General features: G+C 40.3%; 2 pseudogenes; both read right to left on the bottom strand.

The window, feature by feature from the left end:
- Positions 1–23,397: 23,397 nt before the first annotated feature.
- Positions 23,398–24,099, bottom strand: LOC149232076 (uncharacterized; annotated as a pseudogene).
- Positions 24,100–24,183: 84 nt separating this feature from the next.
- LOC149232075 (uncharacterized protein At4g17910 pseudogene) lies at positions 24,184–53,663 on the bottom strand (annotated as a pseudogene).
- Between the last annotated feature and the right edge of the window lie 18,426 nt (positions 53,664–72,089).

The following is a 72,089-nucleotide window of genomic DNA, read 5'->3' as shown; positions in this document are numbered from 1 at the left end:
ATCAAATAAGGCACGAAGAATTGATGGACTTGGTCCTACAACTCAATGATCAACTAAGGGAGATAGAGAAAGAATTGGATAGCTTGATCCAATTAAAACAAACTGACATAGCCACAACTTCCACAAATGTCATACCTATAGTATCTACTGTTGGAAATAATACTGAGAGGGGGGGGGTGAATCAGTATTATCAAACTCTTTCAATATACCTTTCAAATTTATCCTTTAATTTATTCTTCAGATGTTGATAATTACTATGTATGTCAATACCATATAATAATGAACAAGAACAGGAAAAACAGATAGTCACACCAAAGAACACCAGATATAAGGTGGAAACCCAATGTGGGTGAAAACCACCTGCTGCAATATGTCTCTATCTTCTTTCAATTAGAAACTTCTTTTTACAATGATTTTGTACTGGTTCAATCCTTTACCAGTATGCAGGCTACAGCCTGCAGAGAGCTACAACCCTCGTTTTCCAGGCTCTCCTGGAAGGGAGATACAACCCCCTTAGCTCTTGTACTAGCCAAGATACTAGTATGTAGGTGCTGGCCTACTAAAGGCTACAACCTTCTCTTTCTTCTAGGGACCTCGTTTCATAAATTTTCAGACTGGATCCATGAACATCAATTAATCATCAAGTATATCTGCATCAAACAATCTCCTTTTCCCAATTAGCACTGAATCAAGTAAACACTTCTCTGATAGTTGTACCCAGAACATAGTAAAACACACCAAATTCTGAACCCAAAACACTGCAGTAATAAACAAGAGTAGCTAGATCACAACTAAAAAGATATACACAACTTCAACAACCTGAAACCTGCATGCATATGCTCCTGTGTTTGGAACAACCTGCGTATACGCTATTTTCAATCACTGAACAGGCATGTATACGCGCTTTCACTTCACTGAACCTGCGTACAGATCTATAAAGGATAATTCACTCTTTCAAATATTCAGACACTAATTAACCTAGATTATCAGATTTATAGATCAAGCATGCGCCACATATACTAGATCAAAATCATACGAAGATACTATCATTCAAGCTTAAAGATTATGACCCATCAATAGAACTTATCCTTCTTTATGTGCTAAGGTTCCTCCTTCATTCAGATCCAGATCTGCACCATAACCCAAATCATAAATATTTCAGATCTAGCACTTATTAGATATTCAATTAATTCAGATGATGCTTTGCCAAATTATCTCCTTCCTCTTTTATAGTCTTAGGCCTTCCACAATACCACGGTCCAAAACCATAACAAAACAATACCATGGACCCAATACTTGGGGTCAACACTTTTGGATGCAATACCACAGACCAAAACCATAGGATCAAAAACTGTCGGACTAATACCATGAGCCAACCATGAAAGTGCGTGAACTTTTCTCTTCATGAAAGGAACTTTTCTCTACATGAAAGTGCATGAAATTTTCTCTATATGAAAGAAACTTTTCTCTGCATGAAAGTGCGTGAACTTTTCTCTACATGAAAGAAACTTTTCTCTGCATGAAAGTGCGTGAACTTTTCTCTACATGAAAGAAACTTTTATCTTCATGAAAGTGCATGAACTTTTCTCTACATGAAAGAAACTTTTATCTTCCTGAAAGTGCATGAACTTTTCTCTACATGAAAGAAACTTTTATCTTCATGAAAGTGCATGAACTTTGTTGCACTATAATTTATCATCTGAGATGAGTGGGTTGCCATCAAGTACAACATATGTATCATAATGCCAACAATCTCCCCCTTTGGACTTGATGGCAACAACAACCAATCACTCTCCCCCTTTGACATCAAGGGCAAAGGGCAGACCAAGATAATCTCTTTCGTAGATGAACATTCTGCTGCCCATACTCCCCCTGAGTACCTGCTGAAATCTCTGAATGAGCTCCCCCTTTGTATATTCCAGGGTGTACCACTTTTTCCATGCTTCCTCTGAGTACATGCTGAAGTCTCTACTCTGCTGAAGTGTGTTATTCATGCTCCCCCTGACTATAAGCAAGGTCTGCAAAAAGATGTTTTACAAGAAGAACGATGACTTATACATCATAAAAGACCTTCCTATCACCAAAAGACTCAATACATACATCCATCACCCAACCAAGTGGGAATCATCCACCCAACCAAGTGGGAATACATCAGAGAATTACATATGACAACCAAATACATTACATCTTCATCCCAGGCATAGTGGGGAACCAAAAATAGGCCGTTACATGACCTTGACAAAACATAGAGACAAAATATCTAGAGCAAGGCTTATGAAAGTCACAATAACTGATAGCAGCAGCATCTGTCAATCACCATTCAGATCAGCAACCATGATTTCCTTCTGTTCTTTCTCTGCATTTGTTCCACCTGAAACGAACAACAGCTATGAACTTGAACCAAAAGCTTCTAAGATAATGCCAACAATGCATCATTAGAAGTTTATCTGCTCCCCCTGAACCTGTGCCAGAAGGTCTCTGTCAGACCCAATTCAGATTATCTCCACCATAACCAGAGCCTGTCCCTACTGATATCCATCAAGCATCCATGTACGCGACTATATCTGCACAAACCTGCGTATGTAACCGGATCCTCCTCAGGAAACTTGCGTACACCCTTTTTTCTCTGAAATAGACAAGATTTAATAGCAAGATGATGCATCAACTACCCCCAGCTTCTGTCTGAGGTATTCAAATGTCTCCTTGGGCAGTGGTTTGGTGAGAATATCAGCAACTTGTTCCTTAGAAGAAACATACTCCAACTTGACCTTTTGTTCCAACACTTGTTCCCAGAGAAAGTGATACTTGATTGGTATGTGCTTGGTTTTTGAATGCATGACTGGGTTCTTAGAAATGCTGATTGCACTTGTATTATCACATAATATGGAGATAGGTGGTGTACAAGTGATTTGAAAGTCCTACAAGGTTTGCATCATCCAAAGAAGTTGAGTACAACAAGATGCAGCAGCCACATATTCCGCTTCAACTATAGATAAAGCAATCGAACTCTGTTTCTTGCTGAACCAAGATACTAATCTGGAACCCATAAAGAATGCTCCACCATTTGTGCTCTTTCTGTCATCCACGCTTCCAGCCCAATCTGCATCTGTATAAGCATGTAGAGGGAGATCTGTATCTCTAGGATACCATAAGCCATAGTTTTGAGTTCCTTGAAGATACTTGAAAATTCTCTTTACTGCCTGAAGATGGGTTTCTTTAGGATTTGCCTGAAATCTTCCAACTATTCCCACTACATGCATGATGTCTGGTCGAGTACCTGTCAAATAAAGAAGACTTCCAATCATGGATCTATAGGTTGGTTGATGCACTGCTACAGATTCATCATTTTCACTGAGGCTGCATCCTGTAACCATAGGGGTACATACTGGTTTTGCATCTTCCATGCCATATTTCTTCAAGATCTACTTGAGATACTTGGTTTGAGACAAAAAGATACCGCCTTCATTTTGTTGGATTTGCAATCCAAGAAAATATGTCAGTTCTCCAAGCAAAGACATTTCGAATTCTTTCTGCATCACCAAGGAAAAGCTTTGACTCATAGCTTCTTCATTGCTGCCAAAGATAATATCATCTACATACACAACAAGTATTAACAATTTGTCATTTTCAATTTTTATATAAAGATTGCTATCTGCTGATCCTTTTGAAAAACCTTGTTGATGAAGATATTTGTCCAAACGGTAGTACCAAGCCCTTGGAGCCTGTTTAAGACCATAGAGAGCCTTTTTTAGTCTGCATACAAGATTTGGATCATTCCCAAGGATGAAGCCATCTGGTTGCTCAATGTGCACTTCTTCTTCTAAGTCTCCATTCAGAAAGGCTGATTTCATGTCCATTTGAAATACTTTGAACTTCTGAAAGCTTAAGAGAGCAAGGAACATTTGGATGGCCTCAAATCTTGCAACAGGAGAAAAAGTTTCTTCAAAGTCTATTCCTTCTTGTTGAGCATACCCTTTACAAACAAGTCTAACCTTGTTTCTATTTACTTCCCCATTTTCATTCAACTTATTTTTGAAGACCCATTTTGTCCCTATGACATTCTTATCTTTTGGTCTAGGAACCAACTCCCAAGTGTTGTTCTTTTCGATCTGCTCAAGTTCTTCATCCATTGCCTTGACCCAACATTCATCTTTGCATGCCTCTCTTACATTTTGTGGTTCAGTGGAGGAGAGTAATGCCAAATAGATTGAAGCTTCTGCAATTGTTCTTCTTGTTTGTACACCTACCTCCTTTTGCCCCAAGATTTGAGATTTTGGATGATTCTTTTGAACATACTTGGATGGAGTCTTCTCTTCTATCCTTGTCTGTTCCTCTGGTGCCTCTTGAGGTTCTTCTTCATCTTCAGTCTGATTTGGAGGGTAGTCTTCATCCTCTTTGATATTTTCATAATTTACTTGCCTAGGAATGTTTCCTTTTCCATCAACCACCACATCAATGCTGTCAACAATTCTTCTAAGTCTTTTATTGTAACACTTATATGCTTTGCTGTGGGGAGAATAACCAAGGAGAATGCCTTCATTTGCTCTAGGTTCAAGTTTGCCAAGCTGTTCATCATTATTCTTAATATAGCATTTGCTTCCAAAAATTTTGAAATGCTTTACCGAAGGAGTCTCACCATACCAGAGCTCATGAGGAGTTTGAGTGCTGTTCACTCAGACATTTGTTTTGTTGAGAATAACAATTGCAGCAAATGCAGCTTCACCCTAGAAGGTTGCGGGAGTTCCAGACTCATCAAGCATAGCACGAGCCATTTGTTGAACCGTTCTTTTCATCCTTTCCACCACTCCATTTTGTTGAGGAGTCCTAGCTGTAGAGAATTCCCTTCTTATTCCATGTTCTTCACAGAAATCGAAGAATTCATTTGAGGTAAACTCCCCACCTCTGTCAGACCTGAGGCACTTAATTTTTTGATCTGATTCGTTTTCATCCAAGGCTTTGAAATATTTGAATTTTTCGAATGCTTCGTCTTTGTGTTTCATAAGTCCTAACCAAACCATCCTGGAGAAGTCGTCAATGAATAATATAAAGTATTCTTCTCCTCGAGGTGACCTTGTCCTAAATGGACCACATACATCTGTATGGACTAGTTCAAGAGGCCTGCTGGCTGATCCTTCCTTCTCAGGGAAGTTAGTTCTGGTTTGCTTACCAAACTGACATGATTTGCATATGGTGTTGTCTGGAATTTTGATATCCGAAAGACCACGAACTGCATGGTATTTGCATGCTTTCCTTATTTGTGAAAAGCTTAGATGCCCCAACCTCTAGTGCCATAACCAGTGGTCATCATCCTTGCTCAAATAGCATTGTTGTTGTCCTTCTTCAAATATGTATAAATTATTTGGAGTTCTTCTGCCTTTGATCACTGTTTTTCCTGTATCAAGATCACGAACACTACATCCATTTGATCGAAATATTACCTCAGTTCCTTGGTCGCACATCTGACTGACACTCAGTAGATTATGCTTCAGGCCATCAACATACAAAACATTTCCAGCTTTGACTCTTTCTTTCAACTGAACAGTGCCTTTTCCTTTTATGACTGCAGGGGTATCATTTCCAAATGAAACTTTCTTTCCCTTTTCTAAAGCACTATATGATTGAAGTTTTTCTTTATCACTTGTCATATGCTTCAAACATCCACTGTCGATGTACCATTGATTTTCTTGTCCTTCTGCATATAAAGCTATCCCACATCTTTCTCATTGTGGTTCCTTCATTCTCCATGTTCTGGCACTTGAGATTTGTTCCTTCTGAGTTGTCTTCCCAAACCTGCTCCTGCATTCAGAATCTTCATGACTGAAGTTATTACAAATAGAACATTCAATTTCATTTTCAAGGGCCGAAAAGTTGTTATAGGTCCTTTTCGTGATTCCAGTCATATTTCTTTGTTTTTAAGCTTCTCTAGTCATGATTGTCTTATAGGCAACACATTGAGCAGCTTTGTGGCCAAAGTTATGGCATGAGAAACATTGGCCATTGAAGAAACTCCTGTGATTATCAAATCTACCAGCCAAATTATTGTAGTTCCTATTGGAATCCATTCTTGAGGTAAATTGAGAAGGTTTTACCTGTGGCTGGTTGTAGCTTTTGTTTGTCCTTAAAGTAGATTGTCCCCGATTTTCCTGATAGTCTTTGTTCATTATTGAGGAAAACTGTCCCTGATTTACCTGATGATTTCTATTAGGCCTTTGCTCACTCCTCCTTGCTGCATCAAGATAACTTTTGGAAGTGGATGCTTGTGATGCTTCTCCATTATATCCCAGACCTGTCTTGATTAGTGGAGAATGCTGCACATTGATAATCTCATTCAGAGTATCAGATCCTTTAATGAATTTAAGATTAAGAGCTTTTGTTTTCTCAATCTCTTTTCTAAGACCAACAATTTCACATTCCAATTTTTCATGATGTTTTTCCCTTTCAGCCAGTTGACATTGCAGAGAATCAATAATCATATTTTTCTCTTCTAAACAGACTTTGAGTTTAGAGATTTCTTCATAAAAACCTTCTTCATCTATAGCATCCATGTAATCATCATCTTCAAAAGCCATTAAAAGTTTATAATTATTACCTCGTTCATCTTCATCACTATTTGATAGTCCATCACTATCTTCATGAGTGTAATAGCTTTTCTTATTTGCATTTTGTTTCTTGTTCCATCTAACAGGTTCCTTCCCCTTGTCAATCTTATCCTTATGAGGACATTTGGCAGCATAGTGACCTACTCTTCCACAAGCAAAGCATTTGAAAGGTAACTTACCTTGGAATCTTCCAGCACCCCGTTAAAGGTTCTTGACAAAATTTGATTCTTCTTCTTCTTCTAACACGTGTCCTGATTCATAGTAGTCTCCTTTGCTTGAAGCCTTGAAAGCAGCTTCTCTCCTGTCTGATGGTCCTCCTTTCCTCATTTCATAAGAAGTTAGAATTCCGTGCAGCTGTGACATTGTAAGGTTTCGTAGATTCTCTTTTTCTTCTATTGCAGAAAATTTAGATTCAAACCTAGGGGACAAAGATCTTAGAACTTTTTCAACCACAATAGCCTCTTTTATTTCTTCACCCAAGTTTTTCATACAATTAACAATCTCATCTACACGAAGGAAATAGTTAGCCACACTTTCATCATTATGCATTCTGATATTTTCATACTGAATTCTGAGGGTTTGAAGTTTTGCTCGTTTTACCTGATCATCTCCTTCATAGCTCAGTACAATCTTGTCCCATATTTCTTTTGCGGATTTATACTGCATAACCTTGACAAATTCTGATTGAGATAGACATCCTAATAGAGTATTGATTGCCTTTGCATTTGTTTCATATTTCTTCTTCTCAGCCGGATCTGTAGGAGTTGCTGATGGAAAAGTATACCCTGTATCTATGATATCCCAGACTTCTGTACCAAGATATTGAAGATAGGTAGTAACTCTTACCTTCCAATATACGAAGTTTTTCCCATCAAAAATCGGTGGCCTAATTGATGCTTCCCTCTCGTAGTTGCTCACGATGAAAGATCTTCCTTCAAGCGATCAAGCTTCTTCTGAAGGACCTGCTCTGATACCAATTGTTGGAAATAATACTGAGAGGGGGGGGGGGGGGGTGAATCAGTATTATCAAACTCTTTCAATATACCTTTCAAATTTATCCTTTAATTTATTCTTCAGATGTTGATCATTAATATGTATGTCAATACCATATAATAATGAACAAGAACAGGAAAAATAGATAGTCACACCAAAGAACACCAGATATAAGGTGGAAACCCAATGTGGGTGAAAACCACCTGCTGCAATATGTCTCTATCTTCTTTCAATTAGAAACTTCTTTTTACAATGATTTTGTACTGGTGCAGTCCTTTACCAGTACGCAGGCTGCAACCTATAGAGAGCTACAACCCTCTCTCGTTTTCCAGGCTCTCCTGGAAGGGAGCTACAACCCCCTTAGCTCTTGTACTAGCCAAGATACTAGTATGTAGGTGCTGGCCTACTGAAGGCTACAACCTTCTCTTTCTTCCAGGGACCTCGTTTCATAAATTTTCAGACTGGATCCATGAACATCAATCAATCATCAAGTATATCTGCATCAAACAATCTCCTTTTCCCAATTAGCACTGAATCAAGTAAACACTTCTCTAACAGTTGTACCCAGAACACAGTAACACACACCAAATTCTGAACCCAGAACACTGCAGTAATAAACAGGAGCAGCTAGATCACAACTAAAAAGATATACACAACTTCAACAACTTGAAACCTACGTGCATATGCTCCTGTGTTTGGAACAACCTACGTATACGCTGTTTTCAATCACTGAACCGACGTGTATATGCGCTTTCACTTCACTGAACCTGCGTACAGATCTATAAAGGATAATTCACTCTTTCAAATATTCAAACACTAATTAACCCAGATTATCAGATTTATAGATCAAGCATGTGCCACATATACCAGATCAAAATCATACAAAGATACTATCATTCAAGCTTAAAGATTATGACCCATCAATAGAACTTATCCTTCTTTATGTGCTAAGGTTCCTCCTTCATTCAGATCCAGATCTGCACCATAACCCAAATCATAAATATTTCAGATCTAGCACTTATTAGATATTCAATTAATTCAGATGATGCTTTGCCAAATGATCTCCTTCCTCTTTTATAGTCTTAGGCCTTCCACAATACCATGGTCCAAAACCATAACAAAACAATACCATGGACCCAATACTTGGGGTCAACACTTTTGGATGCAATACCACGGACCAAAACCATAGGATCAAAAACTGTCGGACTAATACCATGAGCCAACCATGAAAGTGCGTGAACTTTTCTCTTCATGAAAGTGCGTGAAATTTTCTCTATATGAAAGAAACTTTTCTCTGCATGAAAGTGCGTGAACTTTTCTCTACATGAAAGAAACTTTTCTTTGCATGAAAGTGTGTGAACTTTTCTCTACATGTAAGAAACTTTTAACTTCATGAAAGTGCGTGAACTTTTCTCTACATGAAAGAAACTTTTATCTTCATGAAAGTGCGTGAACGTTTCTCTACATGAAAGAAAATTTTATCTTCATGAAAGTGCGTGAACTTTGTTGCACTATAATTTATCATCTGAGATGAGTGGGTTGCCATCAAGTACAACATATGTATAATAATGCCAACATCTACAACAATCCCTTCCACACTCACAGTTTCACCGGCACCTACAACTCCACCTGCCACATCATTGCCAGTCACAGCAGAGTCTACAACAGCAGGTACATTAGGAGAAGAGGTAGACAAATTAATCAGAGCCATGAATGAAATGTCAATCCAGGCTACAGAAATGAACAAACTAAGAGAAAAGGTGGCAAGTTTAGAAAATGACTACAAACTTGCCCAAATTATGCAAAAGGAAGAGGCACAAAAGGCCAATAGAATGAGTGAAAGAGTCAAAGCTATGGAGAAAAACCTAACATTGGAGAAACCCCTTGGACAAGCCAAGGAACTATTATGGTCCAATATCATTGACTCTATCAATGATATTTGGCCATTTATTCAAGTTATCTTTTAGTAGACATAATGGATAAAGATAGCTATAGAAGCTATCCAAAAAGTCAAGGAGGAATTGGGAGACATGCCTAAGGATGCCAATAGACTCATCCACTTCCTTAACAGAAAAAACAAGTATGAGCTTCATGAGCTGGATATAGAAGACAAAACTAAAACCATTTTGGAAATGAGGAATGTCCTTTCCAGGAGAAACCTAATGCTAAACTTGGAGGAAAAGTGCCAAAACATGCAGGTAGCCATTGATAGATTCATGGCTAAGTTCCAAATTTTGAGGGAGAAAGGATTGCCCAATCCATTGGTCATTAATGACAAACTTATGACACAACAGGACTATGATAATAGACTCAGGTAGTTAGCTAAAGAACAAGCTAGCACTTCAGCAATAAAATCACTGCCAACAGGCAAAGTTTTGTATAATACATTTGAGAACTTGTTTTTCCTCCAACACGAGATAAAACACTTGTTCATCACCAATTTTGTCAGGTATATCGAGGATGATGAGATATATAGACGACTGATGAATGTCAAGTTACCTAATAATGAATGGTGGGAAAAGATCACTGATTTACTGTAAGAAATTTACAGTAAAAAGGTTATTGTACCGTAAAAGTAGAACAGTCAGATAAACAAATGAAAATAGGTCAGCATGCCAAAGTGTATCAGTGTCAAAGAGTATCAGGTGAAAGTTAAAAGTTAAAGAAGATTCGAGCGTAAAAAACCACAATAGCAAGCCAGCATAAAGGGATTAAATCCAACCATAAAAGCTAGCAGCACCACAATAAATCGGATAGCATGAAAACAATTCAATAGCTATCTCTATCTTCTTGCAAGAAGATATTTATATTTCCTAGATTAAATCTCAAGTTAGTTTGAGATATTTTGTAATACATTTTGTATAAATACTTCACAATTCGAAGTATGTAGGGTGGATTCTTAGACATTTCTGTAGACTTCTTGATCAAAGAGTGTAAAGCTATTGTATCAATGACTAGACCAACAAGATGGATTGATGAATAAAGACAAGATATTTCACAGGATCCATGTGTAGAGCAAAGTGCAGACAAGTATTTTCTTATGTTGTTGTTATTTTTCTGAAAGTTTTTCCACAATCTTTAATGTATTTCTGTATATGAATGCTATAACATGGAATGATATCTCAGAATTTGCTTAATTTCACTCTGTTTTAATTGTTATGCATTTAAATGTTTTCTACTAATTATCTAAGTTAAGGAATTCTTAATTGCTCCTTAGTTTAGGTTGTCTCTCTGTAATCTATAGCAAAGGATTCTTAATTGCCCTTTGTTTCTGATTATCCTCTGTTCTTCATTTTAATCCCAGTCTGAGAATTCTTAATTGCTCTCTCACCCTTGTTAAGACCATTCACCCCTCTGGCCCAAAGACTTGCATTGTACTCTGCTAGCTTTCCCTTTAAACACTCCCATTAATGAGTTAATTCTAGTTCTGCTACCCTTCTGTTCACTCCATGGCCCAATGGTCTAAAGACATCATTCTATCCATCTGTTTTAAGGATTCCACCATCCAATCTTTGATACAAATCAAAAACCCCCCTCAACATTCAGAACTAGCCTAAAATCCCAGCAAACAAAGCTAAATCAAATAGGGAGAGCCCTCTCTGAGCCATAGGTTGGCTAGAGCCTATGCTTAAAAGTTGGTTTGAGGTTACCTTGGTCATTTTCTTTCTTCGAATAACTTCTAGAGAAAATTCTGAGTGTTAGCATAGTGGTGACCATACTGGGGACCTCGAATCCTCAGTCCTAATAAAGCTTTAAGAAAATTCTAAATCTACATTCTGAGCCTCTTAATGTCATTTGTTAGAACTTATATTTAAAAATCGTACAAAAGAAATTAAAAATTTTGAAATTCTGGCTTCAGGAAGACTCATTTTACTAAGGCTAATCCAGACCCAAACCTTGTCGTAGTAGTTGATAATCCCAACCTGATTTCAAGAAAATCCCAAAAGGAAGAAAGTTCAATTAGCCAGATACCATTAGTTAAAGCTAATTCATGTCCTGATGAGTGGTTATTTTTAGAAGAACTTCCCTTTGATGTGCCATTTGATCTTTCCTTATTTAGAAAAAAATCTGAAAGTGCACCCAGTGACACTATTCTAGATCCTAATTTTATTACAGACCTTTAAGTTCAACAGGCCAATAAATCCATTGATGAATACATTCTGAAATCTCCACAATCATCCATCAATACTGCCACAACCCCTGAGCTTTCTGAACAATCGTCCATTACTTTGAGTTCACCTTTGTTCCCTTCAACTTCATCAATAATACCTTCAGAAGTCCATTCTTCACCACCATTTATATCTACACTCCCTCACCAACCTATCGTTACCCATTCATCACCTACTAGTCCTGGTTCTTCATCCACTACTGCATCATCTCCGAGTACCTCAACCCCACATCTTAGCCCCTCCCAGCTTACAACCATGGAAAATAGATATGCTCCTCTTGTTTTACCTGCCAAACTTGGTGCTATGCCAACAAATTGCCAAAGTAAAATTGTTTAATTTGATGGCACAAGACATTACACTACACAACAGCATGTCAACAAGATAATAGATTAGTTTGAGTTGCACGAGATTGACACAGATAATGTTCAAATGAGACTCTTTGCATAGAATTTAGCTGGTGATGTTAGGAAATGGTTTAGAGCATTGCATATTAATAGTATTGATAGTTTAGATGCATTTCACCAGCAATTTTTGAACAGATGGGAAAAGAAAAAGAATCCCCTACAAATCATTTCAGAATATGAGAATATTAGAAGAGGACCTAATGAAACTGTTCAAGATTACAACACCAGATTCAATAATATATATAATGCCATCCCAGTTAATCTTAGACCCCCACTTGACTTAGCATTAATAAAGTTCCCTAATGGTTTTGACATAGATATGGCATACCAACTTAGGGAAAGAAACCCCCCAACATTAGAAGAGATGCAAAGTGTAGCTGTTAGTGTTGAAGATAATTTGTTAGCCAAGAGGGCTAGAGTCAGAAATGAAAGAAGAGGAACTGCAAAGGATGAAGCTTCACCCTCTGACATTAAAATAGATAGCTTAGCAAAAAGTATGGAAAAACTAATGGATATAATAGATAATATGTAGAGGAAACTTCAATGGGATAACCAACAAACACCTCCAGTTAGAAACCCAAATTTTAGAAAAACCTAAAACCAAAACTTTGGGAAAAATGGACCAGATTAGAACATCAGGCCTCCTTTTCAAGAAAATTATGCAGAGACATCCCATCCTGAAGATCCAGAACAAGATACACAAATTAACCTAATGTAGATAAATGATGAGGACACTATTTTTATAACCCAAGATGATTAGGAATTACATATGATGCAGCAATTACAAATCCAGTTTGGAGAGTCATTTGATTACAAACAAGGGTATGATTCTGCCATTTTTTAAAGTACATAAATAGTATAATATAAGAAGCAAAAAGAATGTTTATTTCCTTGACCAAACCAAGAAAACAGTACAAATTCAACCCAACAAAATAAAAGAAACACCTCTTTGAAAGATCCTCCAAATTCTCCCTAGGCAGAACCCAAATCCTTCTAGCCCCACCATTGTATATATAATCATTGATCAACCTTCTGATGATCAACCATCCACTTCAATTACACATAGGGAACTAGTGGATAAAGCTCAAAAGATAATATTTGAAAATCATCTAAAGGGGTCCCCAATAAAGGAAAAGAAGACAATCCCACTCAAGTCCTTGCTGCAAAAATTCAAAACCTTCAAACAAAAAAATCCTCTTTGCCATTCAATCTAGGAGCAGAGATAGCAAAGCTAAATATTTCAGTTCCTTTAACGGAACTAATCAAGAATGAAACTTACAAATCTCAGATAAACTAGACCTTAAACATTGCTGAAAATAAGGATTCAATCAACCTGTTTGATGACCAACCTGAACTCATATTTGGTCCAGATGTTAATGGAAAACCATTAGAAGGAGGAGTTCCACCTTTTTACATCAGCCTTAGTATCCATGATAAAATACTACACAATATAATGTTGGATTCTGGGGCCTCCCACAACTTAGTGCCCAAATCAGTGATGGAGAACTTAAACCTAGACATTACAAGGCCTTATAAGGACTTATTCTCATTTGACTCCAATCAAGTAAAGTGTCTAGGATTGATTAAAGACCTGTGTGTTACTTTAGTTCAATATCCTCCCAAAAGCATCCTGATGGATATCGTAGTTGCTGACATCCCACCAAAGTATGGCATGTTGTTATCTAGATCATGGGGAGCCAAACTTCAAGGATCCTTACAACTAGATATGTCATATGCAACACTCTCTATTTTTGGACAACCTAAGAAACTATACCAAGAAGCCTTAATGAAATATATGGTAAGTAGCTAGGATAGACCTAAAAACTTTCCCATCTACTCCATACACTTAGATATTGATTCATTTATCATGTATAATGTTGATTAAACACAAGAAGTAATTTCAGACAGTATTAATACAGAACCAAAAGAAATTGCAGTTTCTACACAAAATGAAACCAACCAAACTTCAAAACTTTTCAATGAACAAGATGGTCAAACTGCTATAAATGATGAAAAGTTTATTGCACTAGATAGTGAAAATTATGAGCATGAGATATTATGGCATCTAGAATTTGATGAGCCAGTAAATAAGTTAGGAGCAGGAGCAGGAGTCTGGATATATAATTTGGAGAATAATCACTCGGAAGTCCATGCATATAGATTTAAATTTAAATCTACTAATAATATGGCCGAGTATGAAGCATTAATTTTAGGTCTTAAGTTAGTTAGGAATCTAGGAGCTAAAAGAGTTTCTATCATAGGAGACTCTGAACTAATTATAAAACAAATTGATGTTGTATATATGAAAAAGGACCCTAGATTAAGTTGTTATAGAGGAACTATCATAGAAATACTTAATACTTTCCTAGAAACAAAGCTTGCAGTAATCCCTAGAAAACACAATATGCAAGTCCATAGTTTAGCAATGTTTGCCAGCACCTGCAAATTACCCTTCCAACCTAACCATCAGTACACTACTGAAGTTAGGAACAAACCTGCAATTCCAGATAATTTGAAGAATTGGAAAATATTTTTTGATGATAAAGAAATAAATAACTTTTTAATTTCAGAAGAAGAGTTTGTAAATAACAATATAGATACTGATACATCCATAGATCCTAAAACTAAGGATGAGATAGAAATCAATGAGATTGAAGGTGAAGAAATAGATAGATTTAACCCTACTAAATTTACCAAGTTAGATGTAGATAACCTAGAGAAAATTGAGATTGATGAGATAATCAGTGAAGAAACCAAAGTAATTAATCTCAAGGATAAATTCTTACCAAAGGGATTAACCCATCTGCAAGATTTATTTGATTCAAATGATGTTCCTAGGAAACCTAAAATGGAACGTTTGAAGTCTGATATAGAGGAATGCAATATAGACACCAATGAAAATCCTAAATTGGTCAAACTTTCAAAATCATTACCCCCAACTGAAAAAGTGAAATACATTGAGTTATTGAAAGAGTTTCAAGATGTTTTTGCTTGGAGTTATGAGGACCTCAAATCCTATGACACCAACATCATCCAACACACAATTCCCATTAAAGAAAATCAAAAACCTTTTGAACAAAACATAGAAGGATTAATCCTGTCTTATTACCTTCAATTGAAAAAGAAATTCAGAGGATGGATGATGTCAAAATAATTACACCAATCAGATTTTCTCATTGGGTCTTGAACTTGGTGCCAACTAGAAAGAAAACTGGTGAGATCAGAATCTGTGTGGATCTCAGAAACCTCAACAAAGTGTCAATGAAAGACAATTACCCTCTCCCCAAAATGGAACACATTTTACAGAGAGTAGTTGGATCAACCAGAATCTCATTGTTGGATTGGTTTTCTGGTTACAATCAAATATTGGTTCATCCTGATGACCAACCCAAAACTGACTTTATTACTCCTTGGGGCACATTTATGTATGTGAAAATGCCTTTTGGGATAATGAATGCAAGAGCCACTTTCCAGAGGGTTATGGATATAGCTTTTGCAAAAGAAATTCATGACTTCCTTGTGATATATCTAGATGATATTAATGTATTTTCAAAATCTGGCAATCAACATTTGGATCATCTAAGACAAGTTTTTATTAAATGCAAGAAGTTCAGAATCTCCTTGAACCCTAAAAAGTCCTTCTTTGGGTTAGAAGAAGAAAAGTTGTTAGGTCATTTAATTTCAAAAGATGGTATAAGAATAGACCTTGTGAGAATAGAAGCCATCTTGAAAATACAACACCCTAGGAACATTAAAGAGTTACAAGCTTTCTTAGGAAAAATTAACTTTCTTAGAAGATTTATATCTAATCTAACAGAATTAATTAGATCACTAAACAAGATGCTGAAAAAAGATTCCACCATAAAATGGACAATTGAGGCTAAAAAATCCTTTGAATATATTAAACTAGCCTTAACTAAAACACATGTGCTAATCAATCTTAAATTTGACAGAGATTTCATCTTGTTTTCCTTTGCTTCTGAGCACACAATTGTTGTAGTTCTATTATAGAAAAATGACTAGGGCTATGAACAACCCATTGCTTTCTTTAGCAAAGCCTTTAGAGATGCCCCCTTGAAATAAAATATAATGGAAAAAAAAGCATTGGCTTTAGTCAAAGCCATTAAGGACTTTAGGGTATACATCTTGTATTCTCATATAGTAGCCTACATTCCTAATTCAGTAGTTAAAGACATCCTAACTTAGGATGGTCCTGATGGAAAGAGGGGAAAGTCGATTGCTACTATTTTATAATATGATATAGAAATCAAACCTACTAAGTTAATCAAGGGCCAAGGTTTAGCCAAGCTCATCGTTGAATTGAACTGTCGGGCCTTGGATATAAAATTTATTGCAGCAATAGATAATGAAGAGGAGATGGCGACTCCACTAATCAACTAGGCATTTATTGAATCACCTAGGTATGCTGATATTATTTATGTTTTACTGAACCTACAAGCTCCTACTAAATTATCTAGGACTAAAAGTAGGTTTTTGAAGATGAAATCCTTGAAATTTTGTATATTAGACAATGCTCTGTTTTGGAGAGATCATGAAGGTATTCTTCTTAATTGCTTATTAAAAGAAGAATCTGACAAAGTTTTGCAAGAGTTTCATGTAGGTGACTATGGAGGAAACCTTTACTGGAAGACCACTGTAGATAAAATCCTTAGAGCTAGTTTCTACTGGCCTACCTTGTTTGCTAATGTAAAAAAATATGTGACTTCCTGTCACAAATGTCAAATTTTTGAGGGGAAGAAAAAGATCTTACCTTTACCCCTCAAGCCAATCTTTGTTGAAATACCTTTTCAACAATGGGGTTTAGACTTCATTGGTGAAATTCACCCACCCTCCTCTGCCCAGCACAAATGGATCCTCACAGCCATAGACTACTTCACAAAATGGATAGAGGCCATACCTTCAAGGCAAGCTACGGACATTGTTATCATAACCTTCCTTGAAAACAATATTCTATCAAGATTTGGATGTCCAACTAAGCTCATTACTGATAATGCAACAACCTTTAAATCCAAAAGAATGATAGATTTCTGCAACAAGTATCATATCACCCTAAGCCATTCTACAACCTATTACCCTCAAGGTAATGGACTAGTAGAATCCTCAAACAAAAGCTTGGTAAACATCATCAAGAGGTTACTAGAGGACAATAAGAGAACTTGGAATAAAAATCTAGTTAATGCCTTATGGGTAGACAGATTAACTACTAAGAAATCAATTGGTACTTCTACTTATCAATTAGTTTATGGGATGGAAGTTGTATTTCCATCCTCTTTGGGAATACCAGTAATGAAGATACTTCAAGAATTGCAGGTTGAACCAAATAGTATCCAAAGAAGAATCAACCAAACTATTCATCTACACAAACCCTAGAAGAGGTCTATATCAGGTCTCAAGTTGTGTAGGAAAGGGTTAGAAAGATTTTCAATAAGAGAACGAAGGCTGAAGACTTCTACCTCGGTGAAAAAGTGCTCAAGTGGGATTCAAGGAGGGAAGACAAGGGTAAACATGGGAAATTTGATTTCCTATGGAAAGGTCCCTATGTCATTTATGCTTATAGAGGAAACAATGCTTTCTTTTTTAGAGAAATTGATGGTATAGATGTAGAAGGTGGGCCAGTGAATGGTCAAATGCTAAAACATTACTTTGAACCTAGTTACTAATTTTTATTTCCAATTTGTACATATTATTTTTTCAAATGTCTAGTTTGGATTAGGTGGTGATCTTTGAAGTTGAAGCCCGAAGAGAAGGCCCTAAGCTTTAAAAGATTTACTATCATAAGTATCAATAATGCAGATTTGCAGAAAGATACCTGGCAAAGCAACATCAAGAGAAATTCAAAGGCCACTGATCTTTAAAGTTCTTGACATTTCACTAGAAAATTCCATCCCGAAGTGGAGCCACTGTTATGTTCCTATACCAATAGGAGTCATAATTTTGAATGACTAAGGTTAAGCCTTGTAATATTGTACAATCCTTTGCTTTCTGCAAATGTTTTCCATATTAAAAAATTAAAAAATGTAAAGAAGGTATGTCCTAAAAGAAACATAAAAGGACAAAAAAGAATAAGAAAAGGTCAAAAAATGAAAATATATGAACCCCCCTGAAAAAAAGAGACCATGAAAGTGTGCAAGTCAAAATGCTACTACTATTTACTTTTATGTATAATGATGATTGTGTGCAGCTTGTTACTCATGCCACAATCCATGATAGTTAAATTGTTTAAACTTGGCTATTTGTTATGAAACCAGCTCAAGAAAAGAGAGAAAAGATAGATCAACGCCTTAGAATTTAGCCTCTTCGAGGGGGCAACCTTCTTTACATTACATAAATGAACAATTCTTGGATGATTCAAATGACAAAACATCTTTTCTATATATAGGAGTCTAAGGAGTCACAATATAACCCAGCCGACCTAACAATAATAATATAAAGCCACAAAAATAACAATAGAGGGATTCTATGGGGCACAGTAATAACAATATGGGGGCAATAGGGGCACAACAATATTAATAAGGGGTATAACTACAATAGTAATGGGGTAATCACTAGTATTATAGGGACCCAACATGCCCCTCTCCTTCAAAAAAGTGTTGTCCTCAATGCTTGAGTAGTTCTGGATACTTCTGTATAAAATTCTCATCCTCCCATGTGGAATCTTTAGCGGATAAGTTCTTCCACTTGATAAGATACTCCGAAATTGATCAATTTCGTAGCTGTCGAGTTCTTGTTTCTGTGACTGCTTCCGGTTCCAATATAATTTTTACTTCCTCATCAAGTTCTGGCAATATTGTTTGAACTGGGAGCTTGTCGCCTATAACCTTCTTTAAACATGAAACATGGAAAACTAGGTGCAATCGAGAAGCTGCAGGAAGCTCCAATTTGTATGCCATAGTACCAATCTTTTGCAACACCTTGTACGGACCATAATACTTTGGTGATAATTTATTATCCTTCTTAGCTTGCTTGAGGGACATTTTCTTATATGGTTGTAGCCGTAGGAATACCCAATCACCTACATCAAAACTTCTTTCACTGCGATGTTGATCTGCCTGTTGTTTCATTCTATTCTGTGCCAACACGAGGTTATCCTTTAAGAGTTGGAGGACTTGTTTTTGATGTTCGATGTGATGTTCCACTGCCTGAACCTTAGAATTTTCTCTTAAATATGATGTGATGGATGGTGGTTGATACCCATAAAGTGCCATAAATGGGGTCATTTTTGTTGTTGTATGGAAGGAAGTGTTATACCACCATTCAGCCAGAGGCAACCATTTGACCCATTGTGTTTGTTTATCAGATACAAAGCAACGAAGATATCCTTCCAAACATTTGTTTACTATCTCAGTTTTCCCATCAGATTGAGGATGATAAGATGAGCTATGAACTAACTGAGTACCAAGACAAGAAAATAATTCTGTCCAAAAATTTCCAGTGAAAATGGGATCTCTGTCACTTACAATAATCTTTGGGTTTCCATGTAGCTTTTGAATTGTTTCCATAAATGCAGTAGAAACTATGTACTGGCTTTAAATGGATGTGATAATGCACAAAAGTGTGCATACTTGGCAAGTCTGTCAACTACCACCATGATGACACTCTTTCCCTTGGACTTGGGTAAACTTGTGATAAAATCCATTGAAACCTCCTCCCAACGTTGGCTTGGAATAGATAAAGGTTGTAATAGATCCGGTGTCTTAATTGTTTCAACTTTATTTTGTTGGAAACCCAAACATTCCGCCACAAACTTTTGAATATCTGATTTAAGGCCATCCAAAAAAATTCCTTCTTAACCCTGTGGTAAGTTTTTAAAAATCCTGAGTGCCCTCCTAAGGGAGAAGTGTGCAATTCCATAAGAATCTTTTGTTTTAGTTGGGAATTCTTACAGAGGTATAAGCGATCTTTGTACCATAACGAATCATTTTGCCAGCTAAATGTATCAGACGTACTGGAATCTTGTTGTAACTTTCGAATAAGTGCCCACACTTCTTCATCATTCTTCCATTCCTCCCTTGCTTCGTTTATCCAATCTGGTTGGATAATAGAAATGGTGCACAACAATGCTTCCACATCCTCATCCTTTCTTGAGAGTGCATCTGCCACCACATTTTGCTTCCCTTTTTTGTAGATGATTTCAAAGTCATAACCCAACATCTTTGTGACCCACTTTTGTTGCTCTTCAGAGGATAATCTTTGTTCTAAAAAGTATTTAAGGCTATCATGATCCGTTTTTACCTTGAAGTGTCTTCCCATTAGGTAGGGTCGCCATTTCTTAAGTGCATGGAGTATTGCCAACATTTCCTTCTCATAAATAGCTTTGCTTAAAAACTTTCCCTTGATTGGATGACTTTCAAAAGCAATGGGTCTTTCATCTTGCATTAGAACAGCACCAATTCCATTTCCTGAAGCATCACATTCCACAATAAAGGTTTTTGTGAAGTCCGGTGTAGCTAAGACCGGTGCTTGGCACATTGCCTCTTTAAGATGTTCAAAGGCCTTTGTTGCTTCCGGAGTCCATGAAAATGCATCTTTCTTCAATAATGTTGTTAGAGGTGCTGCTATTCTCCCATAATTCTTAACAAACTTGCGATAATACCCTGTCAACCCAAGAAATCCTCGCAGATGCTTTATGGATGTGGGGATTTTCCATTCCTTAATGGCTTTAATTTTGCTAGGGTCTACCTTAACTCCTTCATGAGATACAATATGACCCAGATATTCCACCTCCTGGACTCCAAAGAAACATTTGGATCTTTTTGCATATAATTGTTTCTCCTCCAATAGTTGTAGCACCCTGTCAACATGTTCAACATGATCCTTCCAAGACTTGCTGTAGATTAGTATATCATCAAAAAATACTAACACAAATTTTCTAAGGAATGATTTGAAAATTGAATTCATCAAACCTTGAAATGTTGAAGGTGCATTGGTAAGGCCAAAAGGCATGACCAAAAATTCATAATGACCCTCATGAGTTCTAAATGTTGTTTTCGGAATGTCTTCAGTCTTCATTCTGATTTGATGATATCCTGAACAAAGATCCAACTTGGTGAAGTAAATTGATCCATGCAATTCATCCAGTAATTCATCAATGACAGGAATGGGGAACTTATCTTTAATATTGAGCTTGTTGAGCTCCCTATAATCCGGACACATGCGCCATGATCCATCCTTCTTGTGCACCAATACTACTGGAGCAGAGAAAGAACTTTGACTCGGTTGAATTATACCAGCCTCTAGCATTTCTGCAACCATACGTTCAATTTCACTCTTTTGGACATATGGATATCTGTACGGCCTGATGTTTGGAGGAACACTTCCTGGAATCAGATGAATAGCATGATCATGATCACGCATAGGTGGGAGACCTTTGGGAGTCTCAAATACCTTGGAATGATTGTCCAAGACTTTTTGGAGATCTGGAGAAATAGATGATTCGATGTGGAAACATCTAGCGAACATAATTGTGCAATTACACCTCTTTGTTCCTTTTTTGGAAGCTTTGTCATACCATTAGAGCTGATTATCTTTCCTGGTTTCCCTGCAATACCCCTTAATTCAACTTCCTTTCCTTCCGTAGAAAATTTGATGAAAAGTTCTTGAAAATTAAAAGCTATTGTACCCAAGGATTGTAGCCATTGGACTCCTAGTACAACATCAGCACCTCCCATTGGAATGGAAAGCATTGGGCTAGTCAATACATATTCTCCCATGGATAGCTTGATATTATGGCACTTTCCAGAGCAATTTATTGTTCCTCCATTTGCAATCATCACTTGACACTCTGGTGCTGGATATAGGAAGCAATTCAATTCTTTTGCTACCTTACAATGAATAAAATTTTGGGTGCTTCCTGAATCAATCAACACTATTACCTTTTTCTTCTTGATTTGTCCTTCTATCTTGATGGTTTGAGGAGTGGTAATTCCCACCAATGCATTACAAGATATGGTTGGATTTATTTGTTCTTCATCTAGGCTTTTTTCCTGGAGTATATCCTCTTCTTTTGACCTTTCTTGCTCCTTTTCTTCTTCCTCTTCACAATCTATGTAGAATAATTTCTTCTCAGCACACTTATGACCTTTAGTGTATTTGCTATCACAACTGTAACAAAGCCCTTTTGCTCTTTTTTCTTCCAATTGTTGTGGTGTCAACCTTATAGGTTGTGGAAGACTAGGGGCAACAACACTTCCGTCTTTATAGTTGTGGGTGATATGCTTCCTAGTTGCCATTGTTAGTGCTCGAATTTGCCTCGGGCTGAAGAAGGTGAAACTCAAGGTAACATCAAGCCACTTAGCCCCGTAGCTATCCCTACGAGGCAGGAGAGGGTTCTCTCCGGTCTATCTCAGCAAAAGGTCTTCAAAGGGCTGAGATGACTTTAAAAGAAACTGATTTTAGGCTAGTAAATTGATAAAAAAGGGGTTTTTAATAAAATGATGGGGTTTTTCTGGGCTGCATGGGCAAAGTAACAGCTTGAACAGAGAAATGTAATCAAGAACACAGATTATCCCCTGAGGCAAGGTAGGCAAGAAATTTAACATCAAATTGAGATTAAATGGAATGGCAAGACTGCTGAGGAGCTGACAAGGGCATAGAGGATGAATCCTTGTCAAACAGAAGAAAACATTAAATATGAACAAACTTATAGGCAGAGCATAAAATATTATGAATTCTACCTAAACACTTCATTTGTTCAATTGGAAATGATCATGAAGTGAAATGAAAACATAACAGGTTACATATGAAACAGAAGGAAAACTTATGATAAATTGTCATACCACAGGAATCTCAGGGGTCAGAGCTGTGTATTTTCATTAAAATCTCTATCAAAGACTGTACAATGAAAGCTCTCTGTTCTCCACCAGCTCTCAGAATTCTCTCCCTCTACACTCCTTTACAAATGATTTTTAAATACCATAAATAAAATGCTGCTAAGGGAAAAACAAATTGGCCCCAAAACAGGGGCGTTGTTTCATCTGCAATTATAAAAATGGCAAAGAGCATTTCCTCTATTCTAAAATAAAACAGCGTCTCCCTAAAAATCCTCTGATGGCCGACACATGGAGCGCAGATCCTGTTGAATCATTAACTGAAGTCTTGAAATAGGAATCGAATCCTATATCTTCTGCTGTTTTGGCTCCGTTTGAATAGCGCTCGTGGGCCATATTCATGAGCCAGAAAAGGGTCAAATGACAAAGATGAAAAACTCCACGATCTTCCATTTGTTTCCAGCTTCGATAAGAACGTCACTGGGTTTAGAATTCTCAGTCAAAATTGCTCCATTGAAAAATCTCAGAATATTCCAAGACTCGAAGATTTGCGAGTTGCAGCTTCAATAAGACGATACATCCATCGATCCAGCATTCCTGTCAGAGCAAAAGTGCCCCCAAGAACAGCACAAAGACGCGTAATAAAGTGAGTGAAACTACGCTTTTCCTCCCTGATGGTAACAGTGATAGGAGAAAGATCATACAAAAAATAGACAGCTGGCCAGCTCCGGTCAGAATCCTTCATTGCCACAAAGTATTCTGTTACAGAAAATTGATTTGTTGGCAATACTTCCTTTGACAGATATCTGTATTCAGTGGGAACAATCTTGATGTAATATTTGAAGGTGCCACTTGCATCGCGAAGAATGCGGACAGTATCATCAAGTGGATTGTGTATTCCAGGGTATTTGAGCCTAAATGATAGATCATGAATTACATGGCTCACATTAACATGATTTGCACCCTCGAATATCTGTTGAGCAACAATAATATTCAAGCCATGCACCGAAATGTGGAAATTTCCAGCGACCCTTTGAACATCCAGAACACCAAAGACCCGACATCCTTCACCATCATCTATTGCACGCTTAACATCCTTTATCATATTTACAGGATCGTTTCCAAGCCGAAACAAGCAATTGTCCATAACTGTGATTCCACCTGCAAACCTTCATAGGTACTCTGCACCTTGACACAAAGTATCCGAAATACCAAAAACTGAAACAATAGATTAACCAATGTTTACATCATTTGCATTTGGGGCGCTCACGTCCACTGATGATACCAGCGGATACTTTTGTCCCTACATAACCAGAAACATTCAGCGCTCAATGGAACTTGAAAAGAAGATCCAGAAAAAGGAAAGAGAGCCACCCACGCACAGGCTTTTATGATCTATCTCCTCTGTCCATCAAATCAAATCTAAAGCACAGATTCCTGGAGAACAGCGACCCCTGAAATCAAAACCACTGCATATAAAAGCAAAATGCAGTAGGCTAGGAATGGAGAAACAAAAACAGTAGTCATCGACACATTTACAAGGCCCGTTAATATATTTGCCAGGAGGAAAGTCACAAGCACATTCTGATCAAAGACTTCCTCAAGGACCAATGATTTTCTTGTGGGGACCAAATCTGAGAGCATAAGCATCCCAAGAACCTCAAAGTTTTGTGCCAGAACAAAAGTTACATATGCCAAATTGCACATGCGACGAGAAATTTTTCTCTACAAACTTATCCAAAAAGATTGTTAGCACCCAAAGGAAACCGTCAAGCAGCCAAACTTCGATTGCAATACTTGATTTCCCTCCAATTGAAGCTACTCTAGAACTAATGGGTTTCTTTAGGAAGAAGAGATGATAGCCTAAGTTGACACTGACAAGGTATAAGCCCCAATATCCAAATAAACTGAAGATGCCCTCTTTGTTCAGACTAATGATATTTGCACCCCTCTGATCTGAAATGAGGTAACGATTTAATCCACACAATAGGACTACTTGATAAACTATGAGAATTGCACATCCAAAGAAGCCACAGTATTGGGGATGAATATTGATTATTGATGTCACAAGGGCCATTGCTGCAAGAGTGAAAAAGAAATTCCAGTGTACACCATATTCCCCAACATGGACACCGAATCAATGTTGCGTGCCTGTTTTGAAACTAATGCATTTGCAACTGCAAAAGATCCAACCCCGAGATCCATTAATCCTGTACCATACGTTTCTGTCTTAGCAAATCGCCTGGGAAATATTTTGAAGTCCACAGCCAGGATTGACACATGTCACCAGCATCATTGCAAATCGATATGATGAGAGGCTTTTTCTTTGTCTGCTTGCAGGGATAGGAGTTGATGAAACCACTGCCATTTGAAGAGCTGGAGAATTTGATACATATTCTAAAAAATACATTTAATGATTTCTTCTTCAAAACAGGGTTTTGAAGAAGAATCAATCTCACACTGACATACAAGACAGAGTCTAACATCGGCTCCACTTGGGATGGCAGCTGCCGCTTCTTGGAGGTGCCAAGAACCTCATACCTCTGGGAGAATAGACCAGTGCTTTCAACCATTGGGCGATGGAGTCCATTATTTCAACAAATCAACACAACTGAAGACTCAACTTATTAACTGGAAACTGACTGAATTGATTGAAAGACTAATTCGGCAAACTTCAAACTAAACTGTAATGAAACTGGAACAAAATGCTGCCTTTTGGCTGCTTATTTATTTACAAAATCTACCCTAATCTGCTGTACAAACAATAGATCAGGTAATACTAAAATGCCAGATTAACCATTCAAGTAAACCTGAGAATGATGCCGCTTGAGAATGCTTCCGCCAGGACACAAATGTAATTGCTGGCAACCCTTCATGCACGTAATGAGCCTGGTCACATATAAGGCAGCTTGATTTGTCAGTCAAACTGAAAAACATTTCCATGTATGCTGCAATAGGATCGCGGAAGCCGGACTCTGTTGGCTGCCCCAACTCTGCAATACATACTTCCAGCTGCACACTGTCAATGTAAACATCTGTAGGCAAGTCTATGACTTCTTGTTGCAAAGGAGGAAGGATTTCCAAGAACTTTTTAGGGTCTTGGAAATCATATGACTGGATCTGCTCATCTAAACATTGAATCTCCTTTTCGATTCTTTCAACAATTAACTCACAGACACCGGTTTTAGTTTCAAGATGAAACTTCGGAGATTTCAAACATTGAAGGAAGGCACTGAAAAATTCTTCATTAATTTCAATATCCACTAACCACTCTCTAACTTCGTTTAGAGCTTCACATAGGGTAGGGTTTGCCACATACCCTACCATTGCATGAATGGATCAGCAAGCACTAGAATGTCTAGATCGATTTGGAGTCGCCAGGTGAAAGGTTCAGCCTGCATATGTGTCTGACTGCTGTCCACCATCAGCATCAGATCTGCAATTTGATCTCATGTACTGGGACAAGACAATCAACAAGTCGAATTTTCTCCCCAATATGTTAGCGCTCGAATTTGCCTCAGGCTGAAGAAGGCGAAACTCGAGGTAACAGCCATAATTTTTCTTTCCATTTTCCTTGCTAACCTGAATGCCTTCTCTAATGAATCAAGTTCCCAAAGGTGAACATCATGTTGGATATTATCCTTTAAAGACCCTATGAACACATCAATCCTATGCTCCTCTAGAATATCTTTTACCCTTATGTTCAATTTTTGGAACTCCTCAATGTGCTCCATTATTGAACCCTTTTGTTTGAGACTTATCAATTGGCTAAAAAAAGTGTTGCTTTTTGTATCCTCATAACGTGCTATCAATTATTCCGTAAAAATTGCCCAAGTGATAATTTGTTTATGAGAGCAAAGCCATTGATACCATACAAACTGATTTGGTTCCAAATATAAAGTTGTCATACGTACCTTTTTTGTGTTTTGCACATTATTGAGATCGAAGAATTGCTCCATCTGTAATATCCATGTCGCGGGATCCTTGCCATCAAACTTCCTCATATCGATTTTTGGAATATGTGAGTCTTCGATCCAACATTAGAGTCTATGGAATCATGATTAACATTTCTTTTGTTCTCATCATGAGTTTCCTTTAGTACCCTTTCACCATTAGTGACCATTTCTTGTAGCAACTTATTCATATTTATCTTCAATTCTTCCATCTTATCATCCATGCCATCAATTTTAGTGTCCATGCCATTCACCTTAGCTTCCATGCCATCCATCTTAGCTTCTACGCATTTCTTTAAACAATCCATCTTAGCTTCTACACCTTTCTTTAAACCATCCATCTTAGCTTCTACATATTTCCTTAAACCATCCATCTTAGATTCTGTTGCTTTTTGTGCAAGTGACACTTGCTGCACTTGTTCTTGTAATTTTGATATATCATATAGCATTTCTTCTTCTTCTTCATGAGTCATGCTAGAGCTTTCAGGTTCCTTACTAGGTGTTTGCATTTTCTTTCCTCAGGGCATCAGTTACCGATAATAATGCTCTACTAGCCCTTTGAATTCCTTGAAAATAAATTTTCAAACCACTCTTAAGCAAAAATTTAAAATAATCTACACACCTTTTTTTTACTTTGTAGGAGCTCTATATTGCCTCTGATGTATCTCTGTACTTTTAGATCATCCAGTTCTGAAATTGCAACCTATGGTACCCCTCTATGTCCTCTTTCCAATGCCACCAGTCTGATCCAATTTGGATTCTCCAAGGAAGAGTTATGCGAAATCTCCCACAGTGACCTGATTATAGACTAGTTCAGTAGAGCAAACTTGTATGACATGCCACGAGTCACTGTTTCATCCTTTGGCTCTAAAAAATATATACAAGAAACCACAGTCCGTCCTCTTTCTGCAACTTCTTACGAAATTTCAATCCAATGCTCAGCGAAAAAGTTATGATGATTTTCCCCAGGTCACCTGTTTGGAATGTAATTTAGGAGTCTGCAAAAAGACCAACTTCCTCAGATCATATCTCCGCAAATATAGTGCAAAAAGCTTTGAAATTTGGACCTGAGATTCAGCGTGATGTCTTCTCAAATGGGTTTTTTTGTTAGCTTCTGAAACGTCGTAGAACAACAGTTATAGCGAAAACTCCATGATGACCTATTTGGAGCAGTGAAACCCTAGAATCCAAAGCTCTGATACCAAATGTTATGAAACCAGCTCAAGAAAAGAGAGAAAAGATAGATCAACGCCTTAGAATTTAGCCTCTTCGAGGGGGCAACCTCCTTCACATTACATAAATGAACAATTCTTATATGATTCAAATGACAAAACCTCCTTTCTATATATAGGAGTCTAAGGAGTCACAATATAACCCAGCCGACCTAACAATAATAATATAAAGCCACAAAAATAACAATAGAGGGATTCTATGGGGCACAGTAATAAAAATATGGGGGCAATAGGGTCACAACAATATTAATAAGGTGTATAACTACAATAGTAATGGGGTAATCACTAGTATTATAGGGACCCAACATTATTTCATGCTTTGAATTTTGTGTTTATAGTTAGAGAATAAAATCTCACTAAATAGTTTAATATTCGTAGATCATTAGATAGGTAGAGAAAATAAAAGGATCTCATCAATTTAATCTGAGCCCTTGGATGGTATAAGGTTAGAATTAGATATTCTACTTCGTAAAAGAAAGGATTGATAAGGGTTTGCTAGCCTAAATGCACCCAAATAAAATGAAGAAAAAATGGTAGGGTAAGTAAATGGGTAAGTAGAAGAAAGGTTGCAGAAATATCAAGTGATTACACAAAAGCACTTATGTCATGTTGAAATACATGTTTCAAATGAGCATAAGCAGTAAACAAAGCAAGGACAATGGTTTACAACATGGTTTATTTAACATCTCCTCATCCATTTCACCCCTCTACTTAGTAATTGCCCATAGATAAGTTCTTAATACCTAAAATCCTTCAAGTCAAAGAGGCTCAGAGAATTTCTCTGACTTTTGGTGGGACCTGACCCTCGACTTAATGACTTAAGGACGTCAAGTGTTAAAATCCCCTACAAACAATTCATTCCCTTTGATAAAACCCCTTTTCCTAAGGTTAAACTTCATTTACCTAGGAAAAGTAAACCCCCCCACATTAAAACATATTTCATTCAAAAATGCACAAAATAATTCTATCCTAAGTATTAAGTGTATGTAAAGCACACAAATATTACATGTTACATTATGCTTAAGGGATATTACCCACTCCACTCATTCACTTCATATTAAATTTTAATTTTATAATATAATACCCAAAATTCCATTATCCCGTATTAATTAATTCCTTTATCTAAATAACCCAATCCCTAGTTTAGTTATAAACTATACACTTTACCCCATATCCCGATAAAATTTATTAATCTCGGTATTTAACCTCACCAGATTGTCTAATCCTGTCATTAAGCAACACCCGATCTACTAATCCAGTGATTAAATCCTAAACTAATCCCATACCACAGAAGATTAAAGCTATGGGCCCCTCCGAAAGCCTTTTCTTTATCCCTTGTGCAATTCCCTCACCCGACTCTTGTTTGATTATCACCCTCCTCATCTGATGGCCTACATCCACATCGCCTGAACCTGATCGCTGACCTTTACCTGACCAATAAAGTGGTTTTCCCCAACTCCCGTACTGCTACATGTCAAATGTTGGATTACATTAGGTGACCCCTCCCAAATACCGCCCCCTCCATAAAAGCGGTGCAATGGCCAAGCAAAACTATTTCCCTGCTTAACCGAAAAAACTGCCAATTGTTCATTCATAAATAAACCCGCCAAAAGTAATCATTTTTCTATAAAAGGCCGCAAAGTCCTCTTTTCACCCTTGTCACGCATGTAAACTCTGAAAATATTTGCGACTCCTGCAAATGCCGAACTTCCCAACTGACCTCCAAATTCGTTCCAGAAGACACTGCATACAACCCAACTGACCTCTCAGTCTATACTAGAATTGTAGAAACCTCTACAGCTACCGTGAACCATCAACTTGAAGCCAATTCACCCAATTCTAGGTATTTCACCATAGAATACTACTCCCCGTTCAAATTTGGAAATGTTTAGCCTATTAAGTGTTTTCATTAAGTAAAATTAATTGAAAAATACCTTAAATTTGAAAACTTGCGGCCAAACCCTCTGATAGTTTCCAATTTCTATTTAAAACCTTTGAATAAACCCCCAGAGCCAAATTCAAATCCACAAGAACTGCATAATGGTTGTCCCTGTCGCCATGAATGTCAGACCTATTACAACTCCACATTTGGACCTAGACCACCTGTTACAGGGAAAAGTGTCTATGCAGAACTACTAATCCCACTAAGGCGTGGTAGCTACCTTAGAAACAAACAAAGTAAAACTACTTTCGTTTTCCTTTATGAAAGATAGATGAGAGAAGAATAAAGGAGACCAACCTCTGTCTTGCGCTTGGTTCCTTGCTCGATTCCTCTCTCTTCTGATAGTCCTTTGCTACTTGCTTCCTTGTATACCCAGCTTCACAGAGTACCTGTAGAATCAAAGCAGCATACCACTATACAAGAACATGGATCTATTATCCTAAACAATCTAGGATCAGATGTAAATTGACCATACAAATGCACAAAACATGAATTACACAAGAGTATGGAGGAAAACTTGAATAGATTTATTGATAATCAAGAAAGAGACAAGAGAGTTACAACTAGTTGTTCTGACCTAGCATCATCCTCTCAGCAAGTAAGCCCTTCTTCACCTCATGCAAAGCTTAGATCACCCAACACTATGATGTTGCCTCAAGAAACCAACAGCAATTCCTTACAAGATGCAAAATTCCAGCCTCTGGATCTCTGGGATGAGGGATCCATATATAGATGTCTGTAAGGGAGATGAGTCATCTTGTGATTTGATTAGTGTCTTCCCTCTGATAGTTCTTGCTTCCACTTGGAGACTGATGATCTCTTACTCATCCTTGGTTGAATTTAAAGAGGCAAGTGTCACAAGAGAAGTTTCTGGAAGATTCCATGCTTCTCCACCTCGCGGATTGACACTGTCATTTGTCTCTTCTCGCCCATCGCACCCCATAGAAGGGCTTTTTGAAATGCAACACACCCATTGAGTGTATTTAGGTGAGATGCAACGCACTTTGCCTATGGAGCAGGTGAAATGATCCAGTTTTGACCAATTCTGAGTAGTTTTTCATGGAGAACTTCTGGGAGAAGCTGTAATTAGTTGACATTATTCCTTTAGGGGTTGGAACAACACTTTTAGGGACTTAGGAGCCCTTGGTTTATGGACATTTTATGCTTGGGGTTGTAGTGCCCAAAAATGTCTATAACAGTTGCCCCCTAAAGCATGAGGTCGTTAATATTTTTGATGTTGGGTGAAATGCTTTATCATGAGGATTCGAAGTTCTTTTAAGCTGGAAGGAGACCTATAATAAGATACAATACAATACATTATCTTCATAATATTTTCATGATCTAGCTGAGGCGGGAATTCCCATGCTCAGCTTTATAAATTCATTTTCATGTACATAGGACAGACAATCGTCTGAGTGTAGACTGATGATTCTGGTAGAGCCATCATCCCTTTGATTGGAAGATTATCTATGTAGCAATGCTGTACATTTGATGTCTTTATTTTCCTGAATATATATCGCAGCCCGGATGGATGAAACTAGATCTGGGGTCTTCAATCTCATTCGATCTTCACTCAAAGTACAAATCGATCCATGTGAGAGATGTTCTGAAGTCGAACATGGAAAGACATCGCCTGATTACTAGCCAATGATGTAAGCTGTTAACAGGCGTGAGAGGAATCACCGATAATGATAATGATCCTCAAGGTACTGCAGTACAATTCATGTGGTGTGAATAAAGGACTTGGCATTGAACACCACGCAAAATCTTTCGATCGAAGGTCATTGATGTAAACCTGTCGCCGGAAGTGAGAAACTTGCCATTGAGGCATGCAAGCTTCAAAGTACTGAAAGGGGTGTTCCTAGATCGACTTCTTGGATAATGAGCTGATGTCAACAAGAAGCAATCCGTCATAGGAGGGCCTTAATGAATCCCACATCAATGACACGGAATGGAGCAAATGATTTTAATGGAGGTGAAAACGATCTGGTGATATAAGGTTCAGGGTGGCGGTCATGAAAGAATGGAGCGTAAATGTATTGTAGCGGGTGAGACATAGGTGAATTCTCTGAGTGACTTCTCTTGAACATATCGGCGACACTGACATGATGGATTGGTAGCATTAACCCCAAATGTGGATGGTGTGATGTGACCATGGTGATGTGACCGGTGAATGAAACAACCCAACCCGACTTGGATGCGGAGTGAAAGTGTCATGTTCAAGAGTGACTTGCTACCAACAAAGTTTCTTTAAGTTTTCTTCCCAATTTTTCCCTAGTCATTGCTGACCAGTACCTCTTTATTTTTGTCAAGCTTGAGGAGGATAACATATGCATTTTCTATAATTTTCCCTTCGGGCAAACCCATCGCTATGTTTTAACGAGCCTAGCGATAGTGAAACTCGTTCTTGTCTGCTATGGACAAGTTTGTCGCTATTAGGATTTAATGAGTTTAACGACAAAGATAACTCGGTCCTTTTCAATTTTAGAGAGTCTAAAAAGGGATGTAAAGGAAACTCCAAAAATCCTTTTTCGTCATCTAATCCCTTAAGTCTGAAAAAGTATAAAACAATATAGAAGGGATGAATTTTCGATACTTTTAACGAGCCGAGAAAAACAAGCGCTCGATCTTTTTGTGTAATAATCCCTCAGGTCCAAAAAGATTAAAATCTAAAGGAGGGATAGCACTTCCGGTCCCTTTAACGAGCTAGAGAGGCCAATGGCTCGGCAATCTTTTCATATTTTACGAGTCAGTTGAAAAGAGCTTAAAGGAGACTCGTCTTTGAGGAACAAGTGATAAATTTGGGTAGCAGCGGATTCTAGGTAAGGTTTGGAATTTCCCAATCACGACAGTGTTACAAGGATGGCTAACAGGATCACTCTTCGCAGCTGTTCCTCAGAAGGGGTAAACAATCAAATGGAGGTGAATCTGTGAGAGATTATGTTCGCAGGTATTGCAGAGAGGGATCTCAGCCGAGTAAAGACAGCAAGATCTTATATGCAGTACGCCTTGGAATGTCTCGAACTGAAGGTGTTCAACTGGTGTGACGCAGTACTCCTTGTGATGAAAGAACAGTTGACCAAGGTGAAAAGTGGGAGGTTGAAGAACTTTGGATACGGTTCTATTTTGACCGCCTTCGCCTTGGAAAAGATACCACTGATGTAGCCATAGTATATTGCACTCGGTTTACCTCCAACGACTGAACCACGTATGCAGAGATGGGTCGACCATATGTCTAGGCATGCTGGTCAGTCTCAGATTTCCTTTTCTGATACCTTCTTTGGGTGGTTTTATCGTCAGGAGATGGTTTATTCCAAGTATCCATATGCTGGTATGGACTTCCGGGGTTACCCAGATTTGGTACTGCCGGCTGGCGAATAGTGGGGTGCCATTGGTAAATTCTTGACCATATTTCTATTTATCGTTTTTCCTTTTATAATGTCCTTGTGATTTATTCTATCAAGACTAATCAGAACTCATGTGCTCATGCAGATGTTGGTCCCGTTCGGCCAGTAGTATGCCTGAGAGTGCCAGCTGCCGCTCCAGCAGGAGAGGCTATGGGAAGGGCTATCCTTCGCGACCTTGATGTGGCTGAGACTCTTTCAGCATTACAGGATTAGATCGAGGGCCTCACTCTCAGTATTCCAGATGTGAGGACTGACGAGCTGCCTTTGAGGTTGCAGCGACATACTACTGGCATGCCAAGTCGATGGACTAGGCTTTTACGCATGATTGCACAGGCGGTGACTTGTTATCACGAGCATCATTAGACTAGGGTGCCCCCTAGCGTTTTGAGTTTTGGGTCATTTGACCAATTTTGTCTTGGTTACAGAACATCATGTGTAAACCGTAAACAGTTATATATATATTTTTGATTTTCGGAGTTTTATTTTGGTTAAGTTACATGATCCTGATGCAAATACTGATGAGATGCTTCTTTTTATAAATGTTGCAAATTTCTATCTAACACATAATTTGCCAATGAGTCAGTTAATGTGTTTAAGTTTCTGGAAATATGCTGATATTGAATAAAATCAAATTGTCTTTCCAAAATCTTGACCCTTAGGAGCATGCGAGAGATAGCTGGATTTCAGACGGAGTAGATACCAGTGAGCTGTAGTATGACGAGCTGTGAGTCTAGCCTGACGACCAGTCGGCATATGCCATGTGTGATGGCATCAGAGAGAAGTTCTATCAACGCGTTATATTCAGCAATGTTATTCGTTGATCGACCGATACATACCCCTCTGAAACTTATTAACTCGCCGCTTGGATTGAAAATGGCCCAAGCCGCAGAAGATAGGTTCCGCGAACTACGACTCACTCCGTCAGAATATCCAACAAATGATTCCAATAGGTTCGAAATCTGTGACAAATGTAAAAGCGGATTTACTTGACCACAACAAATACTTTAGCGTTTAGAATGAAAAAAAAGCATATAGTGATTAAAGAAATCTGACGAACAATATGTAAAGCTTTGATATGGTAAAACCATATAGGTTAGTGCTGTAGATCCTTTGCTAATAACATTAACTCGTAGCTCCTTTGCTAACACATATAACAGGGCCCATCCATAAAGACTTGAATTTACTTGCTCCCAATTTATCGGATTCTTGGTCATAAAGCAAGACCAAGTCACCTTCTGAGAAGACACGGGGTTTGACATTCTTGTCGAACTGCGCCTTGACTCATTTCTTATGGGCTTCGTTAGCCAAAGCGGCATCATGACGGGTTTCATCCAATTGGATTAGTTCCAAGAAACGAGCCGCCTCTTCTGAAGTTCTAGGGAGAAGGTCGATTGCGAGTTTGAGGGACGAGATTTCACACTGAACTGGTAAGATTGCTTCTAGGCCATACACCAGTTGGAAAGGTGTAAACCCGGTTGCATTCCTTCCCGATGTTCGGTATGCCCACAAGGCTGAGTACAGGATCAAGTGCCAACTCCTTTTGTGAACTCCAATCATCCTTTGCAGCATGCATTTCAGGACTTTGTTGATTGCTTCAACTTGTCCGTTGGCTTGTGGGTAATATGGAGTAGAGCTATCATGCGACAACCCTAATTTGGCAGCTAATTCGACCATCATGTGATTGCGAAAATGCGATCCATGATCTATGACTATAGCCTGTGGGATGCCGAATCTGGTGACTACATGATTGAAAAATAAGAGGGCAGCTGTTTCACCAGTGTTATCTAATGTAGGCATCGCCTCGGCCCATTTGGTAAAATAGTCAACTGCGACTATGATATACCCATGCCCCCTGGTCGAGGTGGGGTTACATGTCATGAAATCGATGCCCCATTTGGCGAATGGCCCAACAACAACTATTGGCTGCAGAGGTGCGGGTGGTCTTCTGGTTTTGCTATCGAAAATTTGACAGGCATGGCAACTTTTGACTGCGGTTATGTAATCTTTGAACATTGTTGGCCAGAAGTATCCTGCTCGTAAAAATTTTTGCGCTATAGCGTAACCGGATTGATGCCCCCCACACGTGCCTGAATGGAAATCATTCAGGACTTTTTCGGCCTCCTCATGGGTGAGGCACCTCCTCAGAAATGTATCGACACCATGACGGTAAAGTGTGTCACCGACGATCATGTAGTCTTTTGATTGGTATCGAATATGTTTTTGTTCGGAGCGGGAGGTATTAGGCCTATATTTTTGGGTTTGGAGATAAATGATTATATCTCCATACCGCGGATTGCTTGAAGATATCAGAAACAAAGATTCATCCATGATTGTTTCTTCGAATGTTTCATCGTTGGATGACGATGGGAGATCGCATAATAATTCTGCGAAAACAAGGGCTTTCTTTGATTTGGATTTTACAAATTCCAGATCAAACTCTTGTAAAATTGCTATCCATTTTGAATATTTTCCCCCAGAAACTGTCACGACAATATATAAGTCATGGGGTTGCAATCTGATAGAATGGTAGTTTTTCGAAAGAGGACATAGTGTCGAAATCTCTGTATCGCTTGAACAGCTGCTAGCGCTAGCTTTTCAACATAACAATATTTGCTTTCTGTATCATTTAATTTCTTACTCAAATAATATATAGGATGTTCAATTCCATTGTCTTCTTGGACTAAAACCATTGCGATGGTTGTATCCGCTGCAGCCAGATACAGGTTAAAGTCTTTTTGATAATCGGGAGCGTACATTGATGATGCTTTCATTAGGGATTCTTCTAAAGCATCAAAGGAAGCTTGCGCAACCTGATCCTAGATGAAGGGCACTTCTTTTTTCAATAGATGTGTATAACCTTTAGCAAGTTCGGCGTAATTTGGAATGAACCTCCTCAGAAAGTTTGCTTTCCCTTGGAGTTTCATAATCTGAAGCAAATTCGAAGGTGGAGGCAAATTTATGATTGCCTGAACCTTACACGGGTCGAGACGAATCCCATCCTTTGAGACTACAAAGCCAAGTAAACGACCAGAACTGACACAGAACACACATTTGTGTGGATTGAGTCGTATCTTGTAGTGTCAGCAACGTAGAAATATCGCTCTTAAATGCTACGGATGATCAGTTCGCTTTCGCGAATGAGCCGGAAGGTCGTCGAGATATGGTTGAATGATGTTTTTGATGTCATGGAAGGCATAATTCATTGCCCTCTGAAATGTTGGACAAGTTTCACTCAGAATCCACCGTGTTTACAGTATTTGACAGGAAATCAAAAGCTGAGGGATGATGAAGGTCATCAGGAGTATCTTCTTCGCAATCCGGAGGAAGGGAACGATGGTGGTAATATTCCCATGGTGCCCCTTCAATTACCATTGATTGAACAATTCCTTCGTCGGTGTAATGCACTTGCGACCAAGGATCTGAAGGGGTGCCATATTCCTTAGACCTATCTATCCAAACGCTTGATGAGCATTGATTTGGGCTTGCCTCCCATGCTAGGAACATTGATTGCTACAATATTTCCATTTTGTTTGGAGGAAATACCTTTGTATGATCCATGTTTATATCGTTTTCTGAGATCTTTTTAATCGAAGATATCATATTGCAGGTTCCTACTGATGCTACTTCCGCCAGATTTATTGGAGGTGGAAGGGCAAAAGTTTCCATTAATATAGGGTCTTTTAGTAGGCCTACTCTGATATTTTGAAGCGAATGGGGGCTTGCATGGATCATTGGAATGCTTCTCGTAACTTGAGAACCATTGGGGAGGAAAGTTTGTTGATCGACGATTGTAATCCCTCCTTGAAAGGGAAATGCAATCTTCCTAAAATAGGTTGACACAACAGCTGCCATAGCATATATCCATGGTCTTCCCAGTAGGATGTTGTAATCGAGGTTTCCGTCGATTACTTCAACATCTATTTCTATTGTTTTCCCCCTAGTTCAACTTGCAAGTTACTTAGAATACCATATGGGGTATATGTTCATCCGTCGAATGCTTTTAATGTCGTCGAAGATCGCGACAAGGTTGGAGATCCTAAAGTTTTCCAGCAACTCATCGACATAATACATGTAGATGCCCCCTCATCAATAATTGTTCGGTGAACGGTTTTGTTGAGGGCTTTCACTTGAACGAGGAAAGCTAGTTGGGCTGGTAACTGAGGATCGTATCCTTTATGATTAAAGGATACAAAATTGGAATCCTTTGGGTCTATCCCACCGATGGCTGATAATAAAGCCTGCTTTTGGGATGGGCAATTTTGCAGCACCTCAAGTGTCGACATAGCGGATGGCGATTGGGCTAGATCTTCCACTATATTATAATGCTGTGCTTCTCTAGCACGAGGATTAAATGTCGACTTGTTTACTACTCCCTTTGGCGGTTTTATTGTCAGTTCAGGAATGATGGGCGGCGCAACTTCTGTTGAAGTTGTTGTCGAACTACTAGGTTGATATTTATCCTTGCTGTTTGACAGCTGTGGATTCCCATAATCTTTGTTCCTTGTCAATATCAAAGCATCATTTTGCTGTTTGGAAACCGACAACATCAACACTTGAGACGGGGAAGCATTTCCACTGTCAACCAGATTTGTTCCTGGATTCGGAAACGGATCAGTTAATACTGCCGAGGTTTTTGAATTCTTGAAGAATTTTTTAAGCTCAGCTTTGTGTGGAAAATCTACTGTCCAATGATCCTCATCGCATATAAAGCATGGGTTTTTTGGTTTCCTATTTCCAGGAGGGCTTGTAGAAGATTTTTCAGGTGATGATTCCTCCTGTTTCTTCTTCTTCCCTTTGGTTCTCTTCTTGCCTCCTGGTTGCCTGGTTTCTTTGCCTTTATCTATCGAGACGACATTTACTTCCGAGGCAAGAAGTTCTTCTTTTGCATTTTGACTGGAAATCTTACGGGCCTTTTTAGATGTAGCCTTTGTCGATTTTGTGTCTGTTGCGCCAATCACACCATCGATGGCATGAGAGTCATTGTTTGATTTAGGAGGAGGAGGAACTGAGAATTCCGGTCTGGGAGCGTCAGGTATTTTATCATAGAGCGTGCCAGACTGAGTGTAAATCAAGTCTAAATATTGTGCACGAGCAATAACTTGCTCTTCGGTGATGACTCCCCCTTTTGCCACATCTTCTGTAATGGAAGGTAACAAAGACTTAATAAACCATTCAGCTAAAAGCTGATCAGGAACATACGTTTTTACCATTCTACAATGATGTCGCCACTCATGTATATGATCAGATATGTGAGTGGCCGTTGTTTGTTTGAAATTGGTAAGAAGTTCCGTTCCTATTTCATACCTTATCAGTAACTCAAAATGGGTTAAAAAGGTTGTGGCTAGGGTACCAAAGGTGTCAAACGAAGCTCTGGGCAATTCGATATACCATTTTGCTGCCGGACCAGTTAACGTCCTCTGAAAAAGGCGAAGTCTAATCGAATCATCGTTTAGGGTGTTTGATGAACACCACAGATGAAAGGTCATCACATGATTCGACGGATCTTCACCCGGATTTCCATTAAATTTAGGAATATCTGACGGAAGTTTATGTGGAATCACTGGCCACGAAGGAGCGTAAGCGATTGGATCGTTTGTTAACCGATTTAGGTCTGGTAACTCTAAAGTCGCCACGAAGGGTAACTGTTGATTTAGGTTAGGTGAAGCATACCCAGGATAAGATGGAATTGCCTGAGCAGTTGGTCTTTGCATACCAGCATAATGCATTTGATGCTGGTAACTTTGGTAAGGTTGGTGGGCATAACCATTGTAGAATGGTTGATTTTGACCGTTTTGAATATACGACTGCCCACTATTTGCAAAGATTTGTTGCTCAGATCCTTGGTATACTTGTTGGAATTGCGGTTGTTGGTATTGCACCAGCCATGGTTGTGAAGCCATGTGTTGTTGCCCAATACTAACTGTTTGACCAAGATGAGGGGTAATTGTACCTGTTTGGGCCTATGTCATTCCACTAGTCGGCGATTGTGGTTGAGTTGCAGGGTCAAGAGGCTGTTGCATTACAACTTGAGAAACCTGAGGTTGGCATACAACAGGCAGCGCTTGTACTTGTGACACCATCACAATAGCTGGCGTAGTTGGTATATTTGACATATGTAAACATTGCTGCATCGAATATACAACTCTTGGTTGTTGAGGTAGTATCAGTACCCAACCGCTAGATGTAATTCCAACATAACCTGAATTTTGTTGTGAACTCCTGTATGACTGTCCTCCCGGAGGAGACAATGAAAGGGTATACTGCCCCCCATACGGCGGTAATTCGGTACTTAAAGGAATGGTTTGCCCTTGAGGACTGGACTGCCCAAATTGACATCCTGAAGGATCAATTTGTTGAGACTCAACATAAGAGTTTCCGGATACTATTCCGGATGAACAAATAGGAACGGACCATACTGTCGAAATAGCCCCTGAGTGGGCCCCTTCTAGCGATTGACAGCTAGTTGGGACAGATGGTATACCCGTGAACATTGTTGGAGTGACAGCAGGAAGTTCTGCCGTCGCTGTGTCAGATGACACAGTCCTAGATATCGATGGTTGTTCAGACATTTCTAGTCTATCCAAAAGATTACCTAGCGATTCTATAGGAGCTTCTGCTGGCGATAGACTAATTTCTGACGAAGAAGGATACAGAGTGATCCCGACCCCAAATTGCGATGGAGTACTAGATGGAGGATCCTCCACAATCTCTTCTATAGCAATTAGACCGTCAGGTCCGTAAAATATTTCTGGTGCCGAAGAAGGTATGGAATCTGCAGCGACAGATGTTTAGGGAACAACACTCTCCGAACCAGTTGTAGATGAAACTGGTTCAGTAACACAAGTGTTTACCCTCAAACTAGGATCAGTACTACTGTCCTTCAGTGGCTGCTGAACTTCTTCTGTAAAGGCAGGGATACTAGAAATGTTTGGAGTAACCGGAGTCTCTGATGTTGTTGGAACACTTGTTCTAACTTTACCAAGAGATTTGGAACCAATTAAATGAGTTCGCTTTGTTCGTAATAGTTTTTATTCCGGAGACAAAGACGGTTGACTCGTAAGCCTCCACGAACGACGGGGTTTCAATTGATTTTCTTCCACGATTGCGGATTACTTGATCAAATAAAAATCAAGGGGAAGTATGTTTCTGAATTAGATGAATTTTAGATTCTTTGACACAACTTGTTTTTTCAATTTTAAAGAGTCGAGAAAAAACAAAAGATGACTCTAGTCGCCTTCGATTTTTAATGAGCCTGAAGTGACAAGTGCTTAGATGGACCTTTTCCATTAAGGAGTCTGAAAAGGAACGAAAGGGACTGCTCTGGAAATCTAGGTAGAGGGATTACCAAACCAATCGCAAAACTGCAGAATATTTTTTACGGTACAGCAGTCAATCTTCCCGAATGCTGTGTTCAGTGCATTGCGATCGATAAGGCGGCAGACACGGCTTCCTATGGATAAAGGATTAAGCCTATTGTGGTCTCCCAAAATATACTTGACGGTACGTGCGAGCACAAGTCCGTACTGGCACTTATCGTCTCAAAGTGGAGGAATCACCCAACCAACAGTGAGAACAACAGTTACCAGGCTTTACGACGCCGGAATACGTCTCTAGCCTAGACTTCTAGATGTTGTGCGTTAGGTTCCAAAGCATTGTTAGATTCATTAAATTTATTTTATAGTTGATCTTGCTTAAGAAATTTTCCTTTTAGGTTCACCGCATGATGTAGATGTACAATTCCTAAAATGCAATCTAAGATTATAAATAGTCATTTTATCTTCTTTGTGCCATGAAAATCCTAGCTACTAAGGAAAGAGAGACAGTATTCTTTCAACAAAGAGCAAAGAGCAGACACTATATGCACTATCCTAAATCAAACCAATCAAACAGTCTAAATGCAAATGCACATGCATGTATTTGTTTTCAGCCTTCTTAATATGTGAATGATAAAAAGAAAGTTAATGCGCAAATTTGAATTATTTTTCAAAGCGACAATTACTAACAAGTTTCTTTTCAAAATCAAAATGAAGACAATGACGACACTTTGCGATTTGGAAATGAAAAATTGCTTTCGACACTAGAAAAACTACTAATTCAGATCAAATACAATAGTAACAGGGTAATCGACTATCAAGAGCAACCAGACTCTCTTCTATGACTGAAAACGACACTCGCGACACTTCCAAATCAGGAAACGATAGTACAATTACGTTACTTTTTGCAAAGGAGAACTGAAAATGACTCAACAAATACACAAAAACATTTACAGTTCTTTGCACAATGGAGGTGGAATAACAACAAGGAAAGGGGTTTCAAACAGAGGTGTACTCACTACAGGCAGCAAAATTCTTGAATAGATCTGAAAAGAGTGAACACAGGAACCAAAATTTAGGAACAATGCCTAGTCTGATCAGCACACCTGTAACACAGTGAATTTGAAATGCAGCACACCTACTACACTCGGGAAGTGCATTGAATTTGAGATTCACAGAACAGACAGTGCATTGGGCCAAGGATGAAACTTTGCTTGGGTTTCGGGTCACAGTTTGCAGTTCAGTTCAGGGATTTTGGCCAAGAAAGTGGTAATCAGTAAATCAACAACAGGGGTAGATCTAAGGAGGCTACTAGAGCCACCACAAGGGCAATTAGAGAGTTTGTAAACCAGTTGTTTAAATCATAAACAAAACCCGGAGATTGACTGAAGCGGCATTTATCTACTTTTCATTTGCAGAGCAAATGCAGTTCGAAAGCTACCTAGCTCAACTTCAGGCTCCGTCTGTAAGTTTATAAAGTAAACAAATGTAGATAAACAAACAACCTAGTCGCTCCCCAGTGGAGTCGCCATTTTGTTACAGGGAAAAGTGTCTATGCAGAACTGCTAATCCCACTAAGGCGTGGTAGCTACCTTAGGAACAAACAAAGTAAAACTACTTTCGTTTTCCTTTATGAAAGATAGATGAGAGAAGAATAAAGGAGACCAACCTCTGTCTTGCGCTTGGTTCCTTGCTCGATTCCTCTCTCTTCTGATAGTCCTTTGCTACTTGCTTCCTCGTATACCTAGCTTCACAGAGTACCTGTAGAATCAAAGTAGCATAACACTATACAAGAACATGGATCTATTATCATAAACAATCTAGGATCAGATGTAAATTGACCATACAAATGCACAAAACATGAATTACACAAGAGTATGGAGGAAAACTTGAATAGCTTTATTGATAATCAAGAAAGAGCCAAGAGAGTTACAACTAGTTGTTTTGACCCAGCATCATCCTCTCAGCAGGTAAGCCCTTCTTCACCTCATGCAAAGCTTAGATCACCCAACACTATGATGTTGCCTCAAGAAACCAACAACAATTCCTTACAAGATGCAAAATTCCAGCCTCTGGATCTCTGGGATGAGGGATCCATATATAGATGTCTGTAAGGGAGATGAGTCAGCTTGTGATTTGATTAGTGTCTTCCCTCTGATAGTTCTTGCTTCCACTTGGATACTGATGATCTCTTACTCATACTTGGTCGAATTTAGAGAGGCAAGTGTCACAGGAGAAGTTTCTGGAAGATTCCATGCTTCTCCACCTCGCGGATTGACACTGCCATTTGTCTCTTCTCACCCATTGCACCCCATAGAAGGGCTTTTTGAAATGCAACGCACCCACTGAGTGTATTTAGGTGAGATGCAACGCACTTTGCCTATGGAGCAGGTGAAATGATCTAGTTTTGACCAATTCTGAGTAGTTTTTCATGGAGAACTTCTGGGAGAAGCTGTAATCAGTTGACCTTGTTCCTTTAGGGGTTGGAACAACACTTTTAGGGACTTAGGAGACCTTGGTTTATGGAAATTTTATGCTTGGGGTTGTAGTGCCCAAAAATGTCTATAACACCACATTCCCCTGGGTGACAGGGATTTCCAAATTCGAGACACAAGTGCATCAAAGCTCTTGCTCAAAATTCATTGTTTGAGCAAAGATAGATACCTGAACCCTTCAGATGACATTGGCCTTTGGGAATCCAATTTACCTAGATATCAGTTCCTCCAAGTACATATCTTCCTAGAAATTATCCATATGTGGCATGCATGCTACATCCCTAGTGATAGAACCGTAATTTATCATGACCAAAAGGTGTTGTTTACTATCACAACTAAATCCATCAATGAAATGTTACATTTCAAACTAGCACCAAACCTATCCCCACTCTCAATTGGAGACCTGTTAGAATAGTATGCCAAGTTAAGTCCATCAAGATTGGCCCAGTTGTTTCAAACCTTCATTGTAGAAGAAAAACACGTTCCTAAAGATCCCCCTCCATATATGTCAGTTATTTTCTCTACAAGGGGCAAGCATATTATGACCATGATATCATGTATATTGGGCTACAATACAAGTGAATACATTGATGAGCTTATACTTGCCTTAATGTCCATTTACACCCCAGGACAACCTCTTGCAACCATGTATGATTATGCCCAGTTCATAGCTGATAGAATGCATGAGCAGTTTACTAGAATGAGCAATGAGAGAGTATTCAAATACTCATCTGTATTATACCACCTATTTTTGTATTATCAGTCAGACAGGTTTCCTTTCACTCTCCAGAAGCTTGATACTAGAGGCCAGCCCAGGTCTGTCATTTTTTGGACCCCACTATTCCACAAATTTGAATCACCATACACCTATTCAGATTTCATAGATTCTTTTGTTCATCCAATCATGACTATGCTCACAGGAAATCCTCCACCTAGGATAAGTCTAGAGATAAAAAGAGTCCTCCAGCTATCCAAGAAAACCAAAATGGGAGATTGGTAACTTTACCAAAACCACATAGAGATAAGGATCTATGGGTGCTAGTTTGCACCATATAAGCTACCCAAATACCTCCCCATGAGATTATTTGCTTTGGAATATTATAGGCAAATAATTAACTCAGATGAAGTCAATTTTGTTTCGGCCAAGAAGAAAACTCAGTTTAGAGTCAAAAATCAATTGGGCTCTTTCATTTGTAATTCTAGAGAAGCATGGGAGGAGGCAAATCTCATTTTGTAAGAAATGAAATTCCAAAAAAGTTTCATGTGGAGAACACTCTTATAGATAAAGATAGTACAAAGGTATACATTGAAAATACGTCGATTGATTTAGAGAGGTAGCATGATGAGATCTCATTTCTGTAGGTACTTGAATAGCAAGAAGCCACCATGAGTACCCCTCCTATCATTCAGACTCCCCAAAATGAAGATCGAAATCCTAGGAGAAACAGAGAGGGAGCCTCCACTTCAGGCATGGATACATCTAATGTACAGTGTGAAACCAGTCACAGCAAAAGGCAAAGGCTCAATCCTATTTCTGAACAGGAAGATACAGAAGGATCAGCACAGATGACCAACATTGAGTTGGACAAAAGCAAGGGCACAACCCCATCTGGGGAGACATAAGAACCATACACCTCACAAACTCAGATGTTGGAAAGGAAACTAAGTGTGGAAGTGTCTTCATTTAGTAGACCTGTTGATAAGGACAAATTCATAAAAGACAGATATAAAGAAATCAAGCTGAGGAATGAGAAATTGAAGGCACAGACTTATGCTCAGTATCTCAAAACACACCCCACCAATCAAACTAGGTTGATGTCAGCTTTTGACATCAAAGAGGGAAAACTACATGTTGGGTAGTGGATCCCCCCATAGCAGATTGTTGGGGCTTGTAGCCCAAAGTTTTGGGTCAACGTAATGTAAATACCCCACAAAATGCGGGCGCAGAGCGTGAGAGTCTAGGTTAGTCCACCCTAAAAATATTGTAATTTAATATAGAATGTGTCAGCCTACCCATGGTTTGTGGACCATGGGAATGTATAAATAGAGCAAGGCTCTGAGTGTAGAAGGCAGTTTTTTTGGTTAAGTCTTGATCTTAAGTGATATGGGATTTTGAATGCGATATTCACTCTGAGTCTGTAAGTCTAAGTCTTGGGTTGTAGGAATAGGAAGAGGCTCTACAGCTGTGTGTGCAGAGACCTGGTAGAGTCCACAGCTGTGTGCACGGACCTCTACAATTGAGTGCAGAGGGCAGAGTTGGGATTATAATAGGACATAAGTTAATAAAAGATAAGTTGATTTTGAAATATTGTGCATTTGCTTATAGATCTATGTGTTTATGCTTATGTTATAATCGTGTGCATCTCTTTACAGTTTATGGTTGTGCACACTTGTTATGAATGTTGAATAATTGATAAGATTACTGGGCCCACAAAATTAAGTCAGATCTATAATAATAACACATTAAGGGTAGAGGATCTAGATAGCACCCCTTCACACTTTTTACAGAGCTACGCAAAGGTTAGACAACTGCACGGAGCAGCGCAAGCATGTAGGATCATTTCACGAACTTGCTAGACTTCATTAGGACATCCCTAGGGTGCAGAAACCTAGTTCAACACCCTCCCATACTACCTTGGGTGAGACCTCAGGCCACGCTACATGGACTATTTCCGAAAGGGCCGGTAGTTTCAAGATTTGTTTGGCTAAATCACTTTTGAACCTGGGATAGGCCCCAACAGGCCAACAAATGGTTCCATTTCCAGGACCAGGATCTGCCTAAGGGATGTCTGATGTCGAAACACTGGAACCTTACGAAGAAGGAAATTGATGATTGGTTGGATCAAAAGCTTCACGAGTTCGTGACATAGCAAAATAGAACTCCGCAGATATCTGAGAAGAGGTGGCTGGATCATTACGTATATACAGAAACCCATGAGATCTTCTTCATGTCCTTCTCTTCAGAATTGTATGATTGGATTGTGAGGTTAGCCGACAGCCAGGGAAGGCACAAGCTCGATCAACCGATAGTTTGGACTCTGGAATTAGTGTGCAGACTAGAGGCATCAAAAGATATGATCATGTGGGCATGGACCACTGGCTCGACTGGATAATAGGGGGGTTTATCACTGAGTTCGCGATAGACATGACTATGAGCTATAGTGAAGCAGAACGAAGTTTTCCCAAGGGACTGTGAGGTAGGTACATCAAATCCTTGAATACCTGGATTAAGATACTGTGATGTGAAAAGTAGGTTATGCAAATACATTAATGATTGGAACGACGCGGAGTGAAAAGATCTACAAAGGGATCGAAGGGTTACGAAACAGTCCTTTAATTTCACCTTCATGAGAGAGCGAGGAAGAGTGCGCTCAGGTTTCCCTGAGAAGTGCGGTTAGTTTGATAAGGAAAATCATTCTGTAGTTATCACCTCCACTTACGCCTTCACCTGCTTCACCTACTTCACTTCCATCTTCACCCTCCCCACCTCCACCACCCCCTCAGTTCAGCATGGTGAGCGCGATCAAGCTACCCATATTCAGAGTAGTAGGGAATGAGGATCCGGACCAGTTCTGGTTCGTGGTAAGGGTAGTGTGGGAAGCACAAGGAGTTACAGATGACAACATTAAGAAGGCCACATTGGTGAGAATGCTGTAGGATCGCGCACTGACATGGTATATCAAGCACTTGAATGATCACCCAAATGAAGGAATAACAGTGATCCAGAATGTGTTGAATAGAGAATTTAGCCAGTCGAAATCAGAGACACAGTCAATCATCGGGTTTAAAGAGATTGTGATGCTTCTAGGCGAGACCCCCTGGGATCTAGATCAGAGGCTGAAGAGTATGATTTGTGAGGCTAATATGACGCTAACGGATGCGCAACACCATGCATGGTTTGTGGCATCTTTGACACCACATTTGAGGACAATGGTGTCACATTAGAAACTTTCAACCTAGGCCGAATCACTGGAAATGGCAATGAGGTTGCATGAAAATCCAATACAGGATCCGAGATTGGGAGTCCAACAGATCCAAGTGCAACTGCAAAACCTATGCTTAGAGATGCAGAGTTTGAAGTAGGATAGGGCACCATGACCAGAGGCACACTAAGAAGTGTGGTGCATAAAATGCAAAGGCTAGGGCCATGACAAAGACCACTATCCAGTATTTGCAAACTACTTGGTAGGAGGGGGACCAATGCCATTGAGACCAAAGCCACAGGCAGGGCCAAGTGCGGCACCTACACTCTGGTGCACGATATGTTAGGTGGGAGGAAAGCACACGACGGAAAACTGTCATTTGCTGCAGAAGTATACACAGACTCCCCAACAACTATTTTGCAATTTTTTATAGATCAGTGGGCCACGACGAGCGTACTTGCTGCAACTATGAGTTAATGATGGAGCGGACTCCAGCATATAGAATGTAGATGGAAACATAAGGTCTTGACCTAGGCGTGGGGATGGCGTGTGCTAGATTTCAAGGGTGAGGTCAAGGAAGAGGAGGAATGGGGCTAGGAAGAGGCCGTGGACAATTAATCTATTATAATTGTGGAGGACCAGGGCACTACACTCGCAATTGTACCAATCCAACGAGACTATCTTGTTCATACTGTGCTCAATTCTATCATGAACCAGTAGATTCTACATTGATCGCACAGATGTGCGAGAAAGGGGTACTATAGGCTACTCCGACTTAGAATATCCAAATGATGAGGTCTGAATCGCGTGAAAAAGACTAAACGTGAACTTGGTGCTCAGAAGTCGTGCAACCACAGGGGAAGATAAGGGGAAGCGGCCCGAGGAAGAAACATGGGTTCACAAGGCTCCTATAAAGGAACCTAAGTTTGACTTGGAACGCACAAAGGAGATGTTTATGGAAGCTAAGAAGAGCTTCACAGAGGCCTCTACTTCAGGTAGTAAGGATCAACTAGAGCCAAGAATGGATCCTTCTATGCTTACTACCTTCTTAGAGACATGCATGAAGCTGCTACGTGATAATAACGTAGTTAAAGGACTATAAGAGATGATCACTAGGTGCACAGAGTCGGGTGAACCGCGTGTAGTCTAGAAACTGGGAAATCATGCATTGCGCACCGGGAGGGAAATGAGATTAACGGTGCAGATTGGTGAGTATGAAATGGATCAGGTAATCCTAGACTTAGGTTTGGACACGAATGTGTTACCAAAGTAGACGTGGGAACACATGGGCAGGCCTGCATTACAGTGGTCCCCGATTCAATTGCGAATGGTGAACCAACTAAAGATTTGGCCCATGGGGAGGTTGCAAGGGGTAACAGTGGATATCGAAGGTGCGAGCACACAAATGGACTTTGAAGTGATAGAGATTATTGATGATAGTAATCCATATCCCGCGTTGCTAGGAATAGACTGGGCCATTGATATGAATGGAGTCATCAACCTGAAGAAGCGGAAGATGATATTCGAGAAAAAGTCTCTATGCAAATAATTCCACTAGACCCAGCCAAATGGAAGCACTACACTGAATCTATGCACGACGATGACAGCGATGATGAGTTAGATTGCATTTACCAAATAATAGCACAAGACCAGGATCAGGTAAACCCGACAGTGGATGGGAGAATCTGATGGGAGCATGATAGTTCCTGTACTTTAGATTCAGATGAAGAAATAGAATGATGGTAGAACCAGTTGCATGAAGTAAGAATTCTGAATTGCAACATGATGATCAGATCACTACAGTGTGTGATGACCGAAGCAAGGGAACTGCCAACAGATGATGGGGTAACAAGAGTGGATGAATCCTTAGACAAATTTGAAAGTGCAGTACTGGAACAACAGTGGTGTGGTGTGCTAGAATGGGTGTTGCGCGTGACACCCACACGATGGGGGCATACACATCAGAAGACTATGGGGAACTGGCACGAATGTAGAAGATAGATGCACTTACAGTATGGAAGTCCCCAGTGTTGAATGCGAGATGGGCAGGCAGGACGAAGTAGTTTTCGATGGGTGCAGACGTGTGTTGTGCAAGCATACCCCAGACAAAGGCTTGAAAATCAGAACCTAATGCAGAGAACGTGACACAGGCGGAATCATGAATAGAATTTATCAGATGGGACAAACTGACTGGGACTTGTGCGTACCAGCGGCTCGATGGGCTTATAGGACCATAAGGAAAAATCGAAGTGTGGAAATGACCCCGACACTGACAAGAAGAGATGAAAGCAGGAGAACAGAGAAGAATCCCCAAACCACAACTCCCGCAGTTGGGACAGGATGTCAGGACCTAGGTAAAGGAATTAGGTAGTTACAGGAAACCATTCGATGAGGGAGTTTGAAGCTTCACGAACTCGACGAAGAGTGGGCCCGGCTAAGGAAGAAAAGCGTGACATTGGATGAAGAAATTAGTGAACTTGAAATTGAGGTCGCGCAAGCTGGCTGTGAGAAACTAAGCATGATGGGACCAAGTCTAGCCAGCACTACTACTACATTAGAAGGAGTTGCGACCTTACTACCATGGCTGTGACCGCATCTTACTAAACAAGGGAGTGTACTATACAAAGAAGAATGCGATGCAAGGGTATTTGAAGGGTGCTCGCAGCCCACGCTAGTCGGAAAAGTGAAGCCTCACACCGGGGGTGTGGCCACCTGAATATCTGTAGGAAGAACAGTCTGAGCACTACAAGTAGTTGAAAGAGAGCGCGGGACTATAAAAGATTCTGTATGGGAGCTACGCAACCTGAAAGTTGTGCGTGGGATCAGTATGACACATAGATTACGTTAGAGGACAGGGGACTGCGCTGCCATGCAGATAGGGTGGACAGTGACCATTGGTGTCACTATTCATGACAGGATGTCCAATTTAAGGCAATGAGGAGTGGACGGTGGGTAATTAAGACATGGAGTTAGAACTAGATTTGAAATGATATGCCACCAATATAGCATTAATGAGATAGAAAAGGGGGGAATGGTCGAATTTGAATTCTAGCAGGCCTATAAACCCTAGATGATCATCCACTGAACAACCCTTGGCATCTTGAGAATTCAGTTATTGTGCATGGACTTTACGGCTTTAGAGGCTTTGACAACAAGTTTAGTATTTCAAGCATTACTGAAAGAGATGTAGGACCTGTTGATCAGAGCAATGTTGACTGCCAAGAGGCCGCACCGAGCCCTATGTCACCGGTGGGGGACGAGCCAGAAATTCCAAAATTGCCCTGGATGCTGAGGCCTAAAAAGGATCCATAGGGAGCATGACCAGTTTGTATGTCTCCACGAAATCTGCAATTTGGCAAACTGTCGATGGAAGAAAAGGGAAAAATAGTTAATATTGAGAGTGACGATGAGGAGGAGGAGCCTCAAACCTTTGTAGAAGAGATAGAACTAGAGGAAGATATGGAAGAAGACATCTAGCTAGTATGCACCACAACAAAGATGCCCAAGTATGTCCCTCTGCGGAAAGGGAGGGTAAAGGTATCTAAATATTTGGATGTCATTCAGAGCACACTCAACACCGCATCCCCCCCGACGGGAGTTTTGTTCGAAGGTTCGGGTGTGGGCCACGTACCCACTATAAAGTTTGAAGACTGGGACCTCGTAGATAGTGAGAAGTTCCCTCATTTGGAAACTCGCTAGCTAATGGAACAAAGCACGGAGGGGGAAGTTACAACACTGTAGCCACGGAAATGGCTGCGCGGGGTAGAGGAAGTCAGGCTACTCCACCTCCTATCGATTCCACACTTTCATCGGGCCCCAATCATGATATTTGTCATTAGGAAACTACTTTGCCTAGTGTATGATGGGTACTTGTGGCTAGAGGAGCCCATTCCCATCATGGTGGAGCTCATTCATAGGAATTCTCGGCTTCCCTGTACGGGAAGGGACCCCGCCATGGTAAGCCAGCTCAAGGGACTTGGTTTAAACTTGGCTGCCCTACCGTGAGAAATATTATACCAGCTACAGGATGGAGCAACAACAGAGCTCCGCACTAGGGAAGGATGTGCAGTATAGGCTCAGTGAACAACAAATCAACATCAAGCAGCTGAGCCTCCAACGCGATGAAGCGGTAGCACAAGCTCAGTAGTTGAAGCAAATTGTCAAGGAAGCATGTCGCCACATCCCTAAGCTAGAGATTATAGTAGACTTACCAGTAGGCATCTGGATGCACAAACTGGCCAGTGGATTCCCTTAGGCAAAATAGAAAGCAACAAGGATCCATATGGACCTCAACCTGTAGATCGCGGAGCTGAGGCTAAAAGTGTAGCCCTCTACACCACCAGAAGTCAGAGAGCAGTGGCATTGTGACATTCAATCAGGGTTGGAAGCAATAGAGCGCGGCATACAGGATTTCACAGGCTTGTTAGATCAGTCACTCTTCACCTTCAATTAACTACAGGAAGACCCAATGCTACAGCGGTTAGAGACAGAAGCGCGGGAATTGCAGTAGGCCTATGACAATGTTCGGGGGACCGTGCAGACAGTTGCCCTTACTCAGTGACTGGCTAAGATGAGGGAGGCCCAGGCTCTCAAGGAGCAGGTGGACGCCGCGTGTCAGAAAGAAGAAGTGCTTAAAGAACGCATCCATCCTTAGCTCGAGGAAGAATTCACGGCCAAGATTGAGGGAAAGCTGTCACAGATGCAGGGCATATATGCACTCAGGCAAGGAATTGCACCTGACAATGAAGCATTGGAGATACGTGCACAATGGGTATAGCGGACAGTGGAAGAATGTGCCGTGGACGTAAGCGAAGCGCAGAGGTTGCTGGATGAACTTCGCATGAAGATCACTGCACCATCGAGTGACTTGGGACAAGTCACGATGATTGTGTTAGGGGCCTGTTGGGTAGCGGATCGTTGGGGCTTGTAGCCTGAAGTTTTGGGTCAATGTAATGTAAATACCCCAAAAAATGTGGGTGCGGAGCGCGAGAGTCTAGGGTAGCCACCCTAAAAATATTGTAATTTAATATAGAATGTGTTGGCCTACCCATGGTTTGCGGACCATGTGAATGTATAAATAGAGCGAGGCTCTAAGTGTAGAAGGCAGTTTTTTTGGTTATGTCTTAATCTTAAGTGATATGGGTTTTTGAATGCGATATTCGCTCTGAGTCTATAAGTCCGAGTCCTAGGTTGTAGGAATAGGAAGAGGCTCTGCAGCTGTGTGCGTGGACCCTTGTAGCTGAGTGCACATGGCAGATTTGGGATTGTAACAAGATATAAGTTAATAAAAGATAAGTTGATTCTAAAATATTGTCCATCTGTTTATAGATCTGTTTTTTTACGCTTCTGTTATAATCGTATGCATCTTTTTACAGCTTATGGTTGAGCGCACTTGTTATGAATGTTGAATGATTGATAATATTACTGGGCCCACAAAATTAAGTCAGATCTATAATAAGAACACATTAAGGGTAAAGGATCTAGATAGCACCCTTTCGCATTTTGTATAGAGCTACACGAAGGTCAGACAGTTGTGTGGAGCAGCGCAAGCGTGCAGGATCGGTTTTTGAACTTGCCAAACTTCATGAGGACATCCCTAGGGTGTAGAAACCTAGTTCTAGCACCCTCCCATACTAACCTCGGGTAAGACCTCAATCCGCGCTCCACGGACTATTGCCAAAAGAGTCGTAGTTTTGGGATTTGTTTGGTTAAATAACTTCTGAACCTGGGTCAAGCCCCAACAAGCCAACACTACAAATGTCTTTCATAAAGCCCACTGTGCAACAACCAAAGACATCAACAGATTTCAAAAAGATTGATTTTGAGGTGTTGGCAAGGGATATTGATCCCATTGACCAAATAGAATTTCATAAATAGGATGGAGAGATGATATACTCCACCCTGACAGGTAAAGCCATGGCTGCCCATCAGCTACAAAGTTCATTAACCAACATCTCAACTCAATATCAGTTGGAGAAGGCCTCCTCGTAGGCCAAGGATACTAGAATTATGTCTTTGGAAGACTTAGTAATTGAATTGGAACATGATCCCAAATACCTCAAGGCAATGGAACAATTGATAAAAAGGAAAAATGATGACATTGCAGCACTGGAAAAACAACTGAAGATCCCTCAATTGTAGCATCCCCAGACACAGGAAGTGTTGGAAAATCAAACAAGGAACGAAGAATTGATGGACTTGGTCCTACAACTCAATGATCAACTAAGGAAGAAAGAGAAATAATTGGATAGCTTGATCCAATTAAAACAAACTGACATAGTCACAACTTCCACAAATGTCATCCCTACAGTATCTACAATAGTCCCTTCCAAACTAGCAGCTTCATTAGAACCTACAGCTCCACTTGTCACAGCATTGCCAGTCACAGCAGTGTCTACAAGACCAGGTACATCAGGAGAAGAGGCAGACAAATTAATCAGGGCCATGAATGAAATGTCAATCCAGGCTATAGAAATGAACAAACTAAGAGAAAAGGTGGAAAGTTTAGAAACTGACTACAAACTTGCCCAAATTATGCAAAAGGAAGAGCCACACAAGGCCAATAGAATGAGTGAAAGAGTCAATGTTATGGAGAAAGACCTAACATTGGAGAAACCCATTGGACAAGCCAAGGAACTATTATGGGCCAATATCATTGACTCTGTCAATGATATTTTCCATCTATTCAAGTTATTTTTGAGCAGACAGAATTGATAAAGATAGCTACAGAAGCTATCCAAAAAATCAAGGAGGAATTGGGAGACATTCCTGAGGATGCCAATAGACTCATCCACTTCCTTGACAACAAAAATAGGAATGAGCTTCATGAGCTGGATATAGAAGACAAAACTGAAACCATTTTGGAAATAAGGAAGGTCCTTTCCAAGAGAAACCTAATGCTAAACTTGGAGGAAAAGTGCGAAAACATGCAAGTAGCCATTGATAGATTCATGGCTAAGTTCCAAATTTTGAGGGAGAAAGGTCATTAATGACAAACTTATGACACAACAAGAGTATAATAAGAGACTCAGGGAGTTGTCTAAAGAACAAGCTAGCACTTCAACAATAAAAGCACTGCCAATAGGCAAAGTTTTGTATAAGACATTTGAGAACTTGTTTTTCCTCCAGCACGAGATAAAACTCTTGTTCATCACCAAGCCCAATTTTGCCATGTATACTGAGGCTGATGAGATATATAGACGAATGATGAATGTCAAGTTACCTGATAATGAATGGTCGGAAAAGATGACTGATTTATTGTAAGAAATTTACAGTAAAATGGTCACTGTACAGTAAAAGTATAATAGTCAGGTAAATAGATGAAAATAGGTCAGCATGCCAAAGTGTATCAGTGTCAAAAAGTATCAGGTGAAAGTTAAAAGTTAAATAAGATTCCAGCGTAAAAAACCACAACAACAAGCCAGCATAAAGGGCTTAAATCCAACCATAAAATCCAATAGCACCACAATAAATGGGACAGCATGAAAACAGTTCAATAATTGGTCTCTATCTTCTTGCAAGAAGATATTTATATTTCCTAGATTAAATCTCAAGTTAGTTTGAGATATTTTGTAATAAATTTTGTATAAATACTTCACAATTTGAAGTATGTAGGGTGGATTCTTAGACATTTCTATAGACTTCTTGATCGTAGACTGTAAAGCTATTGTATCAATGACTGGACCAGCAAGCTGGATTGATGAATAAAGACAAGATATTTCACAGGATTCATGTGTAGAGCGAAGTGAAAACAAGTATTTTCTCATGTTGTTGTTATTTTTCTGAAAATTTTTCCACAACCTTTAATGTATTTCTGTATCTGAATGCTATAACATGGAATGATATCTTAGAATTTGTTTAATTGCACTCTGTTTTAATTGTTATGCATTTAAATGTTTTCTACTGATTATCTAAGTTAAGGAATTCATAACTGCTCCTTAGTTTAGGTTATCTCTCTGTAATCTATAACAAAGGATTCTTAATTGCCCTTTGTTTCTGATTATCCTCTTTTCTTCATTTTAATCTCGGTCTAAGAATTCTTAATTGCTCTCACCCTAGTTAAGACCATTTCACCCCTCTGGCCCAAAGACCTGCACTGTACTCTGCTATCTTGCCCTTTGAACACTCCCTTTAGTGAGTTAATTCCAGTTTTGCCACCCTTCTATTGACTCCATGGCCCAATAGTCTAAAGTCATCATTCTATCCATCTGTTTTAAGGATTCCACCATCCAATCTTCAGTAAAAATCAAAACCCCCATGAACATATAGAACTAGCCTAAAATCCCAGCAAATTAAGCTAAATCATATAGAGAGAGCCCTCTCTGAGCCATAGGTTGGCTAGAGCCTATTCTTAAAAGTTGGTTTGTGGTTACCTAGGTCATTTTGTTTCTTCTAATAACTTCTAGAGAAAATTCTAAGTGTTAACACTCTCAAGGGAAACTCACATGGCCTTCTGCTCATCAAACTTGAGATCTCTGTGAACCACTATCCTCCGACTGGTAGGCAAATACACCCGACAGTTGTGGGGTGTATTAGTGTACCCTACAAGTATCCCCAACTCTATTTTCTGATCAATCTTCTTCCGTGCATCCTTTGTCACATGGAAATATACCTATGAGCCAAAGATCCTTAAGTGAATGACATCTAGTCTCTTATCGGAGAAAGCTTCCTCTGGTGTCTTCATCCCAAGTATACGATCCGGTCTTCTATTCTGAAAATAGACCATTGTGTTGCATGCCTCAGCCCACAAATGAAGTGGTAGGCCTTGGTCATGCAACATCACCCGTGCTGCCCCTACAATAGTTCTATTCTTCCTCTTGGCCACCCCATTCTGTTGTGGGTTATGAGGTGCCGTCAACTCTTGTTTAATTCCTTTCACTACACAGAAGTCCTTAAACTCTTGAGAGACATATTCTCCACCATTTTCACTTCTCAAGCCTTGATCTTCTTCCCAGATTATTTCTCGACCAAAGCTTTGAAATCACAAAACTTTGATAAGGTTTGGTCCTTCTTCTGCATGAAATAAATCTAGAATTTATGAGAATAATCATCAATGAAAATCACATAATAGCTTCGCATCATTGTGGATTCCATCAAGAATGGTCCACACACATCAGTATGAACTCACTCTAAGATTGCTTCTACTCGACTGTCTCGATCATGAAAGGAAGACTTGGCGTACTTTCCCAAGGTACAACCTTTGCATGTGTCAACTTGCTTAAGTTTACCTTTGGGAAGTCCTGTAGATATTTGCTACATTATCTTCAAGGCCCCATGATGCAAATTTCCCAACCGCCTGTGCCAAAACTCGCCAATGTCTTGGCTTTGCACCGATTCTGCTTTCGAACTCAATACTACACAATCATCTACCTCTAGTTTATAGAGATTCTTCACTTGAATCCCAATCCTCTTGGTCTAACCCATGGATATGTGTCTTAGGAATGTCTTTCCTTTACTAAAGACAACATCGTAGCCGTTTTCATCCAACATCATGACCAACACCAAGTTATCCTTCAGTCCAAGCACATACTTCACATCTATCAAGGTGAGAGGAGCTCCATGCTCCCTCTGAAAAGAAACTGTTCCCACTGTTGGAAATACTGAGGGGGGGGTGAATCAGTATTTCTTTTCAATTGTTATTTTTACCAATTAAAACATTTATATTTAGAACAAGAAATGAACAAAAGGAATAAATTCTCTTATTAATATAATCTTTACAATAAATCAGATACAATGTATATAAGGTTCCAATCTATTGCCAAGCACCAACTTGGACTTTTTGTGAGGCTCCAACCTCCAAGGCACCAACCTTGGATTTAGGAGCACCAACTCCAAGGACACTAATCCTTCCAATTCTAAGGCACCAACCCCAAGGGATCTGACCCTATCTTGTCAAGGCATGTTTGATATTAATTCTTTGCTCCCAAAATATTCTTTACTGAATTATGTCAATTTACAGTTTCACTGTAGTCTCCATGCTACAACATCAATGGCAACCTGTCTTCCTATGGAGGAGTCTTCACAACTCTTCATACTGTCCACATAGAGTCTGCAAAGTTACCTCATGATGATATCAAATAGCCATCATGATCTCCAATAATGTCTCCATGTAACTTTACCGTGTCTACAATGAACTACACTAAGGTCTGCACAAAAATCAACTCTCTGTTTTAAGCCTCTGTTCTCACTATCACGGTAAATGCTTCAAGCATGACTACTTCTCACTATTCTTGCTATCTCTTACTTCCTAGAAACAAATTCACATGCTTCAATGCTGGTGTTGGCTCCTGCTCCCTTCAAACAATGTCAGATGAAACTTTATTTTTCCCTTCACAGAATTGTTCTTCAGGTTGTGTTATGTACCTGATTAATTCATCACTGGTCTGAGCCTTTCAAAGGTTAACCCAATCAACAGAGTTGCTCATCCTTCAGCTTCCTCCTGTCCTACTGGACCTTCAGCTTCCTCCTGTCCTGCTGGACCTTCAGCTTCCTCCTGTCCTACTAGACCTACCTCTTTCTCTCTTTCTTCTAGTTCACACGCTGTAAACTTTCCTTGTTCTCTGTTATAGATGCCCGATACACCTGACCTTTGGCTTCCTTCTTTGCTCACTTGATCTTCAACTTCCCAATCTTTGGATTCCTCTATCTCTTCGAGTTCACCAATACTCAAAAGACACGTTCATTTGGAAGAGAGGCTAAATTATGATGTCGCATATTAGAATTATATTAGAGAGGCCCTTTCATCCATAGACTTAATTATTCACAGAAATCGCATCACCAAAGAGGTTACACCCACATTAGAGATCCCACGTGCCACGTCATTCCTTTAATCACAATCTCAACTATCGGGTCCATATTACATATCGCAATTGTGGATTTCAGTGTAACAATAGCTTCAATACTTGTGACGCAATGGATGCGATATTGTATAGGGATGTTGTCATAACATGTTGTTGGCTTATTGGGGCCTAACCTAGGTTCAGAAGTGTTTTAGCCAAACAAATCCCAAAACTACTAGCCCTTTCGGCAACAGTCCATGGAGCAAGGACTAAAGTCTCACCCGAGGTAGTATGGGAGGGTGCTGGAACCAGGTTTTCGCACCCTAGGGATATCTTGATGAGATCTGGAATGGTTGCGAATGATTCTATGCTTGCGCTACTTCCGTGTAGCTATCTGTTCAGTGCAACTACCTTCACGTGGCTTGGATGACAAGCATGAATGTTCTTTACCCTTATTCGTGCTTATTATTATTATAGATCTTGAATTAAATTAAGTGGGACCAATACTTTCATTTACCATTCAACATAAACAGACATGCACGTAATCATAAACTGTAAACAGATGCATAAACAGAAACATAGAAACAGATACGTGATATTCCAAAACCAACTTATCTTTATTAATGCTTTCTCTAGTTACAATCAACTTTCTACCCTATTTACATAGCTGCAGGGGTCCACGCACACAGCTCCAGACTCTACCAGGCCTCTGTGCACCCACCTGCAGAGCCTCCTTCTACTATTACCGCCCAAGACTCGAACTTACAGACTCAGAGCGATTATCGTATTCAAAAACCCATAACACTTCAGATCAAATCTAAAACTGACTTCTATCCTTAGAGCCTCACTCTATTTATACATTCCCATGGCCCGTGGACCATGGGTAGGCTGACACATTCTATATTAAATTACAATATTTTAGGGTGGACTACCCTAGACTCTCATGCTCCGTGCCCACATTTTGCGGGGTCTTTACATTACATTGATCCAAAACTTTGCTTTAAGCCCCAAAACCATTACGTGGGGGATCTTCTACCCAACAGACCCCCAACAAAATCATCGTGACTCGTCCTCGAGTCACCCCGTTGGTGTGGCGAGTCACATTGCGAAGGCTTCGCGGTCCGCCATCCTTGTGAGTGACATACTACAATTTGTTGCTTCGTCATTGCCTCTTGCAACGCTTCTTCAAGCTCCTGCTCCATTGTCCCTACTAATCCACTTAACTGATGATCCTCATTTTTCTCTACTAGGTTAACAAAATGCGACCCCTGATAGGATTTTAGCTCTAGCTGAGATGTCAAACGCATGAAATTTTTGTGCAAGAGCAGCAAGCTTGCAATTTCTGGTTCAGTATACTCAATGTTTGCTGAAGCTTGTGTTGCATTTTTGCAAGAGGGTTGTCCCAGTTTTCAAACTTCATAGTGGGAATGTAGCCCACAGCCGAACCTTCAAACAGAACTCCTGTGGGGAGGAATAGGGTGTTGAGTGTGCTCTTAACGACATCCAAATCTTTAGGTACCTTTACCCTCCCTTTCCGTGGAGGGACATACTTGGGCAGCTTTGTTGCAGCGCGTACTGGTGGGGTGTCTTCTTCCATCTCTTCCTCTGGTTCCAGCTCTTCAACAAAGGTCGGATGATCCTCTTCCTCAGCATCACTCTCAATATTTACTGTTTTTCCCTTCTCTTCCATCGATAGCTTTCCGAACTGTGAATTTCACAGAAACATATGGACTAGTCCGGCTACCTGTGGATCCTTTTTGGCCCTTTGTGTCTGGGGCAATTCTGGAATTTCTAGCGCATCCCTGATTGGTGACATATGGCTTGATGTGGCATCCTTGGCAGTTGACATTGCTCTTCTGAGAAGGTCCTGTGTCTCTTTCAGTAATGCTTCAAATACTGAACTTAGTGTCAAAGCCTCTAACACTGTAAAGTCCATGCACAATAACTGAATTCTCAAGTTGCCAAGGGTTGTTCAGCGGATGACGATCTACTATTGGAATTCAAATTTGACCGTTCCCCCCTTTCTTAGCTCATTAATGCGATATTGGCAGTAGATCTTTTCAAATCTAGTTCTGACCCTATGTCTTAATTATCTGTTGTCCGCTCCTTGTTGCCTTAAATTTGACATCTTGTCATGAATAGTGTCAACAACGGTCACCTTTCATCCCATCCACGTGGTAGTGCAGTCCCTTGTGTGCAAACGCGATCTATGCATCATACTGATCTTACACGCAATGTTCGAGTCGCGCAACTCCCGTACAGACTTTTTTATAGTCCTGCGCTCTCTTTCAACTGCTTGGAGCGCTGAGACTGTGCTTCCTACAGATAGTCAGGTGGTCTCACTATTGGTGCGAGGCTTCAAGTCACTGCCTGACTCGGTCCGTGGGCCTTCCTTAGTTACCCTTGATCCAATCAACACCTCGCGTTCTCCCCTATGTGGAGCGCTTCCTTGGTTGCTTCACTTGGTAAGGTACGGTCGCAGCCATGGTAGTATAGTCACTAGCTCCTGGCAATAATCTACTAGTGCAGTGGTGGGGTTGCCCATACGTGGCCCTGTCCTACTGTCGGCACATAATGCTTGCGAGATTTTGGTTTCCAGTTCTCTAATATCCTCGTCCATTAATGTGCTTTTCTGCTTCAATCATACCCGATCTTCTTCGAGTTTGCACAGCTCAATGTTCCCTTTCTAAATGGCTTCTTGAATCTGCATATGTTCATCCTCTCGAAGCTGCATAATTTCTTCACTCTGGTCCTTGCGAGTTGTCACAATTATGGGAGTGATTGTGTGAGGATTCTTTCCCAAATCTATGGCCTTAACTCCGCTCGTCGTCTTCGGAACCATTTCCGCGCCCCGATTCCCGCACATGGCCCTATATGCCCATCAGACCGCTGGCATGTGTAGGTCCCAATCAGTTCGTCCTATCTGGTAAATTTTGTTCATGATTCCACATAGCTTTGTGAAGCCGTCGACGTGATGTTTTTGTGGCATGCATCACATTCCCTGATTTTCGATCCCTGGTCTGGGAGGTGCTTGCATAGCACATGTCTATCTGCATCGACACAAGTGGGCATACAAACTGCTGTGTCCTGGCTGCCTGGATCGCGTTCATCACTGGGGAATTCTAGGTCGTAAGCGCATCTGTCTTCTACCTTTGTGCCAATTCCTGATAGTCTTTTGATGTATATTCCCCCATCGTGCGGGTGTTGTTAGCACCTAAATCTGCCTTAGGCTGAGGAAGGCAAAAATTAGGGTAACCACAAACCATGCTCAGTCTAGTAGCTAGCCCTACCAGAGCAGGAGAGGGCTCTCTCCGAGTCACGCTCAGCGAATGGATAGGAAAAATGGTCTGAGATGACTTACAATGCAATATTTACCTTAGGCTAGTAAGTGAAAAGGGATTTTGGAAAAGATTTTATGAAGTGACCGAGCTTCTGGGATGTATATGGGACTGGCGCTCAGCAAAGAACAAAGAATCGAATATGAAGGCACAGATTATTCTGTGAGGCAAGGTAGGCGGCAAGCACAGAAATTTTGGCTTAAGGTAGCGCGGAATGGAAAGATTGCTAAAGAGAGTGAAAAGGGCATGGTCGCATGAATCCTTTTCAATAGAAGAGTAACAGTGCACATGAAATTTTCCCACAGGCAGAGCAATATAAATTGAATTCTACCTAATCTCACTTAGAAAATTTCACTGAAATGAATTATGAAACATAACAAGATACATATGGAACATAAGAACACATTTTCTACACTCACAACCACAAGAATCTCATGAAACAGAGCTGCTGCCTTTCATTAATTCTCTGTAAAAAATACACAGTGCAAAAACAGAGTTTCTTTCCCACAGTCTCCCAGAAGTTAAAAGCCAGCCAACCCTTTGCAAATAACTTGCATACAATATATAGAATGTGTGAGGAAGAGATAGAACACCCAGGGGTTGGTAAGTTACTCAAATCATTACGAAATGGAGATGGAGAGCCAACCATCAGCTACAAGTGCAGCGCTCTCAAGCATGACATTTGGCTGGGGTGACCCTTTGCATTCTTTTGCCACTTGGATAGATGCCCATATGGAGAGAAAAATATTTAAATGCCGCCTTTGGTGCCAAAAAAACCAAATTGTAGATGACCGGGCCCACTTGGAGAAGTCGCGACCCGAAATTTCACGAAACGGGAGCAAATTGGCAGTTTTTTCCCCTGTGCACCGCGCCAAATTCTCTGTGCGTCGCACCACTTTGGAGCCTGTTTTGGGGCACTTGCAGGTGTCTAAAATGTGCCCAAGTGGGCTTGTTGGAAAGCCTGTCCTGTATACTTTCTAACCCCACTAGAATTTCCCAATTTGGTGCTCATTTACCCCTCCAAATCTTCATTCTCCAAGACTGCTTTTTGTGTGTCAAAAAAGTCGCAGAGAGGCCAATTTTGGGTTTTTTTTGGACCTTTAGGAGACCCAAAACTTGTAAAAATTTCTTACCCGGACACCAGTTGATGTAATTTTCGATGCTGAATCCAAATATGCAAGCCGTTCCTCGATTAGAGCCCTAGAATTTTAGCGCCGCGCCAGTGGCGCGGCGCACAGGGAGGAATTTCCTTGTTTTGTGCCCAAAAAATTTGCCTGTGACGAAAATTTGCCCAAATTTTTTGAAATTTGGGTTGGAGGATCTCTATGGGGTGCCATGCTAAGCCAAGGAAGCCTCAGCCAAGATTCTAAGTCTATCTTTCTCTTTTGCCCGTTTTACCCTTCTTGTTGCTTTCCTCAGTTTTGCTTTTAAACTCGTTATCCGGGCCTGTGCACTCATCTTCCACACCCTGTAACGGAAAGTCATGTGTCTCAATATAGCAAGGTTCCGATCAACTTTTTCCAACAGCCTCTCCAAATGCATGTTGACCCTCTCAAGGTTGGACTCCCGGTCTTCATTGATTGCTTGCTCCAAAGATGTGAGCGGAACCCTTCTTCTTTGAGCAGCTTGGCGATGCTCGCGGATGTTCTGCAGCTCCATGATCATCTGTTGGTCCTCAAGTTGTTTGTTTCTCTACTCCAAGTAGTTCATGTTCCACTTGGCCCTTTCTAAATCAATGGACAAGTCTTAAATCTCTGATTGTTGCTCCCTGATGATCTCTTTAAGCTCCTCATTGGTTGGTTCTGCATCTATCTCATCATCCTGGAGGAGAACAAACTGGGTTTCTTGCTCACCTGATGGCCCTTCCTCCTGCACTGGCTCCTTGCCCTTACCCTGCTCCTGTGATGCTGATGGCGGAAGCGAGGCCCCTTCCACCCCGGGTGGAGATAACACTCGCTTTGTTGCTGCAAACAACGGTCTACTGCCCTTCTGGTATGTGATGTATACTAGCATGGTGGCAGTCTCATGGCTCTCAAACTGACATGAAGGACTCCCCTCCTCATACTCAAACTGATGTGAAGGACCCCCCACCTCATACTCTACCTCTGATATCACCAGTGGAGCACTAAAGAAATCACAGGAGATGAAGTCCTCCCAAGCAATACCCTGCAATCCCAATTAATGGTCCACCAAAATCCGAATGAGAGAAAAATGATAGACACTGTTTAGCTGCTGTCGATGATTCTTGCGCTGCATGAAGTTTTTCATCTTCTCAATGTTCTTGCAAATAAAAAATGGGAGGCTCATCATCCGCACCCAGGTGAAGTGCATGAGCAACCTGATGTGATATGCAAAAAGGCGTGAAAACCTCCCCTCGCAACTGAAATACTTCATGATCAATCTCATGAGTGGGGCATACTCATCGCTCAAAAATCTAAATGGAAAAATTTTGGTGAGCTGGCTCAAACAACTGTTCTTGATGTAAGGCTCATAAAGATGCCTCTCCACCTTCCTTTTCTTATACCACTGTTCCCCAACGTTTGGTATTCCTGTTGCCGCTAATATGGTCTCGGGTGTCAACGTGAAAGTGACCCCAGCCAGGACAGATTGACCTCCCTGTAGATGAAGTGAAAAAAGATGGGCCAACTCATGATGTACTCTGACATTTGCCACTCTTTGGCAAAATTCATAACATGCCAAGTGCTGGAAACAAGACATGGCAAGTGGGCATGCCTATAGCTCTGAGGGGGTGTTTGGCTCATCTCTGAGATGTTTTCCACTCCGGTGATGTCTCCTATGGGCCCTCTCTCCTGAAGATGTGTCACTATGTGTATCCCCCTCATAATCTGATGAAATTCCTGATGCCATTATTGCTGTGTGTACCTTGAGTTTTCTTTTGCTGCCCTCTGAATCCAATGAAACTGGTGGTTGCCCTGAGAATCTGTCACCAAGGGGAAAATAAAACAGGGAGTGTTAGGAGGGGAATGATGAAAGGGGAATAGGGATTTAAGAGGAGAAAGTTATCAGGGATTTAGGAGTATTTTGGGTATAGTTTTGATGGGACAGGGTTTGGATTTTGTTGAGGTAGGGTTTGGGTGTTTAGCCATAGGAACCAAGGGAACCAAATGAATATGGTCACAGTGGGGTTAGGGTGATTATTAAGGGAAAATGCTACAGGGGGATTAGTTTGATAGGGGTAGGGTAGGAGCATGCTTTAGCAATCATGTTACTGTAGCAAAACCCTAGCTTTTTTACCTTCTTTGTGTCATTTTTGGGTTTACTTAATAAAAATTTTGCCTTTGATTTCATGGTCACCAAAATCATATTTTTCTTTGAGTTAAGGATCAATGGTGAAGGTATCTAGGGCCACCTTTGCAATTTTGAGAGCCATTTATAAAAATTTAGGCGATTCAGTGTTTTTTTTTTAGGCTCACAGGTCTGTGCGCCGCGCGCTTTGCCCAGTGCACCGCGCGTCGGGTATGCGCCGTGCCAGTGCAATATTAACACTGTGGCCGGGCTCCCAGTGCGCCACGCGCCCTGAGTGCGCCGCACCACCTTGTGTGTGCACCGCGCACTGTCAAATGACACTAATTTTCTTGGAACACCGGGGGTAGGGTCTTAGTGGAGATTTCTAGGGGGTTTCCTTAGGAGACAAGGTGGAATGGAGGTGAAAATGATGAGGAGTGAGGGGACAAGGGGAGGGGAGCAAAACCTTGGTGGCGTCTTCACAAATTTGCAACCCCGTTTATCATTTTTGCTTTGATGATTATTTTCATGGATGGCCAATGTGCTTTGGATATCATTCAACATCTTAGAAACACCAAACCATTGACCAAATTGACAGAGAAGAGGTTTCATTCGAGCCTACCTCTTGCTTGCTAGCCTTCAACCGGGATATAAAACAAATTTGCAAGTGTTTTGAGCTCCCTGGCTGTGTGCATCGCGCGCCAAGCCCAGTGCGCTGTGCGCCCTGAGTGCGTCGCGCCCTTGTTGATTTTGCACTATGGGCTGGCTGCCAGTGCGTCGCGCCCTCTGTGTGCGCCGCGCGCCTTGGTGTATGTGCCGCGCCACCTAGAAATCTGCCCTCACTTACTCGAATTCCTCCAACTTAGCTCTCTTTCTTCAACAATGCCTCTCTCAAGCTTTTCCATATCACAATGACTTGGTTTTGTGTCACAACAAGTATATATAGGCTTGGGAGATATGGGTTTAATTTTTTCTTCTTTGAAAACCCACTTTCTAATGTTTGTGTTTTGCACTTTTTTCATTGACTTTAAAACACCCTGATTTTCATTTTTCTTTGAAATTTTGGCTCTCATGATGGGTTTTCAGCATTTCTTTACAGGGACTATGTGACTGGGCATTTGGCCATGAAAACCATGACTGCATCTGAAAAAGTCAACTGGCGATTTTTTGGAAAATTTTGTCATAAATGACCTTGTTTGACTTTTCTTCAAAACAGAGTTTTGAAGAAGAGTCGATGTCTCTTCGGGTGATGATGGAGCTTTCTGAACCATAGCTGTGTAAGGCCTCCCTTTGGCCAACATGGCTTGTTCTGGACATGTTTTCAAAGGCCAAATTGATGTATTCATAGACCCAAACAATAAAAATGACTTTGTCCTATAATATGACCAGACCTTGACTATCATGAATTTCAGTGAGTATGGACCAAGACCTGAACCAGCAGGGGCCAAACATGAGGGAAAGTGACTAGAAAGACTTTCTCCATCAGATCACAGCATGTCCCTAGTGAAATGCAGCTGCGTGAATGGAGCGGGACACCTAAAATAGAAATGCACAAAGAGTTTTGATCTCTGACGGAGGGCTGACCAGACCGACTCTAACATTGGCTCCAATGGGGGATGGTAGCTCCTTGGAGGTGCCAAGAACAACAGATCTCTGGAGGAGCTAAACAGTGCCTTTTGTCCATTGGGCTATGGAGTCATCATTTTGATAAACAGCATAGGACTCTGACTTATTTATAAAACTGGAATAACCAAGAAATTGACTCAAACTTGACATTGAAATAATTCAAAAACTGACTTTACAGACTGAAACCAAACTGAAATAAAAATGGTATTTACAATGACAATGGAAGCAGCATTAATAGATCAACAGTGATACCGCTTGAGCAGCTGACCATTGATCGGCCCTCCAGGACAGTCTTCCCTGTTCATTTTCTTTAGAAGAAAGGCATTTTGCCCCCTATATGCTACAATCTTGAAAGGACCCTTCCACAGATTTTCGAACTTTCCGTGCTGGCCTTTCTCTTCATTCCTTGCATCCCACTTCAGCACCACATCATCCAACTGAAATTTATCAACTTTTTCTTTTCTGTCATAGATTTTCTTTATCTTCTCCTGCAACTTGGATGTGTTTTTGAAAACTTCTTCTCTTGTTTGCTGCAAGTGGATCATTTGATTCAACCTTCTCTGCATGGGATCTTCCTCACTACCAGCCTCCTGGAGAAGTCTGACCACCAGGGCAATAAGAGTGGCTGGGAATACTGTGTCAACTCCATAAACCAGCTCAAATGGTGACATACCAATAGACTTTTTCTGACTGATTCGATCTGCCCAAAGTGCATGGACCAGCCTCTTGTTCCAGCTCTTCTTATTTATTTCCAGTAGCTTCTTGATGATATTGACCAAATATTTATTTGAAGATTCCACCAATCCATTGCCTTGCAGATGATAGGCAGTTGAATGACCCAAAATTATGTGATATTTGTGACAAAATTCTACCATCCTTTTCGATTTGAAAGCTGTTGCATTATCAGTGATTATTTTGTTTGGCCAACCAAAGCGAGACAAGATGTTATTTTTGAGAAACGAGATGACTACCGTGTCCGTCGCTTGTCTGGTAGGGGCTGCCTCAATCCATTTTGTGAGCTAGCCCATCGCTGTAAGGATCCACCTATGCTGTCCGGAAGAGGCGGGATGAATTTCCCCAATGAAATCCAACCCCCACTGCTGGAAAGGAGCGCTCACTTCAATAGGCTTAAGTCGCAAAGGCTGTAATTTCTGTTTTCCTTCGAAAATCTGACATTTATGACAGCGCTTGACCATCTTATGCACATCAGAAAACAAAGTAGGCCAGTAGTACCTTGCTCTCAAAATTTTGTTCGTTGTTGACTTCCAAAAAAGATGACCTCCACACTCTCCTTCGTGGAAATCCTCCATGACTTTCTTTGCCTCCTCTTCCACCAAACAATTTAACAAAATGCCACTGGGATCTTTCCAATACAGCGCAGAATTCAAAATACAAAACTTGGCAGCCTTCAATTTGAGTGTCCTCGCTTTGTTTCTAGTCATGCCGGGTGGTGGTGATAGATTTTTCAACACATATATTATATCAAAATACCATGGGGACAAAGCAAACATTTTAGATACCTGAATTGACGTTCCTTCCTCATTCTCATCAGGCATGGCAGTGATCAGATTTATGTCCAATGCATGCAAATTTGATTCAGCCATTAGCTTCGCCAACTCCTGTCCTTTGACTAGCTTTGTAGGCTTTATCTCCACATCGTATTCTAGCAAGGCTGCGATCCATTTTCCTCTTCTCCCTTCCGGATCGGTCTGCACTAGAACATCTTTCACAGCAGTATTAGGAACATTGGCCAAAATGTGAGAATGTAGGATATACACCCGGAAATCCTTCAATGCCTTCACCAATGCCAGAGCCTGCTTCTCAATGATGTTGTACTTCAAAGCTACATCCCTTATAGCCCTACTGAAGAATGCAATGGGTCTTTCATGATCATCCCTCTTCTACAATAATACCGTTGCCATAGTGTGCTCAGAAGCAAATGAAAACAATATGACATCTTGAGTGTAGTCTGAGCTAACTAGAACTGGACCTGAAGACAGGGCCAATTTGACCAAGTTGAAAAATTTGACAACCTCCTCTATCCATTTCACCTGGCTGTCTTTTTTAAGCATGTTGGTCATTTCTTTCAAGTGTTCTACAAGATTAGGCATGAAACGACGCAGAAAATTCATCTTACCATTGAATGATTGTATCTCCTTTTTGTTCCTGGGCAGATCGATTTGATGAATTTCTTGCACACGCGCTGGGTCTATACGAATGCCATCTTTTGAAATGATGTGCCCAAGTAATTTTCCTTCCTCCATGGCGAACAAGCTCTTCTTAGGATTAAGAGATAGGCCATATTTCCTACACTTTTGAAAGACGATTTTTAGATGGTGCATGTGTTCTTCATCAGATTTTGAAAACACTGTCAAGTCATCCAAGTACACCACCAAAAACACATCCTTCTCATTTTCAAACGCCAAGTCCATTGCTCGCTGAAATGTGGCACCTGCATTCTTTAAACCGAATGGCATTTTGGCATAGTGAAAGGTTCCCCATGGAGTGGTGAATGTTGTCTTGTCCCTATCATCTTCATGGACAAAAATTTGGTTATATCCGGAATAACCATCAAGCAGCGACATACGAGATGCCCCCACTACTCGCTGAAGTATATGGTCCATCTTGGGCAGTGGATAGTTGTCCTTCAATGAGATCTTGTTTAGATTTCTGAAATCGATGCATAGGCGGATCTCACCGGTCTTCTTTCGTACAGGCACTAAGTTAGATATCCAATTTGAAAATCTGATAGGCACAATGATACCTGACTTGTACAACCTATTTACCTCTTTTTCGATGGATGGCAACAACTTTGGATTTATCCTTCTTAGCTTTTGTCTAAATGGTTTTTGATTGGGCTTGATAGGTATTGTGTGCTGAATAATATTTGTATCATAGGTCTTTAAATCAGAATAATCCCAAGCAAATACATCTACAAATGAAGCCATCAAACTGATGTATTTGTCCTTGATCTTTGGCGGTAAGGCTTTGGACAATTTTACCAACTTTGGATTGGCAGCTGTACCAATGTTGACTTCTTCCACACCTTTCTCCGTTGGCTGCAATGTTGGCTTGCAGGCTACATCATCCTGATCAAAAAGTTCCTCTAGGGGTATCAAGCCTTTAGGAATGATGTTATTCTTCAGCTGTAATACGTCCATTTGATTGATCTGTACTTCATCTGTACCATTCCCTTTGTCCTCATCGTTTTCCACATCAATTGAGGTCTATTTGAACTTGCCTTTGTTGAGCAGAAAATCCTTAATCTCCTCAGCATCTTCGAACACTTGCCAATGTCGCTGATTATCTGGAATGGTTGGACAGTGCTTGACATGGATTTCAAATTTATTGCTGGAGTTCATGGGGATCTTCAAGCTGCTCGCTGCCTTGGCAAGAGCATCAACAATACTATTTTGTATTCGTGGCACACATGTCAAGGTGTATTCAGAAAATAGCTTCAAGATGTCCAAAACTGCATTACGATAGGCCCGCATCCTAGGATGTTTTGCTTGATACTCACCTCTGACCTGTTTTATCACCAACTCGGAGTCGCCATATACTGAAATCCTCTTTGCATTCAGCTTTCTAAGAATCTTCAGGCCAGCAATCAGAGCTTCATATTCAGCTTCATTATTGGAACATTCAAAGGCCAGCTTGTAGGAGCAAACTCTCACGCTGCTAGGCACTTTGTTTGGGGTAGAGAAAGGACTCCGTACCCAAATACCAATACCAGCGCCATCATTCCCTACTACTCCATCAAAATCCATGGTCCATAAGCCTTCTTCCTCCTCTTGTAAGTGCTGAAAATCTGTTTGACGTGCCTTGCCTGCTTGCTGTCCATTGTTTGCTTGCTGTTCTTGTCCTTCTTTCTTCAAGATTTCTCTGAAATTTTCTGTTATCTCCAGAATGTCGTTTTCTTCTACTATCTGACTATCTATTTCATTTAAACTATCTAAAAACAAAACAAAAGACTCTAAATCTGTATGTACATAGTTAATAGGATGATTTATCGGTTTCTCCTTGCTTGTGATCATATATTTCATCTTTTGTTCCCGATATAACTTCCTCATTTTTCCAAACACCGGGATTGTTGCATAGGAGAAATTGAGCTGTAGTGTCCCTTTCAATTTTGCTACCCAAGACCTGGAAAGAAGCATGCAAAACCTTGGAGGAATATCTGCTACCACTACATCCATCAAAACATTTTTCATAGGAAGCTGATCCAAACTCACAACCAAGTCTTTGATGAGTCCTATACATCTTACTCTGCTAGAATCGAATGAATAGAGATCATGATATTGGCGGGTGATGTCCAGACCAAGCTTATCCATGATAGCCTTGGGCATGAGATTGTGAGAAGCTCTGGAATCGAACATGGCATTGTGTAGCACAAAGCCATGCAATCGTAAACTGATATAGAAGGGTGGCACATCGCTATCGGGAGACTCACCATTCGTTGCTAGTCCCAAAATCATTTCAGGCTGATCATCTTCTACTTTTACCATGTCGGACATTGGGTCCAAGTTCAACATTTTAGAAATCTGTCCTCTATAACTGCTATTCTTCATGATTTCAGTCAAAGGGATGGATACCTTTAGCTTAGAAATCTCATTCTCTAGGCTGAAAGCTGGAGTTTTTTCTACCTCTTTGACTGGGATCTCTTTCCTTTCCTTTTCTTTTGATGTGGCTGGTTGTTGTGATTGTTCTGCTGATTTTGTTTTGCTGCTCTCAGGACCAACCACCTCCTTTCCCTTTCTTTGTGTAGCTGATGGATCATTCTTTGTCGTTTCACCCTCCTTCTTTTTCTGAATTGGTTTGGCCGGTACATCTCTGTTTCTAAGGGAATATCGCTGCTGCTGTGTGGACAAAGCATTCATATACCCCCTTTGATATTCTTCCGATTCCTCTTCCAACACGGTTTCGTTAGCTAGAATAAAATCAGTGTCTTGGTGTGTAGCTGAATTTACTGCACATTCTTCTTCTTCGGTGATGTAAGTAGGCAGCTCATCTGGAGTAAAGAGATGGTTTTCCTCACCTATTACATTGTCATCCTCATTTGACTCTGGTCCATGCACAAAATTCTACTGCAAAGGTGTTTGTACCGGCTATTGTGCTGTTTGCTCTTGAGTTTGCTGATCTCTTTGTCTTATCCTATATTGTGGCTGCTGTTGGCCACGAAAGTTAGGATTCCTAACTTGTGGCTCTGGCTTGTCAAGTTTTACCCTCTCAAGCATCTGTTCTACCTTTTTGAGCAGCTGATCCATTGAAGAAGATTCTTCTTTCACCGTGGTTTTCTTCTCTGCTTTCGCTCTTGCTCTTTTGGACAACAGATTTGCCTCAACGCTGACCGCAATTTTCTGCATGTCTTCCATTGTAGCCAGTTCTCTCTCTCTTAATTGGTATGCCATGTTAGCATCAAAACCATCCGGAAACTTCATCATTGCTAGTCCCACAGGTGGCTTTAGATGGTCTAGGATTTCGTTGTAGACTGCATTAAATCTAACACAATAATCTTGGACTGACTCACCGGCATTCCGCTTGATTTGTTCATACTCGGCCAGAATTTGAAGGGGATTCTTTTTCACTTCCCACCAGTTCAAGAACTATCTTTGTAGTTCCGCCAAGGTAGTGATACTTGCAGCTGTCAAACCTCTAAACCATTTCCTCACATCACCTGCAAATGCTTGTACAAAGAGCCTCATTGCCACGTTCTCTGCATCGATCTCATGAAGTTCATAGAAGTCTTCCATTTTATATACATGTTGTTGAGCTGTAATACTGTTAGGAGTGCCATCAAAAAATGAGATTTTACTTTGATAATCATTTGGCATGTCATCTAGGACTTGGGGCAGAACAAGAGGAGCAAAACGGGCAGCCATCATTC

The sequence above is a fragment of the Pinus tabuliformis genome, chromosome J (assembly GCF_031772625.1).
Source record: "Pinus tabuliformis cultivar Carrire ecotype Pingquan chromosome J, CPIR1, whole genome shotgun sequence".
Classification (NCBI taxonomy): Eukaryota; Viridiplantae; Streptophyta; class Pinopsida; order Pinales; family Pinaceae; genus Pinus; species Pinus tabuliformis.
This window is presented reverse-complemented; position numbering and strand designations above follow the sequence as displayed.